Here is a 72,089-nt window from a genome sequence, read left to right as displayed (position 1 = left end):
TTAGCTGCAGTTCTCTTCCTTAAATGTCACTCAAAAGAACAAACATAGGTTGTTGTACTCGCAATACAGAAGCGATTACTTGCCACTCAATGTCCTGAACAACGGGCATCTGCGAATCAATATGGTAGACAAAGGATGATTCAAGTACGTGCCAATAAAACAGCTGATCGACGTGCAGTCAGACTTAAGGAGACAAGGTTGCGGGTACAGAAATCTCGTAATGCGGCTACAAATCTGCTTCGTTCATAACGTAATGAACGTGAGAGGCTGAGACATGTTGAAAGCGTCAAACACGACTCCATGCTCAACAATCCTGGGATTGGGATTCCTTAGCATTTCACTACAACCCTAATGAGGATTATAGTTTGAGCCACCATGTTCACATAGGCACTATGTCTGAAGTGTGGCCCTATTGCAAGGCTCTTTACTTTAAGGGAGAAACTAACGGAATGTGTAGTGCAGCCGGTAAAATTAAACTACCTCAACTGGAAGATCTACCAGAACCATAAAAACTTTGCTTGCTGGATATACTGCTGAATCAAAACATTTTTATAAAACATCAGGAAATACAACTCATGCTTCCAAATGACGTCATTCGCAACAGAAACCATTACAGCTCAATTCGTGCCAACTTTTAAAGTAAGAGGACAAATTTACCATAAAGTTGGATCTCTGCTTTCATGCCGCGATGGTCATCATAAATTCCCACAAATGTATTTCATCGGAGATAACAATGATGAACCGCATTGCATGCTGTGGAATTTCAATCAATATAAGACGATCCACTGTTTTCCAACTGCAAGACATGCTCCATAATAAAAACAATTTAGTGCTTTTATTCCAAACTGCTATTGAAATGATGTCATCTGATACACAAAAGATTGTTATGCATGCTGACAAAGCGCCTACTGGAGACACGTGCGAAGATTCAATGCTCCAAGTACAGATTAAGTGGCAATTGTTATAGTTGGAGATCAATTTCAACCGAGGGATATTGTTCTTCATAGAAGGAATGATCAATTGAAAAACATTGCTGAAACCCATCGGTGCTACGATGACCTGCAATATCCAATCATTTTTTGGGAGGGTGCTGATGGATATCATTTCTATATTAATATGATAAATCCAGTTTGTGGTGAGGAAACAAATGAAAAATGCAGCGCAATGAACTATTATTCATACCGATTAATGATTCGATAGAACAAAAACAATCACATTATGAAATGCCGCCAATTATTCCACCAATACATTGTAGACATGTATGCAAAAATTGAAACTGAACGTTTGCTATTCATCCGTTTGAATCAGTCAAAACTTCGTTCTGAAGAATATGTTCATTTGCGAGATGCAGTTTTTAATGATGGTAATACAACCAACGTTGGAAGACTAACAATTCTGCCATCTTCATATTTGGGCAGTCCACGTCATATGCATGAGTACACTCAAGACGTATTTGCATATGTTCGTCAGTATGGGCGTCCTGACCTATCAATTACATTTACATGCAACCCAGCTTGGAATGATATAAGCAACTCTTACTTCCTGGGCAATCATCGGTAGATAGGCATGATATTACAGCGCGTGTTTTCAGACAAAATCTTAAATTCCTAATGGATTTCATTGTAAAACATAAGGTATTTGGATCTGTGTGCTGCTGGGTGTATTCAGTGGAATGGCAAAAGAGAGGATTACAACACTCCGACATACAACTATTGCTCTACAACAAACTCAATCCAAACAAAATCGACAATCTAATATCTGCTGAAATACCTGATGGTGACATTGAGAAATATTTGCATGAAGTTGTCATAAAAAATATGATACATGGACCTTGCGGTATATTTAATCCAAATTCACCATGCATGATAGATGGTAAATGCTCTAAGCGATATCCCCGGGCATTAGTAACACACACAGTAACAGGAAATGATGGAGATCCTTTTTACAAAAGATGGGCAGTAGAAAATGGCGGTAAATCAGCAACCCTACAAATGCGAAATGGCAATATACACGTTGATAACCGATGACCTTTGCTATCAAAAACCTAAAAATCGCACATCAATGTGGAATACTGTAACTCTGTTAAGTCCATCGAATACATTTGTAAGTACGTGAATAAAGGCAGCGATATGGCAGTTTTTACCTTGAAAACATAGAGCAATGATCTGAATGCAAGCCTACATATTGATGAAATCGCACAGTATCAAGCTGGAAGATACATAAGCAGCAATGAAGCTGCATAGCGAATTCTTTCGTTTCCAATACATGAACGAAATCCGGCTATTGTTCACTTACTGCACATCTAGAAAATGGACAGCGCGTTTACTTTACAGCTTTAAATGCGCAACATATAGCTTTGAATCTACCTGCTACAACATTAACGACTTTCTTCATGTTATGTCAAACTACATTTGCTAAAACATTCCTCTATTTGGAAGTGTCTCAGTATTACACATGGAATAAGAGTAGAAAATCCTTTAAACGACGCAAACGAGGAAAGCAAGTCGAAGGACAACCTGGAATATTCAAAGAAAACACAATAGGCAGAATGTATACTATCCATCCCAAACAAGGTGAATGCTTCTTTCTTCGTATGTTGTTGGTAAATGTGCCTGGTCCAACATCATTCCAGCAATTAAAAATTGTCAATGGCATTACACATGCTACTTTTCGCAGTGCATGTCAAGCTCTGAATTTATTGGAAAATGACGGACATTGGGATGAATGCATTACTTTTGCTTGTAACACATCACATCCTAATAAATTCGTGGATTGTTTGCAATCATCTTGACCAATTGCTCTCCTTCATCTCCTGTTTAGCTATGGGAGAAATATAAATCACACATGGCCGAAGACATTTTTCATCAAATACGCAATGAAAGTACAAATACCTGTCTGGATTTACATCAGAAATCTATAATGAGGCATTGATAAGAATTGAAAATTTGTGTTTAGAAATTGCAAACAAATTCCTCAAACAATTGGGAATGATCTCACCGACTCGATCGGCTGCTGCTTTCTTTGATGTAGAATTGCGTAGGGAACAAAATTACAACACAGATGATCTTTTGTTGTATGTGCAAGCAAATATTAACAAGCTAACACCTGAGCAAACAGACGTTTACAACAAAATAATGCAGACTGTAAATAATGGAGTGGGATATATATGTTTCTTAGATGCGCCAGGAGGAACTGGTAAAACGTTTTTAATTAAATTTATTTTGGCAGCCATTCGATCACTAAATGGCATAGCCTTAGCTCTTGCATCTTCTGGAATAGCTGAAACTTTGCTACCAGGTGGACGAACTACTCATTCTTCATTGAAACTTCATTTAAACATGTAATTTATTGAAACTCCCATGTGCAGTATTTAAAAAACATCAGGTATGGGAAAAGTGTTGCGAAAATGTAAACTTATTGTTTGGGATGAATGCACAATTACACACAAAACATCACTGGAGGCTAAGGTTTGGCAGATTAGCCTTTTTAAGCTCTTTCATGAACTATGTTTTGGCCGCCATATTTTTTTTTTGTTATGTAGGAGCGTAAAAAGGCCAAATTTGGCCTTAAAATGCCAATCTGCCAAATCTAAAAAGGCCAAATTTTAAACGTGTTAGGCCTGCATATTTAGTCTAATAAAATAAAAAATGGTGAAAAAAACATAAAAATGATTTGTTTGTTTGTTTTATTTCAGCTTTTGGGTCTAATGTTTTATATAAAAATAAATAGTTTTTATAATATTTGTGTCTGTCAAATAATTTACGCCGCTAAACTACATATTTACCTTTATTTTTTGTAAGGGCGCTTTTTTTACTGGTTTTATTTTTGTAAATAAAGAAAATTTTAGATTTGCTTTTTTTAGGCGGGAAGCTTTTCGATTTGCTTTTTATTTGTTTTATGTTTCTAATGTAACCCCCCCCAAAAAAATTTAATTTGTCATATTTTGCGCTTTGTTTTGTTTATTCGATTGTTAGCTGAAAGTAGAGAATAGTCTCATAAAAATAATTTAATTTATCGTTAGTTTATGTTTCCAATGTTATTCCCCCCAGTTTTTTCCCTCCCTCTCAATCGCCGAACTTTAAACAAATGCTAGAGGTGATAGGTCTTGTTGAATGCTTGATAGCCAAAACGTTGGTGCTCATTTACGTTAAATTTATATAGAAATGTGATCCCCACTCTAACATGTTTTATATTTTTTTCAAAATTTATTTTCTCATATTTATAAAGGTTGTTTAAATATATTAGGCTATTTTTAGAGCTTAAACGCAGGTGGGTCACGTCGTATAAAGTTTCCTTTTTTAATGAGAAAATTGAGTTTGTAATCGATGTAATTAACGCGAAAAAGGAAAAAAAGTTTAAATTGTGGAATTTAGAGGGGGGCAGAATATCTCCATTTTTTTAGGTATTAAACGACGCTGAATTACGTGAGAAAAAATTACCGATTTGTGTATTGCCGTAAGGAATAAAATAAAGCAAACAAATGAAATCTTTTCAGTTGTTTTCGTAAGTTTTTTAATATTAAAAAAACAATAAAAGACAAATATCTTTCTATCAACAGGGAATTATTTTCCAGCTAGAAACTGACGAAATTACCAAATGATATTTGGTAAACGTTTATTTTTTATGGACAGAATCTAGGGGCAAATAACTCTAAAAAGGTTTTAAAAAAGGTCGCTGTTGGAAATATTAATTCCAAAATGAATTAAATTAAATATGTTATCAATATAATTGCTGTGTAAAATTTATTAAATAACAATTTTAAATAGAATACTTAAAATAATTCTCTCGCTAAAAACATTAACTAAGGTACCGCTATTTAGTAAAATGTATTTTTCTTCATGTCATATGCAAATAAGGTGATCTCTTAATTGTATATTTTTCCAAGTATCATACTATGTATAGAAATAAATGAAAGATGAAATCAAGGCACGTTTTGTATATATTAATAGACAGGAATACGAATATATATATATATATATATATATGCAGATGTGTGAATGTGTGTATAAGTGTATCCCGTGTACACATCCGTTAGCCTCATTGGCTTTACTATTTATTTCACGAACATGCAATTTGCTACAAGGCAGTGGATACAATACTGTTCTTTTGGCTATTTTTCTAGACTTTAATAAATAAAGCACTGAGTAAAAATATATACACACGTATCTATCTATCTCTCTCTATATATATTTATCCATTACTTTTTAAACATACGTTTATTTATATATATATATATATATATATATATATATATATATATATATATATATGTGTGTGTGTGTCTGCGTGTGTCTGTCTGAATGATTGTCTGTGTACATTCCCCTACGCAATAACTCTGTCAATTTTTAGTCTACAGACTCGAAAGTTGATATACCGGGGACTGAGGTTGGCGAAAGTCTATGTGATCGGTTTCAGCCAGAAATTTGGCTGTTAAGGGGTCAAGGTTCAACGATTCGACTCTACCAAACCCCTCGGAAAATTTTAGGTCGAAACACTGAAAAGTTTAGATATAAGTTCCTTGGACATGATTCTAACTTAATAACGTAATGTAAGCCTTAAAACAATAAATTTTATGGGGTCATAATGGGGGTTAAAGTTTGAAAAAAGTTGACCTCTGCGGTCTAACAAATTACTCAGACAATTTCTGATCTAAACATTTGAAATCGTACATATAGGGTATTCTGAAATAGGGCAAGCTTTTTCATCGGTTTGGGTCGAAAACTTTTAGTTACCAATATAAAAATGTATGCATGTATGTTTGCATGTCTGCCCAAAAGTTTCGACATAGGCGACCTTACAGACGACAATTATCGAAAAATTGGCTAAAAACATTAATATCTTCACATTAAACTGGCCACTTTTCTACAGGGGGATCGCTTTTTTTGCTGATAAAACGGTTCATTCCTGCAACGACAGAGCGCGTAGGTGAGTGCTTTATCGCTACGCTACGCCACAAACACTGAAACCTGCAATTTTGTTGGCTTACATTCTCGTCATGTAGTGTTCTTTTTTTGGCCATTTTTATTGGTAGGGGCTACTCTGTAGAAGAACTTAGATTTTATCCGCCCTACACGTAGGAAACCTGTAAGCATACATGTACATAAATGTCTACATATATAAATATAAGTGCATATATATATATTATATCTTTTGTTTCTGTATTTAATTACATATTAAAGGTAAAACAGTAAATATTTGAAAGACGCGCCGATACATTGTAATAATAATTATGAACTTTAACTTTTTGCGAAAATAGGACCAATAAGTTCCATTATTTAGTTTATTCAAGACATCTGCATTAGTTACTACAAGACTATGTTACTGCAGAAATTTCCTCGGAAAATACTAAACGAGTCTTTCTCTACGAACAAAATCAAATGAATATATTAATTAAAATGTAATAACAGTTTGATATATCTTAACATATTTTAAAAATTAACCTAGAGCCTATACGTACAATCCATGACATGTGACATACTGGCAGATGGAAAATTAATCTCCAGAAATATTTTAACATATTTACTGAAATACACCTCCTAAGAGAGGATTACGGTTGGACCTAAAAGTACCCGGGGAAAAAAAGCAATTATGCTAGTTACCTCAACCGGTGACTTTCAAAAACCAGAGCATAAATTAGAAAACAAGAAAAGAATCAAGACTTATGTAGGTAGATAAGAATTGTTTATATTTTTGATACAACACATTAAAGACTAAAATTCTGCCCAGTTATATATATATATATATATATATATATATATATATATATATATATAGTTATATATCAAATTTTAGTCATTCAATAAATTTAAAAATTTATGACGTGAAATGTTTAAATTTCAAATCAAAAGATTTTTTTATTATTCTATGTAAGACAAAGAATGCGTTTGAAATATTATAACTCCTTATCCTATAGGAGTTTGATGTCTACCATCTCTTCAGAGGAGAAAATATTAGCAAATAGTTATAATCATTTACACCTTATTTGGTAAAATCAGTGAGGCATGGAAAATCACAATTAAAAGTTGTTTAAGTATTAAACTGTCATAATAGGAATGGGAAATTAAGTCACAAAACAATATATTGGTAAATATAGATTGGTTTATTTATTCAATAAGGAAATGCAAACATTTATTTGGGGGATAGAAGGTACTCTTTATGCCAAGCTATTTCGAAGCCTAATGCTTCTCATCAGAAGAGTAGAGAAGATGATAGGTAACATAGTGGGGAGGCGGCGTTTAGCGTGGGATTCATTATGAACGAAATAGATCAGTTAAAATTATAGATGATTTTAATTTATCTAATTCGTTCGAAAATGTAAGATAAATTTAATTTCGACCCCAACACACCCTGCCCTTAAAAACCAAAATTGGATTAGTAATAAAAAAATAATTGCTGATAATTTTCATTGACAACCATATCCGCATCAATCCTCATTGAGTGTCCGTTTGCCGTTTTAGGCCACAACCAGCCTTTTTGTTATCAAGTTACACACTGATAGTAAAATGTGTATTCCATTGCATATCAAGTAATGCCTGTGTTGAAGATTTTATAGTGAGGAAAGACTTTGCACTGAGACAATCCCACTCTCTAAACAACTGCCACATTGAACCAAAAGAAGAGCAAGTCAACATCATTAAATGCAGCAGTCGCCGCAGGTTTTATATCAGGGTGTTCTTTCTCCTAGAGAGGTTGCCTTCACCACGGCTTATGGAGCCCTCTCCACCCATCATGCCATTTGATCCATGACTGGGACTAAGGTTGTTGGGCACTAGAGCATATTCCACACGCCGGTGGGTCATGTATGCCGCAGCTTACAGGCCGTAAGCTCCTCTGGACGTTTTTGTCCGAGTTGTCTCACCCTTAGACTTTGGTTAACACACTACGATCCTTCTGACGAAAAATATCGGACAGAAACCTTAATTCAGTTAATCCTCAATTGGACAGTTTTCTGAAGGGAGGGGTTGAATTTTCCGACGCCATTTCTACAAGTGATCTTTTCTTTTCGAGTGACCACGTTTAATTTAAACGGTTTCGACTTCCGGTAGCGTCATGGAGCATCGGCAAGACGTCAGATTTTATTTCGTTATCTTTTCCGTCTTTGTCGCGCGTTTTTTTAAGATCTCTCTCCATCCTAGCTGCCTATTGTTGTTTGTATTCCCTCCCCCCACTACTACCAATTTTTAAACACCTCTCTCCACCGGCCTTCTTACAACATTATATACACACACACAGCAAACGAGGAGTACTTCCCCACGCCCATTATTTTTACCCATCTCGTCATCCGGTCTTCCTACTGTTGGTTTGACCACTCCCACCACTATGACTTCTTTTAACACCTCTCTCCACCGAACTTCCTACATTTTTTAAACCCACATGTCCATACCCAGGAAACGCCGAGCACCCCGGGTAGTATCAAATCAAACTAAATTAGTGGTCAATGTTTCTTTGAGCCACCAGAAGTGATAATCAATATTTTTATTATCAAAACTAAATTATAAAATTACTTTTTTCATTTTTTTATAAACATTTGTGTAATTCATTATCTTTTGTGCAACCTGCTAAATAATAATTCTCCGATATTTTTGTAATATAAAAGTTAGACTTGTATATATATATATATATATATATATATATATATATATATATATATATATATATATATATATATATATATATCACTGAAGAGTAGGGATTACATAATTATTCCACAACCATCAACCTCATATATCGCAAGTGAAATGACATGACGGTTTGTTAATTGTCATGATTCTTGTAAGCTACGGAGTTCTTTGGCTTTGGGAATAATTATATATACATACATACATACATACATACATGCATACATACATACATACATATATATATATATATATATGTGTCTGTGTGTGCGTGTGTGTGTGTGCGTGTGTATGTGTGTGTGAATATCGTGTTTTGAGATTGTTTCAATATTGTTTCAGATGTTTGCTTTGAGAGTGAGTTTTCTCTGAATATTATCTTTGAACTAAGTTTTCCTGATCTTATTTGCCATTCTTTCACTTGTGTAGGAGTATACTGTCTCTGAGGTTTATCATGTTTGATGTCCTACGAAGGTGTAGCTAAATAAACTGACGTTAATAATTGATTGTTATGGCAGTAAAGCAAGGGAAAGATGATCAGAAGAGAAATCAAGTTATGCGGCGAAAAAAAATGATTTTGTATTTGTGGTTATTTGCTTGAAACGAATTAGTAATCATATATATATACATATATATATGTATATATATATATATATATATATATATATATATATATATATATATATCGACATACAGTACTGCCTAGCTGTATCACAGCTTATTAGTGCCGAATTCAGACAAACAACTACCTCAAGCTCAGTTTGAAACTTCACCGCCTCTGCAACAATCGGCGTTTCTAACTGTTACGCTATTCGCCCACTGCTATGACGGGCATGGACAGTTTTATTGATAATACAGACATGACACTGTAGTTCCCTTCGAAGTTATCTCCTCCGGTTGCAATACACTTCTTCTACAATTCCGACAACTGGTCACATAGAAGTTCTCTTGTGTGAGAGTGCCAATCACCCTCGTCATAGAATCTTTCATCTCCTCATCTGTCTGAAAACGACTGATTTTACTTGAGATTAGATAATAACGAAACGTCACACAAAGCAAAACCTGGACTGTAGGGAGAGTGACGTATTGTCTTAATCCCCATCTTAGTCAAATAGTCTGTTATGACAACGTCTTTTTTCTGATCTTTTCTGAACACCCTTGTGACAAACTTCGTTAAATTCTTCCACATCTTTAGTTCCTCATGAATAATTGGGTGTACAGTTCCTACACTGACAACAAACTTTGCAATTATTATCTCTACAGACACACAACGATCCTTGTCCATGAAATAATGGCCAATCAATTCTGGCTTCCTGAATCTATAATTGTCTTACACTATTCCTTATCTCTCACAGACCCCACTACCTTCCTCGAATCTTTTATGCAACTCAAAAGCATTTGCTTACTTCATGCAAGATGATCCACAACAGTCTGAAGCTTCCCATACGTTTATGCGGACTTTGTTTTTCAAGTTTAAAATTTCTTTTGCATATTCTTCTTCTAGTGTCTTTATGTCCAAATTGCATTTTTTTTTAATTTTCCGATCAGGCATTAGTAGTGTATTCAAATTCCTGCTTCAGTTGTTCATTTAAACATAAAAAGAATTTGTCAGACATCTCATAAGAATAGCATACTGTATTTTCAAGAGTCTACGACAATTTGAAATGTCTATACAAAAATGTCTGAAAACTTCTTGCAGGCACCTTGTATTTCATGTGTATAGATACTAACATGCTGTTAGGCGTTGCCCAGCCCTAAAATACGCATACGTATCATATTTTCATTAATACAGGAAATAAACATGTGCATTTTAGTATTATTTTTCTAAACAGTTAACTCGTTCTACGTAAAAGCAAATACTCGAGCTGAGATCGAAACCAAAACCTAAAGTTAATGAGTAAAGCACGATAACTCTTAGGCCAGCTTTATATGATTTCTAAAAAGCGTTTTTAAACCTACTTATTCTAAACATACGTAATAGCTAATGTGAACCATCCAGAAATGCGCATTCGGAAACGGTTGAAAAAATCCGATAACTCCACATACCAAGTTTTCAATTGTGTTCCCTTAGCAGCTCAATGTTTACGGATGCAAACTGATTAAAATTTTTCCACATATCTGAAATGTTCAGTTTTTAGATTTAAAATTCATTGACTATATAAATTGAGAATTTTTCCACCACACACATTCTCACTTTAATATTTATATCTATCTATCTATCTATGTATCTCTCTCTCTATCTCTCTCTCTCTATATATATATATATAGATAGATAGATAGATACAAATATAGATATATAGATATATATAATAACTGTACACTGCCACGCGTTGCTGTGACTCAATTTGGTGCAATGGAAAAACTCCAAAAAAAAAAAAAAAAGAGAAAATGCATACTTCTGATAATCTTGGTACAGCAATCGTGAATAATCCGCCCCCCAAAAATGAAAGAATAAGTCGAAAATTTAAAAAAAAATGGTACTCTCGCAGAATAAGAACCGCATCATTTGAAGTTTCCGTCAATCATGGATAAGACTCAACCAGCAATCACTGAATTAAACCGAGCGTTGCTTAAATGTAGAAACGCGAATTCGATTTTTTTTGTATTAAAAAAAAGTGTGAGTTTTTAATTAGTATTATATGTTATCAAAATTAATATAAGCTAACTTTCTCCCTTACTGGATAAGTTTTTAGTGTGTTTAATTAATGTATGATGTTTAATCGGTTCGAAAAACATAGTGTTTATCGATGTATTTGAAAAATACTAATAGCTGCAGATACTGTTGAATACGTTAGGTTTAGAAAATGAGGTAAAAATATAACACTATACAAAATATTGTTATTAACTTACCGAATATATGTTACCGTGACTTAGGCTGATATTTATTCGGCGATTTTCTAACAGTATTTTATATACATTTTATACTTAACTCATTTTCCCAAACTTAACGTAATCAAGAGAGAGCCCACCGTCATTTATATTTTTCAAATACACCGATAAACACTTATATTATTCGAGCCAAATTAGCATGTTACATTAACGAAAACACTAAGAAAAGTTTCAAGTTAGATAGAAAAGTAACTTATCTTGGCTTTGATAACATCTCTTTGTTATATATTTGTTTTTGACAACATTTTTGAATCTACTTGTAAAGTAAAACAAACTGGCAGATGTTATTTCTCTGTTTATTTTTTAACATGTGTTGACAAAAAGTAATTTGTAATTTTGGTGCTTATGTATTTTTGGTACCGCGCTATGATAAAATAGTTTTCCAAGTTAAATGTAAATTTCACAATATCTGTTTTTTAATGAATTGTTAGTTGAAACCAAAGAATTATTACAGAACAGCCTCCCTTTCCCATCGAAAAAATGGCTGAAAAATAACGGTATTATTTCAGCAGTGTACCAAAATGTATATGTACTGTAAAGTTTATACGAAAACACTTTTCTGCATGTTCACCTTACAATTTACGGTTTTAATAATAATAATAATAAATTCAATATGAATGTTTTTTAAACCTACTTATTCTTATTTCTTATATAAAAAATCGCTTATCTTTCTTCAGTATCATTCGTCGACATGAGAACTTCGGGCAGAGGTTTAACAAACCGTAGTATCTGTCCATCAACTCCATTAAATCGTCCATATGATGACGGATAACGAAGCAGTAAATCTCGATTCCCCTCTTTTAGGATTCAGTCAATCGCCGCACTTATGCCAGTGTTTGCTGCTGTATATAATTGACGACTCCTACCGAGAACAAACGATTTCGGAAAATATATTTTTTTTTAATAATTTAATTTTTTTTTTTCGTTTTAAGTGTATAAAAACACGCTTGGGTTAGCTAAAAACGCTGTCGCAAAATGTAGCCTGTAGTTTTTTTTAGTTTATCGAAAACAAACATACCATAGTTATATATATATATATATATATATATATATATATATATATATATATATATGCCAGTTATAAGAAAAAATGTCCACAATCATCATTATTATTTAATATAATTTTTTCATTATTACTTTTTTTTTTAAATATTGGCGATTTTTTTATTTACTTTTTGCATAAGCGTCTTACACGTCTCTCATTGTAGATAATCCTGATACAGTCATTACACAAATCATGAAACGCAGCTTAACATTAGATTAAATTGCTATTGGGTATAGTTTTCATGCGATCATGCGTATTATCCTCAACTTTTATACTTAGTATGTGGTGTGTAATTTCTGGAATATATTCTGTTCTTTCTGTTCTTCCCTATTACATTTACTTATGTATAACAGCATTTTATATGCACTTATTCCTGATTATCTGTGTGATGGTAGTATCGTCTATATGATTAATAAAGCATGTGTAAAGGCTTATTAAATAAGTAAATATGAAAATTCGACTATATTTAAAAATTAATTAATCAATATAGAAAAATGAAATTTCATGATTGAAGACTGATTTATTTATGTAACTCGAAAGAACTTTTACGCAGAAATATATGTTCATTGAGATTTGTATTCCTAAGAATTTGACTATTTTACAGAAAATGTACACGTTATAAAAAGCATACATTCTCACGATATGTATATATATATATATGTGTGTGTGTGTGTGTGTGTTTGTCTGAAGAGATAAATTAATACATAAGCATTGACTATTGAATTTAACATGTAGATATCTGTGCAATATTTTACGCATAAAAATATTTCAGATGTAGAAGAGAATCACAAAACAAATGCGCTTGCATGATTCAATAATAATTAGACAAATTACATTAGAAAATCTCATTGCAATTATTTCTCATTTCATCTCTCCTTTTGTGTCCGTCACAGACCATATCAGAAATATTGACATCGACGCTGAACTAAAATATGCAGTTTCATCGACAATGGCAGCGTTAGTACAGTTTTTTTATTTGCATTTCAAAGGAAGTCTTCCTTTTCTTCCATAATGTTTTTCTTGTTTAAAATAAACAAATAGTCAAATTATATAGATATATTTATGAGTTATTTAGCAAACATCGATATTTGAAGATTCCGACCCAGGTTTATGTAAGCGTCTTACGCCTAATTCTAAAGGATGTTTATTTTTCTGTTTTTATTCGATAAGTCTGATGAAAATTTTCAAACGATATAGGGTTTGAATTTGTCCGAGTAGTCTTGAAACAATTGTAACTAACGATGAAATACACTATTTGATGCTATCATTTTATTCCTTGATATCTTGATTTTGTTAAAACAATATACATATGTATGCATATATATATGATTATATATATATATGTATATATATATATACAAATATATGTGCATATATATATATATATAGGACAACAAGAGAATGAAATGAAGACACAAAACTATATATAGGTAGTTATAGAATGAATCATTTATTGAATAATGGAATACAGGCAAATTTTGGGGGATAGAAGGGACTCTTTATGACAGGGTATTTCGAAGCCTAACGCTTCTTATCAGAAGAGTAGAGAATGTGCTAGGTAGCATGGGGAGATGCGGCGTCTAGCGTGAGGTTCGTTAGGGATGACAAAGATTAAGAGGAATTATAGAGTGTTGGGGAAGCTTTAATGAATTCTAAATAAATAAGGAGAAGCTTATTATATATATATTATGATATATAATAATATAAATTGTCTTTAACATAGTATTGAGATTAAGGGGTATATATGTATTATTGTTGAATAGGAGGTGTATTGCTGCTGTGTGGTAATTTATTATAACGGTTTATAGGGTGTCTATTTTCTATGGAGCTGGAAAATTCATAGACAGGTACTGAGGATGAAAGTGGGGCTGTGCATATATATATATATATATATATATATATATATATATATATATATATATATATATATATATTTATATATATATTGTATATTTTTATATAAAACCGCTTTATTCTTTACTGGGAACATGCACGCATTTTTTTCTCCAAAATTTCTGTTTTGAAACATTACTTCAAGGGAAATGCCATAAATTTATTATGTTTGATATGGATTCATATTACTCATTAATTTGCCAAGATATTGACGAACATTTCTTTGGATCTAACAAAAATTTGGGAAAAAATATTACCAATTTAGAAATTGCCATAATAAATACAACAGCGAATTTTTGGATGTTAGAAATACTTAAAGTAAGTTTTATATTACGATGGGAGCCCTAAACTCAGCCCAGTTAATATACTTTGTGTGTCTTTACATTCTAAAGTAAATTCATAGAAAGGTACTGAGTATGAAAGTGGGTCTGTATAACGATGATGTGCTGTTTTTTATAAACTCTGGTGGAAGACATTTAGAAGAAAAACAAATAGATGTTACAAAAATACTTTAGAGATATAGACCTAAAAATTAATATTAATTATTAAGTGATTATAGATGATAGTTTAAACTTTGATAACAATACACACGAACCATACTATGGACTCAATTAAACGTTATAGCATATTGATTATAAATTTAATATCCGAGCATCATTAAAAACAGTGTATTATCCATTGAATTCCTAAGAGAATATCGAAATTATCTTACAACGAAAACAATTTGTAGTAAGAAGAATATTATAACAGAGCACTAGCTAGATCAAAATATAAACACAAAATAGATAATGCTAGAGATAAACTTTATTAAACAAGCAAGAAATGAGTTAGGTCAAGGAACTCACTACATGTTCTATCATATTATATGGCTATAGGGAATTAAAAATATACAAATTCCAAAATCAATATTATAAGCAACAGTAGTTCTGGTCTGAAAAAAGACATCTAGGTATAAAAAAAACAGACGTAGAAATACTGCATATTATATCGGTCTTACAGTGCACACATCTTAAATAACATAGGAACTACAGATTCATGAATTATCCTTAAGGTAGTGGCAGAGAAAAGAATCACAAACAAAAAATCAATAGAAATTATCAATCTCAACATATATTAATTTAGATAAAACTATAATTGGTTTAAATAATCAAAAACTAGATAAAGTAATTAAGGGTCTGGGAGTGATATCAGCCTAAATATTGATAAATAATAATTTTTATCTGTAGAAACGCTAATTAAGGTCTCTTAGAAAGTAAATGCCTTATTTCAAACATCGTATTGACAGACGGAGAGATTGAAGCAGATAAAATTGAAACATACGTAGGATCCACGTTCTGCAGATCCAAGGAAAGATTCCGAAACGATAAAACACCATTTAGAATACCCAGAGAAGAAACAAACAGGAAATCCACACTTCTAGGAACGTAAGTGAAAAAGTGCGTATTTCCCAGCCGAGGAAATTCACGAAACAAAACATTAAAAAACATGCAAATCAAAATCCGAAAATGATAAAATAAATCATAACTGTAACATATCATCTGAACCCATGCTCACCTCTATATCTCAATTAGCCATCTCGTTATTCCGTTTTTTTATTTATAATTATTTATATATTCCTACTCAAATACTTTATATAATCAACTCAACTTATGTAGAGCCCAACGACCTCTCAATGCTACATGTCTTCAATCACAACAAAAATCTACAATAACCTGCACAAAATCGACAAAACAACAAACGAATACACAATTTAATTTGTTAGGTGTTCAAAAACACGGAAACGTTTTATTTCACAGTTATACCCTGCCAAAACAATAACATTTTAGCTCACGCACATATAACATTTCATTCCCGGATAATACTGGTTTATAACAATGTTTAATAACTCTCCATTCACTCTCCATCTTTTGTTTTCTTTATATATAATTTAAGTTCCGTAAGTCAACAATGTGAAAACATATTAAACAAATGTTACACAATTACATAAACATGCTTTCAATACAATTCACATCAAAATAGGAAATACAATACAATTAAAATCAAACACAGTCCTTTTGTCCCATGTAAAATAACAAAAAATACACTTTCAAAAGTCTCTTATAAAAAAGTCAAATCTAACACAATTTCAGCAAATAACCTCATTTGTTTAAAAAAAACAGTTAAAACGTGTTTTATTTCTCTTTTTCTCTTCCGCGTTAGTTACTATATCAACAGACCAAACAGCGCACGTGAGTGTAGCATAACTAACAGTTCAAAACCCCCATGCATTAAACCTTGTTTTTTTTCTTTTTTTTCTTTTCTGTTTTATTCTTTGCAACCGCTGTACCTTTACGACAAATCAACCTTTTTAACTGTTATAATCCAACTCACAATTCAACTACATTTAAGCTAAAATATTTTCTTTGCACGTCTCACTGAATAGAACAACATTTTATTACACTTCCTTAATTTCAAAACAATTTCGATCACCTATATTTTTTCTTTACTTCCACACAATTCCTAGTTTTCACCCGCAAACAGACTATATTGGAATATATCCAGCATAAAACCCAAGTACGTCCAAGGATGGAATACTGTTGCCATATCTGGGCAGGAGCTGCTAAAAACAGCCTATCCTGCCTTGACAGAGTACAAAATAGACTTCGTGGCTTAGTGGGGGATGCCCTTTTCTCTACCCTGCAACCTCTCTCCCACAGAAGAGGCGTTGCGAGCCTATCCTTGTTTTATCGTTATTTCCATGGCAGGTGCTCGTCTGAACTCCAATCTCTGGTCCCCCCCTCACCAATCTTTCACGAAAAACACCCGTCTAGCTGAATCCACTGTGAAAAATTTCCCCCACTCTATATCTGTGCCTAAATAAAAACGCGGATTCCATGAACAAAGCTTCTTTCTTAGAACTGCACGCCTGTGGAACTCTGTTCCGTCTGCCTGCTTCCCACCGGACTACAACTTGGATGTCTTCAAGTTCAATGTTAACAAATTCCTAATGAACCGCGCCCTTAAGTAAACACTTCATCAAATCTCCACACTTACGTAATGTACTTGCAATAACCCTTATCCCTGAGTGGCTTCCGGACCTTGATAAGTGGTGATCACTGTGTAAAAAAAAAGAAGCATAATACATGTTTTGTGTGTGAGTATTAACTCTGTGAGTATCTACATTTCTTTTTTTTTTCATTCTTATCACAACCACAATACTTTTTTCTTCATTAAATACTTTTTTTTTCTTTTTTCACTTTCCATTATATACACCATTGGTATTTCTTTGTTTTATATCTGAATTTTTATTTTTCTGTGCTTATCTTTATCCTCTTTTTTCCTTCTTTAAACGTGTGTTTGCAATTTCTTTTAACGATCGCTTTCTTTTTTCACCCTCAAAGTTACTCCAAACATGTATTGTTATGTGTATAGGGTGTCTTCGTAGGCTCTCCAATGATCGTGACATCTAGTGTATATTTATTAATTTTCGTCCGATGAGTGTGCACTTCATTTCAATTATATACAGTCTTATTTACACATTGTACATAAATAATTATACAACTAGCCTCCACACGCACAATCTTATGTTCTTGGACCTTTCCTGATGAGTATGATGTGTCAACTGTGCGCGCGTGTGTGTTTTTCTGACTTTTTCTCATGTTTGTTTTTTTCTTATTTTTAACAAAAATCTTGTGTTTTTAATTCAAAATTATTATTTTCTTTCTATCTTCCATCAGATAATCGACACCCTCTTTTCAATACACACGACCACAAAATTTATTTTCAAATTAAATTAAACACATATTTTATTTCAACACTGAACAAAAAAAAGACCTTTCAAAGCAATTCTTACGTGTGCGGCACCTCGACCCTTTTTTCTTATCAACGTTGTATGCATATGTGTGTTTTTCGCTTTTATTCTTTATAGTTCTTTGGATCCATTCACGTGTTCTGTTTTCTGTGTTGTTCTGATGACATTATCCTTGGCGTGTACTAAACGATGTAACATTTCGGAGGGAGAGCAGATTTTATCTTTTGCTAATTTTTATTATCATGTCTATGTATGCATGCAGCTGTGATAGTCTCTCTATGTATGTATTTTTTGGTTTCTTAGTCTTCTCTGGTCAATTCTTTCCGTCACTGGCCAATGCTGAAGAGGAACAACTGACGAAAACATAACGCCGAACTTCTAGTATGTATTCTTTATTCGTTTAAGGAGTAAACAGGGGGACGGAAGACATCGCATTATCGACCACTCAAACTTCTTGTGTTTTATCCGACCCATTCTGTGCGCTTCCCACATCTGGCTCGTCCAAAGTCAGAAAGAAAATTCACTTGCATGCGAACGAAAGGGTATCTTTCTTTTTCATGCATCGTTTTCTTTCAGACGAACTGACTTACATACTAGACGTTACCGCTCTACCTAGCTATCGCGTTTGATACATGTCAAACTTAGCCCCTTGAACTCTTTTTGTACTTAACAACTTAAAGAGTAGCTCGCAATTTCCAACGTACCGCGAAACCCGGAGTAGATAATATATCAGAAATAACGCAGAGTATTAGTTAAAATATTCAATTAAAAAAATATTACTAAAGTAAATTTATCCGATACAATTTTTGTATCATATTATATATTCGCATCTAAGTTAAATTAATTCAATAAATAGCAGGAAGTTGCCCAAAATTGTAATCATAGAACTAATCATTTACACATTCCGTCTCAAACCATACAGTTTAGCTCAAAATGCACTAATAATTCATACATAATATTTGTTTATTTTCAAAACGAGGTCGATTTAAAACTTGAAATATCTAATATAGTAATATAAATCTCATAATAATAGTATCAATTCTCAAACTTTAATCATCTCAGTAGGAATTGCTTAATAGAATTCAGCCAGTAATTAATAACTATATGTATATATATATATATATATATATATATATATATATATATAATTAATAACTAACTATATGTATATATATATACATAAAACAAATAAGATAATATATCCGACACCATTTTATTATGGGTAAGAGACTAAATTAAAGTATCTAATAATTAAAATATTGCATTAATATATATATATATATATATATACATATACATGTATATATATATAAATATATATATATATATATATATATATATATATATATATATATATATATATATATATATATATATATATATATGTTGGGGTGTTTCAAAAAATTATATCTTAGAACTCTAATTTAATAAAACTGAGTTGACTTGGATATATCAGACATTTGTAATTACAGGGAAAATAACTGAGTATATTTCTAAGCTTGAATGAAGGCACTGTGTCTTATACAAATTAATTATGAGACGAAATTTGTAAATTTCTTCCCTAAAAGTATCCCAGTTTGCTTATAATAGAAAAAACGGATCTGTTTGAATATAATTGAATTTTTAAATGTATATTTTTAAAACTCTGTAACATAATTTAAGTCTTTTTAAAAATAATAAACCATATCATATCCCCAATAAAACTTAGTTGACTGACGCAAAATATGAAATACATTTAGAATTTTCTAAATTACTAGCTTCAATATAAACACCCCCTCTAAAATATAACCCAGTAAACATATAATAGATATTAATTATTAGTCTAAATAGAGAAACATATTTACATATAAATATTTTTGTTTATTGCAACAAGTAAGAAATATTATATTACTAGTAGGCCATCCAAATTGGCCGATTGTAAAATACGCTTAAATATGATATTTTAATAAATGCAGATTTCCTATTTATTATTATATTAGATTGGACCCAGTAATGATTCAAAAAGTTTTTAGCAAATGATTTGCGCGCCAAAACTGAGAATAAGAACAAAAGCGTTTAGTTTTTATATATTTTTTTGGTGCTTATGTCTGCTGCAAGGATAAAAATTAAAGCATTGACCAATAGCTATCACGTTACGCATGCATGTTCATAATGACATCGTTCGACCTTCTCCTGGCAACCCGATTTCTTTAATTTTCACTCTTTTGTGCAGAATTTTCCCGATTAAAACTCAAATATAAAGTTTCTCATGGGCTCAGACACCCTTAATATAAAGTCTTATGCCTGTAGACACAAAACTTACAGAGGAGTTTGGTAGGTAATTTCTTAAAACAAATATATATACGCATATATATATATATATATATATATATAATTTAAAGGAGATTAGAATAATAGTCTAAAGAGCTAAGTGTATTTTAATGTAATAGTGAAATTACCAGTTTAATTAAAATACAGGAAATGCTCGTTGTAATTTAGATATATAATAAGCTCGATAGTTAAATGTCCTAGAGCTAATTCAATATTAAGTAATGTGATTTATAATTAAAAAATTTAAAAAAATTTTAAAATTTAAAAATCAAAATTTAATTAAATTAAAAATCAGTTTCATAATAAAATAATAAACGCAAACGGCTTTAAAGTTCTACAAGACATATACATGATTTGGCATTACTCCTTATCGCAATGTATATCAAATCCAATACTTTTGTTGAGGATAATATTTTTCTGTTGTAGCAGAACTAACCTATATTTTTTGCTAATAGACTATTTTAATCTGAATAAATACCAGAAGACTAAGCGGTTTCAGTCGATATCTAGTACTCGTACTGGACTGGAGGTAAATGCGGTGTCTGCACAGATGCTGCACTCAAATTAATTGTCCTTAGTCAATGGAGGAGGAAACCCTTTTATATTAAGGCAGTTTTATTTTTCCAGAATGCCCCTTTTGAGGGGAGCTGATAATCTTTCACATTAAACCGATCTTGTGCCACATTGTGTTTCGTGTGAAACAAATAAATAACCAGCCGATATCCGGTTACGCTCGTATATTAGACTGAAGGTTTAACTGTGGTTTCTGCTCAGATGCTACACTCAAAGTAAATTGTCTTTAGTCAATGGAGGGAGAACCCCTTCTATACTAAGGCAATTTTATATTTGCAAACTGCCAAAGTGCCCCCTTTTGGGGGAACTGGTTTCTCCCACATTAACTACTGTTACATGATAAGGGCTGCCCCCTTTTCATGTAAGTCTAAAAAAAGGAGAGATTTAGTTAAAATGAATTTAGTTAAAATGAAAATGAATTAGAATAGACGAAATTCGAACCTCGTAATTTAGGTTTAGAAATAGATTATGATAGAGAATTAGTAAATGGAATGTAAAACAAACCATTGTTAAGCTTAGAGATAAAATAGTTTTAAGAAAAGAATTTGCATTGTCAATTCTGTTATGAAAATTCAATTGAAAGAATGCAACTACAAGATAATTTAATAAACATGTTTTTAACATATTGGAAATATAGGTTACTGGGAATATAGGTTAAAATTCCTTTTGCAAACAAAGGAAAAAGTTTTGGACACGCATTTCCAGAACACGTGAAAGAAGACACATGTTTTAACATGTGTATGACGTCATGGAAAATGGGAAGTTCTCGATATAGTTAGAAACTTTAGAGTTAAGCAGGGAGAAACTGGGGAAGAGAGTCAGAGGGAGTTTGAGGATGACAGGCGATAGTCTGCAGTTGGGATTCGAACGTCTAGAAGCGAGACGGTCACTTTTGAAACATAGAATGTGAAGCTTTGAATTCTTGACTCAGAAAACCACGACCGGTCGGGAGAAGAAATAAACCCATCATGTGTTTTTATAAACGTCGTCTTTGTGTTGTAATTCTACCAAAAGGTAAAGTGAAAATTGTTATATATGTCTTATGTATATAATGGGGTTTAAAATGTCTTTACATACACGTCTTACATACACAATATGAACACTAAGACTGACTCAACACTATCTCCTCACTCAAAGAGCTTCTATTACACTTCTAAGTATAAACGTTTTATAAATATGAATCTCTTTATAACACGAACACGGAAGACAACAACATCTCTCTCTCTCTCTCTCTCTCTCTCTCTCTCTCTCTCTCTCTCTCTCTAAGACACTCTAAGCATCACTTTTAATAAGACTAAACAACAAAGAATAACAATAACAACAACAAGAACAATAATAACGATAAATATATAACACTACGACCTTGTGTCACATTTTGGTTTCGTGGGGAAGCTAATAGATATCAGTCGATATCTGGTGCACCAACTTGGGTCGTTCATCGGCGACGACGAAACCCACACTTATTGTATGCTTTGCAATACATGTTGTTACTTTATTTTAGCGTTTTGTTTTTCTTTGCAAACCTTAACAAGGCCATAACAGCCACGTATAGCTGAATTGAAACACGTTCTTTTTCTATCATTTTCTGAAACATTTGCCGCCACAGGCTCAAGTCATAAATGAAGATTTAAAAAACAATATAGAATTTTTAATTTGCTAACATTTATTGTTAGTAAAATATCGAGAGAATATATTTTTTTTATATTTATCTCTTTTAATTTTTGTGCACTAATGCAATTATATCACAGAACGTCCCTACGACTATGTGAAGATACATTTGTTTACGTTTTCGATTTTTGATAGGCATTTTTACTCTTTCCTCGTTTCCACATTTCAAACAGTCATATCATTCATATCAACCGTTATTCGATGAACAATAATTACTCCTTAATAATAAAAAGAAATCCGACACACGTTCTGGTGATAAACTACACTTTTAGACATCGTCATAGCAATCACGAACAATCAGTATTATTATAATTAGGATTGCCCCCACTTTTCTGTCTAATATGAAAAATAACCTTGCACGCACATACACTAATATATATATATATATATATATATATATATATATATATATGCAAACACACATATACACAGCTACACACATACACGTTTAGCTATTGATAACAATAAATAAATATTACTATTTAGTGGAATAATTAATACTCAAGTAAGCATATTTAATCATACATTTAGCATAAAACACTAATTCTATGCCAACGAGCTATAACGTATCTCATTTATAGCAAAAAAGGTATATTATATATGTATATATATATATATATATATATTATTTACTATAATAATTATTAAATACCTACAAACACTAGTGTTTCATCATTTCGGGAATCATCAATGCAGAGTGTCACGATTAATGCCAGTTGAGAGACTCGAACGTCAGCAACAAAAGTCATATCTGGTGACTGCCTGCTGATTCTGCATCTTGGCTTATCTGTTTGTATTCCATATAGACCTTAAAGTGATTTCTGACTTGTTTAAGCACACCAATGTAACGCTTTTGATTGGCAGTCACTGATTCTCAAACAAAAATTAAATCTGTTCGATCATGCTCTTGTTCGAGATGGCGACGCTTCTTAACTAATTCATATAGTGATTTATATATCAAGTACACATAGTCGTTATTGTTGACATGGCTGACTAAAGCACGACAGCTTCATAACTGAACTACACATTCTGAAGAAAATCTCGCATGGAACATGCAGTATGATTTAATAGTGTTAAAATTATATTCTCTTTTCTATCAAAGTTGAAATTCACAAAATAATATCGTTAGTGTTAGCGGATTAATAAACCTATAATTGGGTTATTTCATAAGAGAGCAACGCTCCCCCTCTCCTTCTCTCCCTCTCTCTCTTTCGTTCTCCTTCTCCCTTTCACTCTCTCTCTCTCTTCCCACTCTCAGTGTCTCCCTCTCTCTCTCTCTCTCTCTCTCTCTATATATATATATATATATATATATATATATATATATATATATATATACACAGATAAACCGTTGTCATATGCACATATCAAACGATATAACTATCTATGGCTGTCCTTGAAAGAGCATTGAAGAGATCTGTATAATACAATCGGAATAATTGTTTACTTATATCGACATATCTAAGAGAAAACTTCTTTTCTTTCTCAGAAAACACTTGGATCCCTGTTTTGCTCTAGTCGAAATATATGACTTTTTCGTTTCTTAGAAAGAGCCTCTTATATGGATTAGCCCTTAAGATTAACCCAGATAAAAAAAATTAAATACGTTCAACCAGTCTGTTGCTAAGTTTGTTGGAAAATAATTGGATTATTCTCGCTAGAAAATGATAGAATTATCCTATCATTATATAAAAGTCAGATATATCGATATATCTTTCTGTTGTCACCTTGACACTTACAACATATTTCTCACACGGGAGACACTTATATTCAGTCTGTAAATTATTATTATATCCATTGAAAGTGTTCGCCTGAGCTCAAGACTTTTTTCTATCTAGGACAAGATTCAGAGAAAAAATAGTCTTCTATCCCAACGAAAAAAATAGGTGCGTCCATATTCCTAGCATCGGGTGAAATTTCTATTAACACATTTCTATCGAGAGAAGTTCTGTGTAACACGTTCTCGTGAGACTACTCTCCAGCTAATTCCTACTTTGTCGTCATTTTATTTATTCATCTTCGCCCCAAAGGAAGCATATCGCCGCTTGGGCATAAGGGACTAATAATTGGGAAGAGGCCTAAGAAAGATTAACAATATGTTGATTTAAGTTATGTTTAAACTTCTGCATACAGTACAGTTAGGAAAGTAGGTAGAAGGAAGGGAATTCCAAAGTTTAGTTGTTCGAGGGGAAAAGTTATTATAGTAGAAACCTTTTTGGTATTTAGGGATATAAACAGTGAAGCGATGTGATTTTGTTGCTAAACGGTTTTTTTTCTGAACAATGTCCGTCAAAGGGGCACAAGTGCAATAAGTTCATCAGAGCACGTTTTATTAAAATACTTGTAAAACAGGCACAACGGTGCAACATTGTAGATATGGTATATAAGTTAGTACCAAATTAACAAATTGGGACCTATTAGATTTAAGACACTTTTTGAACCATATCCAAAAGGGGGGAGACTAGTGGCAGATGCACCAGCATAGATGTGGCAACAATACTCCGTGCATGGGCAATGGTGGTATTATAAATATACTGCATACTCTGAAGTGTAAGTATTTTTCTAGCATGATGTAGCGAGCCCATCTTCCGTACAGCAGTCTTCGTAATGTCCTCAGTGTATTGGTTCCAGTTCATATTTCTTGTGAATGTTAAACCTAGGAGTTTGAAGGAAGAATTCTCAGATAGGGAGTTATTTCTTAAGGATATCGGTGGTTGGAGAGGCTTCTTGTATGGCACCTGTGCTCGGCGCGGCTACCAATATGTGACCCCGCCTTTCCTGGTGAGGTCATGCAAGGGCGTCTGATCGTCTACGAAAAACTTCGGCTCGTGATGTCTGGTCCTTCGGAAGGCTATCACATGAAATACAGCTATGCTTAAAATGAAATCTCTGGAAGCGGAAAGATGAAGCTTGCATAGATCAGAAAAAAAAACAGACAATTTAAATTCTATTCTACTATAATTAATTTCACAAAAGATTTACAGCCTTTTTACATATATATATACACTTCAAGTTATTAGTCCGTTTCAATTCACAATTATTCCTCTTCTTCGGAGATGGGACTCAGGCGAAATGGAGAGGGATGGGGGTCACGTCTTCAGGAAGCGATATTATTATCTCGAGATTCTGTGTCAATCTGGAATCTGGTTAGAAAACTTGGGCGCTTGGTTTATATAGTAAGGTCAGGCGTGGGGGAGACGATCCCCTCAACTAATCAGAGCACGTAACATGTTCGGGGATTTCCAATCTTAAATTGCGTGTGTGCAGTTCACCCAATATTACAAGTTTTGAAATTTGAGACCCCAAATGATATCCTTTCCCACGACCTTTAGAGGTCGATGGCTGTCAGTCAGAACACCTGGCCCGGGGTTCTTCAGGCCAACAAATACGCTCTCGTTTCTACATTGCCTGGCATTTCCTGTTATCTAACAAAAATAACAATTATATCTCTGAGGTTGAGAATAACACAAAATATATATATATATATATATATATATATATATATATATATATATATATGATTTTTAAAACAATAAAACAAAATATATCTATATATTTCAATTACAATATTTTTGATATCCGCCGTCGTCCGGGATATATTTAACAATTTTGGCATATTTACCCGGTTTTTCTTAGGTCCCAGGGAAGCCTCAACCTTCCCAGTGAGGGGCAACTCGCTCCCTCAGGTTGATCACGTTAAATTCGCCCTCTTAGACCCCCTTGCTTCGATAGAACCAATGGAGTCTAATTCTTCAAAACACCGCTCTCTCCTTTCCACAGTTCGCCATCAGATTTTTATTCACACCTGCCTCTCTCCATCATCAATTTACCTGTCGAGAAAAGATAACATATTGGCAATCTGATAACCAACTCAACCTCCCCAATGAGGGGCAAATCGCTCCCTCAGGTCGATCACGTTAGATTGTAATTGTTAAAGGAGAGCAGCTTAGTCTTACTAGCATTAAATATGTTCAGTTTAATCTCACGTCATATTTTTATGAACTATCACATAATCATCTTTTTGCTTATTAATCCCAGTGTAAATAATCGATTTGATATGTTTCGCCCCTAATAATATCAAAATGTACATCAAAAGAATAAGCTAACGGAGATTGCCTTTAATTTGCAGATCGCTTTATGCTCTATTCGTGAAAGACGTTGATATTATTGAAAATAGGTCAGAAGCGAATGCACTCTTATTTGATTTATTGTTTTTTAACTACGCAATTATATGTTCTGCATCCTAATGGAATGCCTAAACATTATTTAATTGCGTTTCCCGCGCGATCACTCGTTAGGGCTGGATTCTCTGTGGCTGATACAGATCAATCATCCATGCCGGTGCGTGTCTCTAAAATTCTAATCTATTTATTAATTAAACAAATTGAACTTTGTCTACTCAGCTTTTGTAAATGTTCTGTTATTGTTTACTAGTGCCTTTGTTTACAACCACATATTTCTTGGTTATTTGATTAAAAAAGAACGATATCGTTAGTAAGCTACGGAGGGAAAAACGACTTCTAACACTTGCTATCATTAATCATGTGAACATGACAGACAGCTAGACAGAAAGTCGGCTAAAATCTTACATATACAGTTAAATAGTTATAGACATAAAATTAGACACATAGACGTATACATATATATATATATATATATATAAAAAAGAGAACATGTATGTGTGTCTGTGTGTGTCTGTGTACATTTCCCTATGCAATAACTCTGCCAAATTTGATATACAGGGTACTGAGATTTTTGAAAATCGAAGTAATCGGTTTTTGGCACGAAATCTGGCGATTAAGGGCTTAAAGTTCAACCATTTGACCTTTAAGCACTCTACCAAACTCCTCCGACAATTTTGAGTCGACGCACTTTAAATTTTAGGTATAGGTTCCTTGGACATGGACCTAACTTAATAACTTGCTTTGAGCCCAAAACAATAAAATTTAAGGAGTCATAATAGAGTTTAAAAAAATTTAACCTCTGAGGTCTCTTCCAAATTACTCAGGCAATTTCTGGTCTAGATATTTGAAATTTTACATAAAGGGTATTCAGAGATAGGGCAAGCTTTTTCATCAGTTTGGGTCGAAAATTTTGCGTTACCAATATATAAATGTATGTATGTATGTATGTTTGCATATCTGCCTTAAACTTTCAATAGGGGCAACGGATTTTACCAAGATCAGTATCGTTTTAAAGTTCGACCTTTCATACGACAAATATCGAAAAATTGGCTAAAAAAATATCTTCCTCTTCAACTTGGAACATTTCTACGGGGGGGGGTCACTTTTTTGCCGATATTTTTGAAAGTTATCCTCTTCTTTAGATTGTCTAGCCTTAATTGTAAAAAATGTCGCTTCCGATTTGGCGGTGGTCGTAACAGAATAAACGTTAGGTTTTACTCCGTTCTTTTCCTCCTTTGCGGTACGGGATCGAGCCTGCCTTCCTACTACCACTTTTTTTTTGCTCAACATACACATCCAAGCACCCGGGAACGCCGGGCTGAAATGCTAGTATATATATATATATATATATATATATATATATATATATATATATATATATATATATATATATATATATCTTAATCCGTCAGTCTGTTCTAGTTTTTTCTTTTTCCAGATACTGATGAGCTTATCTGTTTGATATTTTTGATGGGTCCTTGCCTTGTACAGCATACTATTTATCTATTCGATGCACGGTATATATATATATATATATATATATATATATATATATATATACTGCGGATTAAGGACTATCCACTTATCTTGTGCTTCCTTTTTAAAATTAAATATGGTTTAAACTCTTTTTCAAAATGTCTTTTAACATGTTTTATTAATCATTTGTTCATATATATATATATATATATATATATATATATATATATATATATAGAGAGAGAGAGAGAGAGGGGGGGGAGAGAGTGAAATAGATATATAGATATAGATATATATACATATATAATACATATATTCACAGACGCACACACATATACATATATATATATATACATATAGAAATATTGAATTTATATTTTATTTTTAAAAACATCATCTTACGACAGTTTTAGGTAAATGGCATGGATTCATTGAATGACTAAAATTTTATTCATTTGCTCTATCTTGTATATCGAGCAATTCTTATTTAGGCGGGAGAGTACTTATAGAATATTACTGCCAGTAATATCTTATAACAATTATAATCACAGGTTTCCATACCAGTTGATAGCTAGATAATTTTATTCTGAAGTATGTATATATATATATATATATATATATATATATATATATATATGTGTGTGTGTGTATGTGTGTGTGTGTGTGCATGTGCGATCCAACCCCTGTGAGAACGGGTTTAGCAGTAAGAATTGTTATAATTCAGCTGAGTTAAAGCTTTTATTATGTGAAGTATCTGGCCAATTTCCGATTGCCTTATGAGCTCCACTTTGCAGGTACGTGACACAACTCAAAACAAAGAGAAAATAATTTCAGCTGGACCGATTTGTTTTGATGATAGCAATTTAGTACGAATACTGTTTGTTTTGATGATAGCAATTTAGTACGAATACTGTTTGACTAATGTAGCAATGATTTCTGGAGGAATAGTATTGGATTTATTAGTTTAGTTTGGTTTTGGTGGCGATGACCCTTAGGTCATCATTCCAGAAATCGTCGGCGTGACGAAATTCTCCGATGGAAAATTACCTATGAGCGATGCTTGCGTGGGATTGGCAATTGACCAATCGGAACGTTTATGAGTGTGACGGGGCTATCGCCTTTGGCTCTAGTCTACACCTGATAGCGTCTAACCGTGCCCGTTACCTATCTGTAAAATGTCGGACATGAGCGAATACCGAGAATAGAGTTCTTGAGTAGAATTTGCATTGTTGCGAGTCTGAAACGAGCTCCCACTGCAAGGAGGTATAGAACTTCCTACGTTAGGTACGTCAACTATACTCTCCTGCTTGCAAAAGTTCTACGCAAGATTGAACACCAATCCCGCTAAGTTCACTAGAATCAACCCTAACCATCGTAACTGTTTACAGGCGCCTACGAAAGAGAAGGAAAAAAGAAATTGTACCTCATAAGGATACTAGAAAAAAGGTATATCGGCGAAAAACGGAAAAGCAGGTTCGCTTTAGGATTTCGATTGAAAGAAGTATTGTTAAATTACTTATTGAAAAAAAGAAATTCCATTTCAATTGATAATAAACATTGTCAATACTGGAGAATAAACCTAAAGAAAAGAAAAACAACGCGCTGGTTCGATGATTATGATGATTTTCACGAGACTGTTATCCGGTATTCAAAAACAAAGGTTTTTCTTTTTCTAAAGGACTATCGAATGGACGTTTATATGATAAGGAGTGTCTAAATAAAGGACTATTATTCTGACGCATTAAATAAATCTAATTAACTTTTTTGTTGCAACGGCATTTTATATTGTACACATTTTAGAACTTTCTAATCTTATAATTGGTGACAGTATAGTTTTAGTATAGAAAATAATCAGAGGATGTGGTCGTTTGTTTTTATTGTCGCTGTTCAGATTCAACGCATTTAAATTTCATGAACCATCACCAATTCCGAGGATGTGGCTCAGAGACTTGAAAATATCTATCTCCTATACTCTTCGTGCAGCAAGTAAAAGAAACAGAAGCAACTTGTGGGGATTGGTCATGTCCAAACTATTTTAATGCTTGAGCTATTTAAATGCCTATTATAACCGTTGAAATCGCCTGGGTGTTCCATGATTCCGGATACACTGGATTCGAAGTCGGATATGGAAACACACCCATTAAGGTTATATATATATATATATATATATATATATATATATATATATATATATATATATATATATATATTAAGGTTATATATATACATATATATATACATATATATATTAAGGTTATATATATATATATATATATATATATATATATGTATATATAATGTTATAAACATGTTTCTTATAGGGCTTTTCCAGATTGGTGATCTTTGAAGCCAACGTTTCAAAATCAACGTTTAAAACAAAATTTCAGCTGTCATGTCGAAATTTGCTATAAATTCCAAAATTCCCGAAAAATTGCCCAGTAAAGAAATAATTACAAGTAAAAATAGAATTTATTGAGTTTTATCGTATGTTTTAATGTGAAATAGTTGTGCGTCCAATTCAGGATGACAAAATAACTTATCTCCCTTGACTTTTCATGGAAATCGATCGAGACAAGACATAAAGCCATTTGATGCAAAGACCGAACCGGACGAAGATGGTTATTGCAGAGACAAGAAATACCAATTAAACAGGCTTGAAAAAAAAACAAGGTTGTAGGTAGAAGTGTCACGGTGCGCTTACGCCGTCGTGTTTTTTTTCTTTTTAACTACGATGGTCATTTTCCATTTGTAAACAATACGCCGCCTAGCAGCAAACAACCGGCATTACTGTGGTGTGCTGTTGAGTATCATCACTGTTACTACAGTAAGCGTTTAAGTCGGCAATTATCGCCGGTGTTATGTTGTTAATTAGACACCGCCAGAAATGGCCGAAAAATCAAGTTGTTGTTTTTAAAAACAATATTACATTTATTAAAATCCATTATTTCTGAGTAACTTTTTTCCAGAAAGATAAAAGCCTGAATTTTACAATATAGAAAGCAGAATAATGGAAAACTTTTTCTACTATTTTTAATTGAATTTTTAATGTTAAATTTACCCCAAAAGTTAGCAATTGACATTTTTTGTCTTGCACAAAAACGTAGATAAATAGTTTAAAAAAAAGGTTTCTGAAATAATTAATTTGTTTATTTCTTGTCTAACTAAGATTTAGGGTAATGTTTTATGAGAATATGCAAAAATATTATAATATAAGTACCTGGATTTCAAATAATTCCACCTAGTAACCCGTTACTTATGGTCGATTTGATACAATGTTTACATTTGTACTTAATAAAAAGCCAACTACGGAAGACCAAGCAGGCCAAAAAACTTATTTTTCAGTGACAATTTCAATGTATTATTAACGCTGAGGCTGGCCAGTAATAGATGGGTGACCATTTGTATGAGTTTGGTGTTTAATGTGTATGTGTGTGGGGTCAGGCTCCCCAAAATGGGGGGGGATTTAAAGCAGAATAAAAAAAATTATTTCAGCGCGTTTGATTCACCGTAGTCGAAAGACGGCAAACGTTTTCAAACAGGATCGCAGAAATGGTATTTTTAGCACAAACGGCACAATATTTATCGCTTTTTTGTATCGATTCTTCAAAGCATTCCCGGTTTAATAATGGTCATGCATTATTCGCGTCGCTAAAAAAAATTGTTAATTTATTTATCAAAGATTTTAAAATGGCTTTTTTCGTATAAATATTTTTTCGTATAAATATTTTTTTTTGTTTTGCTTAACTTAAATTATTATGTCACATAACATATTCACCGAATTTCACACTTCAAAACTCAAAAGCGTAATAATTAAACACAATTCAGACGTCAAAATAAGGTATGCAAACAAGTTTTTTTTTTTAAATCTATAATCCTGTCCCTTACAACAACACAATATATTTGTTCAGTTTCAGATGATTATTTTAAGCATATTATGACCTTCACCTTCACCGAGGTGCGCGACTTGACACACAAAAAAAAACAACCTCTTAATCACCTGCTAACGCACGCGTCACTGTAACGTCCAATGACAACAACAACAACCTTCTCACTCGACCTGCCTTTTATACCACTATCTCAATCCCTTCTCTTGCGCATGCGCCTATAGATTCCTGACAACCTCGAGACTTCCGCTCATAAAAACCCAAGTTTTGTTGTCGCGCATGCCTATACAAGGCACAAACACGTGGGCGTTTGTTTTTTGGTAAGTACTACACTCCCCCCTGATCTGATGATCACATAGAGTGCACTCCGGGGGTGGCCTCTTAGTTTGTTGGCTTCTGCGAAGGGTGGTATTTACAATCTCGGATTCAGGTTCTGGTTCTGGTTCTGGGTGTGGTTCTGGTTCTGGTTCTTATCCTGCCTGATCAGACGAACTACAACTACCACTCTCTTGCTCGGTGACCTCACTCATCAGCAGCTCATCATCTGATGATTCATCGCTCTCTGTAGTTGTTGGATGTACTTCACTAGCTGGGCGAAGATCACGCACATGGCGTGGGGTTCCATCAACAAGGACCGACTGCTGGCTGACCACTCCAGATATTCGTCCTCGCTTGAACTTGGTGGTGCACCGGTTTCCAGGGGGTCTAACCCAAACTGGATCCCCTACCTTGTATTTGTCATGATTGTCCTCGTCGATTGGTTGGACAGTGTCAATGCCCTTTATCCTAACACGGTATTTGTGTATGGCATTGGCCGGTGCTGTTGTTAATGTCTTCCCATCCTTTGGTGTGATGGTATACCAATATGTGGCCTCCGTAATGGCGCATTGCTTTATGGCAGCAATTCTCTTGATGCTGCGATGGCTCCTCTCAGCAATGCCATTCCCTGATGGCCTCCGTAATGGTGAATTGTTTTATGGCAGCAATTCTCTTGATGCTGCGATGGCTCCTCTCAGCAATGCCATTCCCTGATGGCACATGAGCACATCGCAGTCGTAGTCGGACACCCCACTCATTCAACAACTGCCGAACTTGATGGCTACAAAAAGCAGCATCGTTGTCCGTCAATATTTCTTCCGGCGCACCTCGCTCAGAAAAGATAGATAACAGTTGGCGGACAACATTCGCTGAGTCCTGCCTGTTCATTTGCCGCCACACCGCAAAACGAGTGGGTCCACAGTCGATAAGGGTTAGAAAGGGCTTACCACTGTAATGGGTAATATCCATTGCTAATTGTTGCCACACATGCTCAACTTCAAATTGCCCCTTCTGCCATCGCTCAGGTGCAGGATCGATAGACTGGCATGCCTCACAGTGCTTGATGATCTGCGTGACATCCGCCCTTGTCACTGCCGGGTCTACATGCCTCGCAAAATACAAAGTTCTTTTGATACCTGGATGTCCACTCTGCACATGAATTCTTTGTATTTGGCATGAGCTAATTGCACCAACTGCGCAAGATCGAGCAGCGAACTCCACGCCTGTCTTCACAGCTTCATACCATTTGTGAGGCACACGGGTTAGTTGGTCTGCACGATTACAGTGTGATGCCACGAGCGTTATACTCACCGACAGGTCATACTCTGATACCAGACTCTTCAGGGTGTTTAGCCTCTGCCGGATTAACATCTCACTGGCTGCCTTAGTGTGGACTCTCATTCGTCCCGAAAGAGTGTCGGACACCCAGTGGTAGACGCAGAGAGAATCCGTGTACAAGTGTAACTTCTTTGACTGCCATTGCAGTGCCAGATTTAAACACTTCACAACAGCATCCAGTTCCTTCTCGTATTCATTACGGGCCTTGTCGGGTATCGAGTACTCTGCAATGCTATTCTTGAGTTCGGTTGGCGCTCTTCCTTCTGTCCACTTCCACGATGCAGTCCATGCTTTTTGGTGAGGGTCGTAGTCCACCTTAAAATCAGGACGATCAATGCGAACTGCAGCACACACTGGGGTTTCCAAAATCGCACAGTTCCATCTCTTCCGATAACCACTCCCCCAGTACCTTAATAGCATCATATCCCAACAGTACATCGAATCCCAGCAAATCCCCTCGCATCACCAGCACATTAATGTCTGCGGCCACACCAGAGTCTGTGTGGACTTTGACAGTTCCGGCTCCACAGCAAGCTTGCGTATTGCCACCCATTGTGGTTACTTTGATGTTCTGCTTTGTCCAGTTTCGACACAACTTGGCACTCATGATGGTGTGTGAGCACCCGGAGTCGAGAAGAGCTGAACAAGGCACTTGGTCCACGTACACATTTATTGTCGGTTGCGCCTCAAGTAAATCTTGTCCGGGGAACAGGGAGGCGCTGACGTCCTGCCCCCTGATGCATTTCCCGCACAATTTTGGCAAATAGCAAAAAGGATTCTTAACAGAAGCGTGCGTTCTATCCCAACGATCATCAATGGACCTGAGGTCATCTCGTCAGCATCAGATAAGGCCAAATTATTTGCCAAGAACTTTGCAGCTAATTCTACCTTATGCGACAAAGGCCATCAACTCCCCGTATTTCCTCCTATAACAGACAACACGCTCTGCAACATACAAATATCTGTGCGTGAGGTCGCCAAGCTAATCAAGAACCTTGATTCCAGTAAAGCAACTGGCCCTGACGGCATTCCAATCATTGTGTTGAAAAAGCTTCAACCAGAAATTGCCCCCATACCTACAAACCTGTTTAAACGTTGCCTTAAAGAGAAGTGCTTCCCAACACCCTGGAACACCTCATCAGTGTACCCTGTCTTTAAGAATTCAGCTGATAAGTAATCACCATCTCAGTATAGACCAATAAGTCTCCTGTGTGTGATGGCTAAGCTGCTAGAATCCATATTAAATAGAGAAGTAGTCCACCACCTCAGCAGAAATAACCTTCTCGATGACATGCAATATGGTTTCCGTTCTGCCAGATCTACAGCAGATGTGTTAACTGTTATATCTCATAAGATTAGCGAATATCTTGACAAAGGCTTCCTCTCTAATGCAATTGCTTTGAGATATCAAAGGCCTTAGATGAGGTATGGCATAAAGGCCTACTTCTCAAGATTTCCAGCTACGCTATAACTGGGAATGTTTTCTCAATCATTAAATCATTTCTCTCCGATAGGCTCATGAGTAGTGGTTGATCAAAGGCCCTCAATATTAATGCTTGAGTCCCTCAGTGGTCCATCCTAGACCCAACTCTATTCCTGGTCTACATCAATAATCTCCCAAAATACATACTTAAATCATTCAATTACATCTATGCTGATGACACGACCATCTATGGCAACACATCAAAGGCCGTAAGTTCTCTCTGGTTCTCTCTCCTCTGATCTTTAGCGCGTGGTACAATGGGGGAGTAGGTGGATGGTTACTTTTAATGCATCTAAAACAAGCTACTATCTTTACATCATCAACGCTCTGATCCCCATCTGGCATCTATTGAAATGGGCAGATCTTGTCTAGGAGAAGCTTCATGTTTTCATAAGCTTCTGGGTTTGACCTTTACTCCTGACTTGAAGTAGAACCCGTACATCAAGTCAGTTGTCAAGGTCGCTGGAAAAATGGTAAGATCCTTCTACAGCTCCAGAAGATATCTCACTAATGATGCAATTCTCTATCTGTATAAAAGCCAAGTACGTCCAAGGATGGAGTACTTCTGCCACATCTGGGCAGGAGCTGCTAAAAAAGCATATCCTGCCTTAACAGAGTACAAAATAGGGTTCCTGGCCTAGTGGGTGATGCCCTTTTCTCTTCCCTGAAACCTCTCTCCTACAGGAAAGACGTTTCGAGCCTGTTTTTGTTTTATCGTTACTACCATGGCAGGTGCTCATCTTAGCTCCAGTCTGTGGTCCCCCCTCGCAAATCTTTCACGATAAACACCCGTCTAGCTGAAACCACTGTCAAAAATTTACCCCACTCCTTATCTGTGCCAAAATCAAAAAGTAGATTCCATGAACAAAGCTTCTTTCTTAGAAGTACACGCCTGTGAAACTTTTTATCATTTGCCTGTTTCCCACCTGACTACAATCTGGATGTCTTCAAGTTCAATGTAAACAAATTCCTGATGAACCGCCCCCTTAAGTAATACGCTTTATCAAATCTCCAATACTAATGTACTGTACACGCAATAACCCTTATGCCTGAGTGGCTTCCGGGCCTTGATAAATGGTGACTACCTTAAAAAAAAAATAAACAAATCAAATAAATGTATGTATATATGAATTTATTTATCAGTTTAATAACGAATAAATGTAAATGGAAAACTGGACTACAATTTTTTTATACCAGAGATTTCGAAGTCCATTGCTTCACATAAGAATAGGGCAATGTGACTAGATTACAGATAAAATTTAAGGCAACATCTTGCTTAGGGTAATAGGAAAATATGTTAGAATAAAACATTAAATAAACATTGTGATGAATATAAACTTTTAGATACAAGAGCAAAAAATAAACATAAATGTAAAAATAAAAATCAAGTGAATAAAACTAAATATCTTTAAAATTTTAAATTAGAAGGAAAAAAAATCAAGATGTATGAGGTATGTGACATGACTTAAAGAGGACAAATTATAAGAATATTACTGATTTGCACGTTTCCATGATATAAGAAGGAAATACATTGAGGACAGAGGGGAGATGAATTGATGACAAGAAAGAGAGTATTCTAAAAGTGTACTGGGTGAGAAAAGGACATATATAAAAAGACAATATATATATATATATTGATAGATAGATAGATAGATAGATAGATATATATATATACTAACATGTCAGCCCAGCGTTGTCCGGGTGTTTCGAGGTGTGTATTGAGCAAAAAGAAAGAAAAAAATGAAGTAGGTAGGCAGGTTCGACCCCGTACCGCAAAGGAGGAAAAGAACGAAACAAAACCATGACGTCTTTGCTGTTATGACCACCGCGAAACAGTAAGTGACGTAGGTTTGTATTAAGGCGAAAGGAGAGGATGACTTTCGAAAAAAATCGGCGAAAAAAGCGACCCCCCTTGTAGAAAAGTGTCCAGTTGAAGGTGATAATAGTAATGATTTTAGCCAATTTTTCGATATCTGTCCTCTGAAAGGTGGGACTTAAAGACAATGCTGATCTTGTAAAAATCCATCGCTTCTGTCGAAAGTTGTAAGCAGACATACATACATACATTTATATATTGGTAACTCAAACTCTTGACCCAAACCGATTAAAAAGCTTGCCTTATCTCTGAATACCCTTTATGTAAAATTTCTAATGTGTAGACCAGAAATTGTTTGAATAATTTGGTAGAGACTGAAGTGGTCATATTTTTTGAAACTTTGACCCCCTGAACATTTATTGTTTTGGGCTCAAATCAAGTTATTAAGTTAGATCCATGTCCAAGAAATCTATATCCAAACTTTCCAGTGTTTAGACCAAAAATTATCGGAGGAGTTTCGTAGAGTTCTCAAAGGTCAAATCGTTGAACTTTGACCTCTTAACAGCCAAATTTCTGGCCGAAAAGCGATCACATAGATGTTTCCAAATCTCAGTAACCTGTATCTCAAATTTCGAGTCTGTAGACTAAAAATTGACAGAGTTAATGTGTAGGAAAATGTACACAGACAGACAGACACAGACACACAGACACGTTCAATTTTATAAATATATAGATAGATTGTAACGCTGTTGCTTGAGCGGAGCCCTAGTTTCCCCTGAATGAAATGAATCTCGAGCGATTCAGGATAAAGACCCCAGGTTAATCTATAATATCTACAAGACCTAATTATATTAGCAATAAATTTGCTAGCAGATATAAGAACTGGTATATATGTGTGTTTAGCTGGATTATAAATGGCGAAATAACAATTCCAAAATGAGAAATAATTTTTGCCTTGTTAAAGAGATTTCCAGGCATGAGAGGGTGTTTATTTGGATTTCGATTGATATGTGTATGTGGACGTTAAATAATAGAATTGAACTCACCGACCGAGGAGAATGACAAAATTATAGTTGCTTATGTTAAAGATTTAATTTAGTGCAAAGAGTTAAAAGCCACTGTTCAATGACTTTTATTTGGCGTCTAAAACAAAAGGTGAACGCACGATTGTGACAAGATAATCGTTTATTCTGGTTGGCTATTTATTTTCAATTGTTCTTAGAGATGCTCCCGCAAAAACGCTTTGAGATTTTGATTGGAAGAATTATTGCTAAATTATTTATTAACGAGTGTCTCCACACAAACAAAAAGAAAGTCAATTCCATTTGACGATAAAATTCCTCAATACTTCAAGAATAAACTTGTTGACCCAGATGAAGCAACTCAAAGCAGCAAGATATCCTCCCTTTCCTGACATTGAAAAAAAAAAGTGAAAAGCAAGTTAATCAGAGAGAAAGGGAGAATGGAAAAAAGAAAAAAAGAGACAATGTGGATTTTCAAGTTTGCTGACAATAACGTTGGTGCACACATTTTTGGTTGTTTCTTGTTGACGATTGTTTTTTACTCTCACTTTTTCTTTATCCTTTGAATTGTGTACTGATCTGAACTATTGAGGTTGTTTTTTTTTTGTTATTATATACGCTTAAAATTCAAACCACGGTTTACTGCCTTTGTTACAATAGATCGTGTGGCTTTTGTTTTCTTTTTTTCTTCCTCTATCTCTTAATTACATGTGATTGACGACATATCAACCTTTTCTTTCGACAAAGAGGTTACATGGCAAAGGATTATGAAACTGATTTTTTGTACGCAATCTTATGACAAAATACGTGTCATAAACACTAGCACTTTCTTAGCACTACCAATAGTTTTTGTTTAGACTTTATCCCTCGGTTACATATTTACAGATGTAAGATAAAGAATGTATACACGTGAATATATATATGGGTGCCCGGCGTTGCTCGGGTGTTTGGAGGTGTATGCTGTGCAAAAAAAGCAAAAAATCAAAAAAATGGTTAATTTTTTAAAACTTTGATCCCTATTATGACCCCTTAAAATGTATAGTTTCGGGCTCAAATCACTTTATTAAGTTAGATCCATGTTCAAGGAACCTATATCTAAAATTTCAAGTGTCTAGACCCAAAATTGTCGGAGGAGTTTGGTAGAGTTCTTAAAGGTCAAATCGTTGAAATTTGACCCCTTAACAGCCAAATTTCTGGCTGACACCCGTCACATCGATTTTCCCAAATCTCAGTACCCGGTATTTCAAATTTCGAGTCTATAGACTAAAAATTGACAGAGTTATTGCGTAGGGAAATGTACACAGACAAACAGGCACACAGACACACAGACACACAGACAGACAGACAGACACGTTCAATTAATTTTAGTAAAACTAATCAAACAATTACCCGAAGCCTTGGTCGAAATGATCGTTTATACGCCAATCGGCTTTCTAATTCTTGTGGGCTATGGCTGCAACTAAGTTGGTAAGTGAACTTACAATGATACACATTGCAACACGTCGGAAGCGCTTTTGTCTACACAAAAAGCTTGGCATTATACACTATTAGAATTAGTGTATAAAAAAGGGAGCGTATGAAGTAATTCACAGACAGTCTGTGTTAACGTAGCACAGCTCTTTAATGCTGCTAAATATTTTAGCAAACATTATTAAACAGTATCAAATTCCAAGACAAATAATGAGTATGACATAAGTATCACGAGCTACTGTGATTTTCAGTCACATCATCTTAAGTTGACGACAATTAAAGGCTGGATAAAAGAAAAGAATTTAACAAAGTAACCGAGACAGTATGTGAAGTTGTTCATAGCATCAGTTTCTGATATTACTTAGATATCCATTCTATGTAAAGTAACAAAATAATGGAAAAAACGAATCGCAAGAAAAACAAACAGGAATTATTCCTGCTATTCATCGAAACATGCATGAGTGAAAAATGCTGCCCAAATATACTCATCTATTAAAACAGTAGATGTACGTGTGTTTTTCTGACTGGTGTAAATATTTAACCGATAAGCTCTGAGAGCACATAACACGAAATTTAACAGATAATAGTGATCATATATCAAGAATGGTTAATAACGAATACTTTTTGTTTGGATGCATGAAAATTAGGTACAGAAATATCGACAAGTTGAAATGCAAAATGCTCACTTAAACTTGACGGAATATTTATATTTTTCTGTGCATGACCGAGCCCAGTTTATTTCCTCAAGTCGTTAAATAGTGCATCTGTCTTACCTATTTCTCAATAGCTACATTGGTAGGGAACGCAGATTGAAGATTAAATATGATTTTTTTTTTATTTTACCTGATGACGCCCATTTCTTAAGCTGTTTAAATCACTACTATATTAGGTGTAATATAATATTTAATAGGCATTTGAATCTACAATAATAAATACGAAATCTGTATGGATTAAATATATATTTAAACAGACTTTACGACTAGGTCGGGCGTCTTTCCTCACTTGTAAGGAATAATGGGGGTCTATCGTTGATCTTTCTTGTAAAAATTACTAAACCCTGTGAAACTATTTTCTTCCACAAAAACACTATTCATGTAATTGAAAATAATTTTAAAAGTAGTTCGTTCTAATATCAAATTCCTGATGAGCAAATCATATTAATGATTCAAAACTTAATAATTAGTATATCCATCGAAACTTGGTTGTTTACGACCTTTGAATTGTCGCCATAGATAGTAGTATCGTCAGCATAAATGCCTACAAATAATCTTAGGGTGTTATTTGGGAGATCATTTATGCAGATCAGGAAGAAAGTTGGTCCCAGGATGGAGCCCTGAGGGACTCCAACATTATTTTACCAGGTTAATTTTTTTCGAGAGATGAAAATGAATTTCAACAATGTCCATACAAGAGTGCTCAATATGTACTAAGGCTAGATATATTTTATTTGTTTTACATAAGCATTTATATGTCGCTACAAATTCAAGAGCCTGTTTTGGTCGGCCAGTTACAAGTAACAAGAAGCCGGTGAATAAAATTTAAAAACAGTTTTAAGCACATATTAATCAGGTGTTTCGAGTAACATTTACACATGAAGTATGTTTACATTATTTGATATATGTGAAAAAGATTTAAGAAAAGTAAGGACACGAGAAAAAAATTAAAATATATAAATATATATCAACACAGAAAAGAAGAGAAAAGGAAAAAATGAGAAAAATGAGAAAAAAATACGTCGTATTTGTTTACACAAAGCAACCATTGCATTATACGGTAATGGCAGTTTTATTTCACTCCGCAATTTTCTTAACCAAAGATGACGAGCATTTATTGTCAAACTGTTTCGCTTAATCACAGCTCGTCAGTTGAGCTAGATTAACAACTAGCTTAAACAAATATTCAAACTCTATCGCCTAGACGACACTCTACACTTATATGTCTTTGTATCTAAGATTATAGGAAGTTTTCTGTAAATATATTTGTTTATAAACGTTAATATATGTGTTTTCCCTTCAAATGGTGATCGGTTATTGAGTAAATTTTACTTGTTATAATATGATACATAAAATTTTGAATGCGGTTTGGTCTTTCTTCAAAGGGTCGCTATGTTGTTGGCCATGCCAGTCGTCTTAAAATTATTCGGAAAAGCGACACTCGTTACACTATGCATGTTGACATTTACAAATCGCCCACATCGAGATAAGTTGAGGCACTAACTGGTGTTATTGAGGAGAACTAAAGCGCCGGATTAATTAAAGTTAGTACGCAAATCGCTACTATTATTTCAGTACCCCCATAATTGTTAGACGCAAAAATGACGTAAATAAACAGATCTCCAACATTATTTAAGCCTCCGTTTTGTGAATCGAAACAATGGATAACATTTGTAAGTTTTTATGCGCGGTAAGACAATAAAGCAAATGTTGCCCAATCATCAGTCGCACTAATTCTGTAGCTGCATCTTTAATCGCATTCTCAGTTGTCACTGAAGACGAACTATATTCGATAGAAAAAACAATTGACAATTAACTTTTAGCTATGCTCTTGTTTGTTTCCTTTCAATTATACGTACACATAGATTCGATGCCTTAAAATGGGCAACGCCCGTAGACTACGCCTATGTCAACATGGTCGGATCATTCTATCGATCCAGTAGATATCTCACTGCGGATGCAATTCACTATCTTTATAAGAGCCAGGTACGTCCAAGGATGGAATACTGTTGCCACATCTGGTCAGGAGCTGCTAGAAAGGACTTGTCCTGCCTTGATAGGGTTCAAAATAGACTTCGTAGCCTTGTGGGAGATGTCCTTTTCTCTTCGTTGAAACCTCTTTCTCACAGAAGAGATGTTGCGCGTTTGTCTCTGCTTTATCGTTATTTTCATGAAAAGTGTTCGACTGAGCTTCAATCTATGGCCCCCCTCGCCAAACTTTCACAAGAAACACTCGTCTAGCTGAAAACACTATCAATAATTACCCCACTCTTTATCTGGGCCTAAACCTAAACGTAGATTCCATGATCAAAGCTGTTTTCTTAGAACTGCACGCCTGTTGAATTGTCTTCCATTTTCCTGCTTTCTAGCTGTCTATAATATGGTTGTCTTCAAGTCCAACGTGAACAAGTTTCTGATGATATACCGAACTTCCGTTATTATCGATTACTATATTGTCCATTTTACTTCTGTACACTCTTTAACTCTTATCCTTCAGTGACCTCTCGACATTGATAAGTTATGCCGCCTATGTAAAAAAAAACAAGAAAAACACTGTACTTCGTTTTACCAGGATGCCATTGGTCGAATAACTTCGTTTTGCATATAGAAAAATATGAATTATATTTACAGCCATTCGAAAAAGAGATTTGTTTGGAGAAACAGAAAGTGATGCAAGTACTTTGACCACTAGTTTATAAAGAAGACGACAGGTGTATTAATAACTTAACTAATAGATGCACAGTAAGATGGATTGATAGTTTGATGGACAGATAATCAGTCAGAGAGCATAATCCGGGAATTATATTGATAGATTTGTTAACACCACAAAAGAACGCACCCTAACGGTTCTGGCCTAATAAATATAATGTTCGGTCTTTATCATATAACCTACTGTGAAAGTGACCACGAAAATATGTTCATATTATTAAACGACGATAAAGCTAAATTGTTGGGTAATAAAGTATTTGGAATATGCGGAAAAGTAAACTGAAGATTATGTTTGCTAAATATTGGGCTGTATGAAGGATTGTGAATTTCATTAACGATTCCATTGATAACCTAGCTTTAGGTTATCCTGTATTTATCTATAGATGTAAGGTGACCGATTGGTTAATACCATTAAAAATTAATGAAAGTGAACGTTTATATTTGGCGTATATTAGTGGTAAATTCGAAGAATGTATTCCTTTCTTTGTGTCCATGTTCTAAATGTGTGCATTTTATTCTGTTTCTTGCGGGTAAGTGATGAACATAACCTGACCTTAACTTATCGCCGCTATAAAAGAGTGTGTCTTAGCCTCCAGTGCAGAATCTCTATCTATATATCTTTAAAATTGAAAGTGTGTGCGTGTAAATTTCCCCACAAAATTGAAAGTGTGTGTGTGTAAATTTCCCTACAAAATAACTGTAAATTTTCAGTCTACAGACTCGAAATTTGATATACAGGATATTGAGATTTGGAAAAGCCTTTGTAATCTGTTGTCCGCCAGAAATTTGGATGTTAAGGGGTCAATTTTCACTTTGAGGCCTCTACCAAACTCCTCCGCCAATTTTGGGTATGAACAATTGTGATCTTGAAACTATTATTATTGTAATTTTTGCAATGAAGTTTATGCAAATGTTTCATTATATATTTTATTTGAATTCTGAAGAAAATGAAATTTTCCTAGTTTTTAGTTCATTCGTGACCAAACATGTCTTCACGTTAATATATTAATACACAGTTTTATTTGGAAATACCGTATATATCGAGGTATAAGACGGCCCATAAAGTAACAATCTATCTTTAAACCTCAATATTCCTTCAGATACCGTGTGTTGAACTCCCTAGCCTAGGCTATACAAAAATGGTTTCGTGATTTATCAATCATCTTACACGACCGATATATTATAAATTTATTAAAATGTGCTCCATTTTTTCTTATCTAACGGCCGCTTTATATGCCGAAATATACCTCACTTTTTGTATGCAACATTTCCCGTCTGATCGTAAGAAAAACTCCAGTTGGAAATTTTAATTTGATTCATTATTAATATTCTCACAAATGTATTCATTAAAATAATTACCATTGTTGAGAGCGACACATGCAAAATAGGACGTTTATATTCCTTGGAAAAATACTCATCTTAGTGTCACTCTTTTGCGTTTATCGTGGTGTAGACCAAGACGCGTATAAGAATCTGGAAGATTTTCGAGTAGGAAATATAGGAATTGAAACTATTTAATAAATAACACTGGTGTACAAAAGTAAATTTTTGCTCTAAAGCAAGAATGGAGATTTTTTATTAATTTGGGTGTGCTGGATTCAAATTTATAAATAGTTTTGTTCCATCATCTCTAGTTTTATGGATTTAAAATAGTCTGATTTTAGTTTAAACAAAGAATATATTTCAAGAGTTAGAGCAGCTTATAAAAGATAAATCAGGATTGATAAAGAACACTGATTGAACCAATATACTTGAATGACACAATTACACAACCCATAATATCACAGATTCAAAGGGTGTTTTATAAAAGATCTTTTGTATTTTGCCTCCGGGATGTCACGCAATGACATCCAGCAGAAGTATCCCATCATGCCAGGGTTCCATTTGCCATTAATAGTTGTTCTCCATCTTCGTAATGTTTTAGTAGAATCTTTCTTCATCTTCATAACGCACTGCTCCAAGGTTTAGCGGGAGGAAAGTGGGGTGGGAATGGAGAAAATTAATCTTGAGCAACATTCGGCACCCCATATCCTTGTAAGACTTAAGCAACTGTTCAATTCAGGCTTGGTAATCTGGTACGCGCGTGTTATCAAGAAAGCCACTACAGACTGATTTGAATGTTTCCCATGCTCTCAGTTCCTATAAGTTAAGAAGCATCTCAAAATAAGTATCCTTCAGCAGTTCTCGGATTTGAGGTATCACAAAGATGTCCTCTTTAAGCTTACAGCTCTAAAACTTGGAAACACAGTAGACAAGTGTTGGAAGGCGATACCATTTTTTGCGAAACGCCTTTACAAATTTCTTCATCAAACCAAGCCTGATGTAAAGAGATGGAAGAAGCACCTTATTCATGTCCACCAGAGGATTCTGCCTGAGGCTGTGTTCGCCAGGAACACAAGTGCTTCTAGACCTCCAGGATTTCTGCCAGTAATGCTGGGATACAGCTCGACTATCCCAGTGACAGAGAAAACACTACTACTGTGTGAAGCTCGCTTGCATACACGCAAGAAGAGCTAGAGGTCCTCACATAGATTCCATTAGTACTCGCTTTACTAAATAGCTTCTAAAAGAAGCTCCATATTGTCATAGGACTCCTTTGGATGGAATGCTGGGATATTTATTCCCATTATGTAGAAGAACACTTTTGAGATTTCGTCCATGAAAAGATGACAATCCAAAGATTTATGTGGCAAACCAAGGGACGTAAACAGAACAGGTACGTTTTTTCAGTAGCACAACTTGTTTTCCTGAAACTGGTGATCCTTACATATCCCTGGACTAGGTTCGATTGTTTAACTCTATAAGCCAAGAGCCCTGACTGCTGTTTTGACAGACATAAACAGGCAAGATAATTCAGGTCTTCTTCCATGACCAATTGTGGCTGGTTTACAGTTAAAATAGTAAAAGTAGGCGATTCTGAGAGGGAAGTGATGGTTCAATGCTGTTCAACTGTTGTGAATTCCCCACACTTTAACAGAGAGAATTGGCATTGCTTAAGCATCCTCGACATTTTTACGTGCTTGAAGCATTGGAGAATATAAAATATAACAAAGTAAAACTAAATCATATGCAAAGAAATAGAATTTCTATTTGAGTTACGCAAAAGTTGTGTAACATGATAGTTGAGGGACACCAACCTCCTGCGTTGCCTACGAGACAATCTCTTCCAATGACTGCCAGAGCACTACTGAGGATGGATTGAGACCCGCTACCTTAACTGCTCAAATCCGTCGATATATATATATATATATATATATATATACATATATATATATATATATATATATATATATATATATATATATATATATATATAGGCAGGATTGCAGTTTACAGGGAAATCAAGGGACGCAACTCCTGCCAAACTAAAAAGGACGCAAACAGAATCACCGGGGGGCACCTGTTTCAATTTTTCTTTTTCTTGTTAATTTAAATGAACTGTTTGAATAAGTTATTTTTTTAACAAAGGAAGAACATAGAACTTTATAAAACAGTTATAAATTATTTTAAGAAAGAATTATTTTAATAACATAGAATTATTTGAAGAACATAGAATTTTATTAAACAGTTAATTTTTAAAACGAAAAACAGTTATGAATTATTTTAAGAAAGAATTATTTGAAGAACATAGAATTATTTTAAGAACATAGAACTTTATTAAACAGTTAATTTTTAAAAACGAATACTGTTCGCGGATGCATCTGATGATTCGTGGAAAACATTCACCCTTCTCTCTTTTTCGCCATAAAAATTCCATCAGATGCAAGCCGAACATATTTTGTCGATTCCCGAACTTTCGTATATGTTTTTTGGCGTGTGACCATAGTCCTTCAATAGTCTGTGTGTGCACTGAAGGGTCCAACGGATCAACGAAGTTGTCTTCGTGGACGACAGTGTCGTGCTCATAAATTCCTTGAGCGAGTCGATCAAGTCCTTGGTAAGCCGCCCAACCGTCAGAAATAATTCTTGTTCCTGGCAGGCACCATGAATTTATGATTGGAAACAGGGTATCTCGATCCCTATTTTCCACTATTGCGAAATTGTACAAATTCGAGCCTCTTTCCACTGCGCCAAAAAGCCAAACGCCCTTCCTCACACGTCCCCTATTATACTTTCGTCGGAAAAATATGACTCATCCACCTCCACTTCTTTAGGTGTCGAATGTTCGTTTCTCCCACCTAACATGATGGGATGGTCCAGCATCTCCTGTTCACAGACTTCTCTTATGAATGACATCCAATCTACGATTGTATGGTTACTCACACTTGCTTCCTGTTTCATTTTAATCTACGGCATCTCCATGCTCCAACTGAGCAAAATGACTAAAATCTGCTTTATTGTCAGATGACTTCTCTGTAAGAAGGAACCCATCCTTGGCAAACCACCCTTCTTACAGACAGGACACTTCCACGCAAAACCATCCCCTTTGGCTCCGTTTTTATAGAGAATTCGATCTCTCTCACACGAGCTGCAGAAACTCCTATTCGGTATGAGTCCCAATGAGGCCGCTGTTTGTAACTGTACCTCGTTAATTGGTGGCAGCAAATTATACAAATGCTCATAGGTCCACTTCTGCTCTTCCACTTCAGTCGTAGACATAACGTGGTCAACGATAGTAGTTCTCATTTTGGTAAAAATAATAAAAACGTAAAGAATAAAAGTATAATAAAAGATTGTAAAAACAAAAAAATTAAAGAAGAAAATAATTTAGAAGTAAAACGAATAAAAAACAAAGGAATTAGAAAGAAATGAACTATTCAAAAGAAATCTTAAAACTTGTTATATTATTCCACGTGTAGTAGGTTCGGTTAAAATTCGTAATTTAAAAATTGAAACAGGTGCCCCCCGGTGATTCTGTTTGCGTCATTTTTAGTTTGGCAGGAGTTGCGTCCCTTGATTTCCCTGTAAACAGCAATCCTGTCTATATATATATATATATATATATATATATATATATATATATATATATATATATATATATATATACAATGTTATCACTTAAATTTATTGCATAATAACTAAAAAAAAAATAAGCCATAAGTCTTACAATATTAGAATAAACCCGGAATGAACATACGCCTTTATGTACCGTATATGCAAAATATGCACACTATGCATATCTAAAAAATGCACACTATGCATATCTAAAAATGCACGCTATGCATATCTAAAAGATGCACGCTATGTATATCTAACAAATGCACACTATGCATATCTGAAAAATGCACACTATGCATATCTAAAAAATGCACACTATGTATATCTAAAAAATGCACACTATGCATATCTAAAAAATGCACACTATGTATATCTAAAAAATGCACACTATGTATATCTAAAAAATGCACACTATGTATATCTAAACAATGCACACTATGTATATCTAAAAATGCACACTATGTATATCTAAAAATGCATACTATGCGTATCTAAACAATGCCCACTATGCATATCTAAAAAATGCACACTATGCATATCTAAAAAATGCACACTATGTATATCTAAAAATGCACACTATGCATATCTAAAAAATGCACACTATGCATATCCATAAAATGCACACTATGCATATCTAAAATATGCACACTATGCATATCCATAAAATGCACACTATGTATATCTAAAAATGCACACTATGTATATCTAAAAAATGCACACTATGCATATCTAAAAGATGCACACTATGCATATCTAAAAAATGCACACTATGTATATCTAAAAAATGCACACTATGCATATCTAAAAAATGCACCCTATGCATATCTAAAAAATGCACACTATGTATATCTAAAAAAATGCACACTATGCATATCCATAAAATGCACACAATATATATCTAAAAAATGCACACTATGTATATCTAAAAAATGCACACTATTTATATCTAAAAAATGCACACTATGTATATCTAAAAAATGCACATTATTTATATCTAAAAAATGCACACTATGTATATCTAAAAAACGCACACTATGAATATCCATAAAATGCACACTATGCATATCTAAAAAATGCACACTATGTATATCTAAAAAATGCACACTATGTATATCTAAAAAATGCACACTATGTTTATCTAAAAATGCACACTATGCATATCCATAAATCTAAAAAATGCACACTATGTATATCTAAAAAATGCACACTATGTATATCTAAAAAATGCACACTATGTTTATCTAAAAATGCACACTATGCATATCCATAAATCTAAAAATGCACACTATGTATATCTAAAAAATGCACACTATGCGTATGTAAAAAATGCACACTATGTATATTTGAAAAATGCACATTATGTAGATCTAAAAATGCACTGTATGCATATCTAAAAATGCACACTATGTATATCTAAAAATGAATATTATGTATATCTAAAAAATGCACACTATGTATATCTAAAAAATGCACACTATGCATATCTAAATAATGCACACTATGTATATCTAAAAATGCACACTATGTATATCTAAAAATGCACACTATGCATATCTAAAAAATGCACACTATGTATATCTAAAAAATGCACACTATGTATATCTAAAAATGCACACTATGCATATCGAAAAAAATTCACACTATGCATATCTAAAAAATGCACACTATGTATATCTTAAAAATGCACACTATGCATATCTAAAAAATGCACACTATGTATATCTATAAAAGGCACACTATGTATATCTAAAAAATGCACACTATGCATATCTAAAAAATGCACACAATGCATATCTAAAAAATGCACACTATGTGTATCTAAAAATGCACACTATGTATATCTAAAAATGCATACTATGCATATCTAAAAAATGCACACAATATATATGCAAAAAATGCACACTATGCATATCTAAAAATGCACACTATGCATATCTAAAAAATGCACACTATGCATATCTAAAAATGCACATTCTGCATATCTAAAAATGCACACTATGCATATCGAAAAAGTGCACACTATGCATATCTAAAAAATGCACAGTATGCATATCTAAAATGCACACTATGTATATCTAAAAAATGCACACTATGCATATCTAAAAAATGCACACTATGCATATCTAAAAAATGCACACTATGTATATCTAAAAAATGCACACTATGTATATCTAAAAAATGCACACTATGCACATCTAAAAATGCACACTATGTATATCTAAATATGCACACTATGCATATCTAAAAAATGCACACTATGTATATCTAAAAAATGCACACTATGTATATCTAAAAAATGCACACTATGTATATCTAAAAATGCACACTATGTATATCTAAAAATGCACACTATGCATATCTAAAAATGCACACTATGTATATCTAAAAAATGCACACCATGCATATCTAAAAAATTCACAGTATGTATATCTAAAAATGCACACTATGTATATCTAAAAAATGAACACTATGCATATCTAAAAATGCACACTATGATATATATCTAAAATACACACAATGCATATCTAAAAATGCACGCTATGCATATCTACAAAATGCACACTATGCATATCTAAAAAATGCACACTATGCATATCTAAAAAATGCACACTATGCATATCTTAAAATGCACAATATGCATATCTAAAAATGCACACTATGTATATCTAAAAAATGCACACTATGTATATCTAAAAAATGCACACTATGCATATCTAAAAAAGGCACACTATGCATATCTAAAAAATGCACACTATGTATATCTAAAAAATGCGCACCTTGTATCTAAAAAATGCACACTATGCATATCTAAAAATGCACACTATGCATATCTAAAAAATGCACACTATGTATATCTAAAAGAGACACACTATGTATATCTAAAAAATGCACACTATGCATATCTAAAAAATACACACTATGCATATCTAAAATGCACACTATGCATATCTAAAAAATGCATACTATGTATATCTAAAATGCACACTATGCATATCTAAAAATGCACACTATGCATATCCAAAAAATGCACACTATGTATATCTAAAAATGCACACTATGCATATCTAAAAAATGCACCCTATGCATATCTAAAAAATGCACACTATGTATATCTAAAAAAATGCACACTATGCATATCCATAAAATGCACACAATATATATCTAAAAAATGCACACTATGTATATCTAAAAAATGCACACTATTTATATCTAAAAAATGCACACTATGTATATCTAAAAAATGCACATTATTTATATCTAAAAAATGCACACTATGTATATCTAAAAAACGCACACTATGAATATCCATAAAATGCACACTATGCATATCTAAAAAATGCACACTATGTATATCTAAAAAATGCACACTATGTATATCTAAAAAATGCACACTATGTTTATCTAAAAATGCACACTATGCATATCCATAAATCTAAAAAATGCACACTATGTATATCTAAAAAATGCACACTATGTATATCTAAAAAATGCACACTATGTTTATCTAAAAATGCACACTATGCATATCCATAAATCTAAAAATGCACACTATGTATATCTAAAAAATGCACACTATGCGTATGTAAAAAATGCACACTATGTATATTTGAAAAATGCACATTATGTAGATCTAAAAATGCACTGTATGCATATCTAAAAATGCACACTATGTATATCTAAAAATGAATATTATGTATATCTAAAAAATGCACACTATGTATATCTAAAAAATGCACACTATGCATATCTAAATAATGCACACTATGTATATCTAAAAATGCACACTATGCATATCTAAAAAATGCACACTATGTATATCTAAAAAATGCACACTATGTATATCTAAAAATGCACACTATGCATATCGAAAAAAATTCCCACTATGCATATCTAAAAAATGCACACTATGTATATCTTAAAAATGCACACTATGCATATCTAAAAAATGCACACTATGTATATCTATAAAAGGCACACTATGTATATCTAAAAAATGCACACTATGCATATCTAAAAAATGCACACAATGCATATCTAAAAAATGCACACTATGTGTATCTAAAAATGCACACTATGTATATCTAAAAATGCATACTATGCATATCTAAAAAATGCACACAATATATATGCAAAAAATGCACACTATGCATATCTAAAAATGCACACTATGCATATCTAAAAAATGCACACTATGCATATCTAAAAATGCACATTCTGCATATCTAAAAATGCACACTATGCATATCGAAAAAGTGCACACTATGCATATCTAAAAAATGCACAGTATGCATATCTAAAATGCACACTATGTATATCTAAAAAATGCACACTATGCATATCTAAAAAATGCACACTATGCATATCTAAAAAATGCACACTATGTATATCTAAAAAATGCACACTATGTATATCTAAAAAATGCACACTATGCACATCTAAAAATGCACACTATGTATATCTAAATATGCACACTATGCATATCTAAAAAATGCACACTATGTATATCTAAAAAATGCACACTATGTATATCTAAAAAATGCACACTATGTATATCTAAAAATGCACACTATGTATATCTAAAAATGCACACTATGCATATCTAAAAATGCACACTATGTATATCTAAAAAATGCACACCATGCATATCTAAAAAATTCACAGTATGTATATCTAAAAATGCACACTATGTATATCTAAAAAATGAACACTATGCATATCTAAAAATGCACACTATGATATATATCTAAAATACACACAATGCATATCTAAAAATGCACGCTATGCATATCTACAAAATGCACACTATGCATATCTAAAAAATGCACACTATACATATCTAAAAAATGCACACTATGCATATCTTAAAATGCACAATATGCATATCTAAAAATGCACACTATGTATATCTAAAAAATGCACACTATGTATATCTAAAAAATGCACACTATGCATATCTAAAAAAGGCACACTATGCATATCTAAAAAATGCACACTATGTATATCTAAAAAATGCGCACCTTGTATCTAAAAAATGCACACTATGCATATCTAAAAATGCACACTATGCATATCTAAAAAATGCACACTATGTATATCTAAAAGAGACACACTATGTATATCTAAAAAATGCACACTATGCATATCTAAAAAATACACACTATGCATATCTAAAAATGCACACTATGCATATCTAAAAAATGCATACTATGTATATCTAAAATGCACACTATGCATATCTAAAAATGCACACTATGCATATCCAAAAAATGCACACTATGTATATCTAAAAATGCACACTATGCATATCTAAAAAATGCACACTATGCATATCTAAAAAATGCGCACTATGTATATCTAAAAAATGCTCACTATGTATATCTAAAAAATGCACACTATGCATATCTAAAAAATGCACACTATGTATATCTAAAAAATGCACACTATGTATATCTAAAAATGCACACTATGTATATCTAAAAAATGCACACTATGCATATCTAAAAAATGCACACTATGTATATCTAAAAATGCACACTATGCATATCTAAAAAATGCACACTATGTATATCTAAAAAATGCGCACTATGTATATCTAAAAAACTAGAGGTGATGAGTAAAAACGGATTTCATATTTTAATTTAGCATCCCCGAATTAGGTAAAAACGGGTATTTTTGTGCTTGCTTAAATTTCTTTTTAAATCAGTGTAATAAGTACTTTATTGTAATGTGCTTCAACGAACTCATAGCATATGTGCCAGTACAACATTGATACTCCTGACATACCCGACAGGTAGTAAAATACTATGTCTTTACTGTTGAAATTCCCCTACATTAAAAAGCGTTCGACTATGAACATTTATTCCCTCAGACTGCGAGACGTTGAAATTTCCTCCCTGCATCCTGTGTGCGAAATTATATTTACTTGCTGAAATTTAAATTGAACACGAACAGATATCTCGCTTCTCAACTTCTTACATAGAGTGTTCCATTTACGTCTCAGTGGTAATTTATTTTTTTTGTTTTGTTTGTTTTTTTTGCGTGAATACAAGGAAAGATTTTTAATAAAACTTCAAGTAGCAGAAAGTCAGGTATTTTTGGATGAATATTGAGGAGCTACATAATTTGAATTCTTATAACTTCGAATAAAATATATAATATATAACATCAAATAGAATATATAATATATAACATCAAATAGAATATATAGTATCAAATAGAATAGAATGGAAAGCTCCCAATAATAATAACAAAGATAGAACACTACTAGAAATAATATAAATTTTAAAGATATTTGAAATTCATTCAAGCACACACACAAATATGCCCAGTAGACACTGTCCTCGAGTGTCTAAGGTCTCTCTGTACATGAGTTTGTCAGAACAACCTGGCATGAGGATAGTTTTTCCATAGAAGTAAACCCTGACCAAATATTCAAAATCACATAGTATCCCCTTGATTTCGGAGAACTTCGACTGAAGTAAAATAAAACAAAAAAGATACAACACTATTCTTCACAAAACTCGATAAAACGTACTTCTAAACTATGCCAAAGCTATCATACAAAATTATAAAAAATAATAATTTAAAAGAAAAGATCTCGCTGCCCAAAAAAAAAGCAACAACTCAAATCTTTCCAATCAAAATTGTAACTTCAGTTCTCCCGAAAACTGCCTAATGACTGCGTACACTCAGACGTTATTGATTCAATGGTGTCGAAACTTCCCATATCGTACGGACGGCACCCGAGTTATCCAATTCTATTAGCCAACATTCATCAAACTATGACTAAAACCCTTAATAAGAACAACACTATTCCTAACAAGTATTCTCCCCACTCACAGTAGTTGGCCTGACAAATCTCCACTATTGGCATGTCCATACAACCCAGTATTTAGATGCACATTCTACTTACGAATTAAACAACAACCAAAAGAAACATCGTTATGAAATGCCATCTCCCCTTCTTCTACGCAACAAGAACGACCCGGTTCTTGCCCGGGTAGTGAATTGCTTGATGAATGGTGGTGGGGGGGGGTCTTTACGACAACGGACGATGCTCAGTTCCGTGGTTAGATATCGACAAAGCTCAACGACACTTCCTGAAGCCAGAGTTGCACGAAAACAAAGTAATGCTGACTGTTTTCTGGTCTGCGACCGGTCTCATCTATTACAGTATTTTGAATGAAGGCGAAACTATTACGATGGAGAAGTGCTGTCAACAAATGTATGAAATGCATCAAAACTTCGATAACAACACCCAGAATTAGTCAACAGAAAAGGTCTTATTCTACCTCACGACAATGCCCGAATGCACGTTTCTACACCGACTCTGCAAAAGTTGAACGACTTCGGCTTCGAAACTCTGCCTCATCCGCCATACTTTCAAGACCTTTCACCTGATGTCTACCACTTTTCAAGCATAGCGACAACTTAAGCGATATCAAAAACGTCTTCAGCAACTTCATCGCCACCAGAACGCAAGATTTTTACGATATGACATAATACACTTGTTTTACGTTGGTAAAAGTATATTGATTCTGATGGTGCCTATTTCGATCAATAAATTAATGTTTGAGGCGAGATATGTTCATCTAAATTTAAAAGTTAAACATTATATAATCTCACCAAGTTTCGCTCTTTTTTGTGCAATTGGACACATAACCAGATCAACCTTCCCATCCCATACATAGCATCTTCTAGTTCTAATTAAATTATACACCTCTCTTATTCACACCATAGTTCAGATTACAATTTCAATCTGATTGCACCCAGTATTCCTATTTTCTAGATTTTTAACCGTAATTTTTTAAAAAGCATACTCTAATATAATTCACTAGATTCATTCCAATTTTAAGTTTAGTTTTACTGTTTCACTTTCTAATCGTATTCACCGTCATGACCCTGGACTCTGCGAATAAAAATTTTACATGTACAGTTTCTTGTCGACTAACACCAATCCTTGCATTTAATTTCTCTTCCTTAATTTTCAATCGCTCGGTTAATACTAGCTCGATCTCTTCCTATTCTACGCACCCTTTCATCTTTCTCTTCTTTATATTCCATACACTTGCTGCTACTGAATTTTGCCCGTGTTTAATAATTATTTTTTCTTGAATTTTATTGTACAGGGTGGCCGAAAAGTCCCAGGACAGTATACATGTATTTTTAATAAAACACAGTATTTTTTAATGAAACACACAGAAAACATATATATTCAACAAAAAAGAGAACTTTATTACCCCAGAAATATATGTTTCGACTTTTAGAACTTTTATAAATGGCGCGTTCATCGCTGAATATTATCTTTCTGTGATTTCTTGGACCATCAGGAAAGCGTTTTAAAAATTTCTCACAGAATCCTTTTCTTCGATCCATATCTTCATCTGACAACTGATTTACGGACATGGCTTATAAGCTTTGACATGCAAGTCCTTTTTCATATGATCCATCATGGTAGCCCTTGGTATTCCAAGTTCAGCAGAACGTTTTCTGGTGAATTTCTTGGGAGACTGTTGCAGTGATTCTTGAACACCAGCACACGTTTCCTTACGTGGTTCAGGCCTGCCACTTCTTGCCTGATCCAGAACGCTACCTGTTTCAAAAACTTTCTTCTCCCACAGATACAGATTACTTCTTGATGGTGCGGGCTTTCCAAATCTTTCTGTGAAAGCACTTCGAACATCTTCCATAGTCATGGCATTTCTGATGCGGTCGTGAACCCAAACAGCAGCAATTAAGCGCTCCTCAACAGTAAATACACTGATGTCAGTCATAACCTGAAGAAATAAATAAAATAAATTGTTTTAACAACATTAGAATATTAAAATCAATCATATTTAAAGGCATTAAAATATTAAAAATAGAGTGTCCTGGGACTTTTCGGCCACCCTGTATATCTCCTCATATGCTAAACGTGCTGAACTCATATCCTATAACGTATCATGGCAAACCACGTAATCATACTCCATGCCTCGTATAGCCATTATGTGATAATTCCAGTTTAGCTTATTCCACATTCATCGCATTAGCTTCTCAGCGTTTTCTTATTCTATAACGATACTATTAACATTCTATCCTATCATTTCTTGCATCTTTCCGTGTTTTATAAACAGTTTATTTGTTTCTTCAAGGTTTTAAATTTCTGATGATGCTTCCATTATTTTATATTTGAACTGAACACAAGCTAAAAAAACAGGGCATGGAGAAAGTTCCCTTACACATCGTGTGATTAACAGCAACAACACGTTTATGACAAAGCAACACAAGAATAAAACTTGGCAATAGAACCATTTAGCTCTCTGAAGGTAGATCTGATATGGTCCGAAATTTATAACGATTTTTGAAAATGTAAATAAGGAAAATAAAAAAGAAGTTGGATCATTTTTGTCTCTTTTAGATTTGAGCATCTAAACGTGTTTTAAAACAACTGTATCCATTTATTTAAAGTTTTTAGTTTTAAAAATTGCATATTCTGCAGATCACTATGATATCTCCCGTATTATAGATTAGCTGATCACAGAAAACAAAAGATACCTCAACACTCTTCATAGGTGTTCAAAAAGATTTGAAATAGTTTGAAGTTGATAAAGATGTCTTACCTCGAAATATCTAATATACCCACAACAGTTAGGCATATTATCTGTGTAAAAATTGTTACTGAGTTTTAAAAATCACTTCGTTGTTGGTGTATTTCTCAACTAAGAAATGCATTAATTTCTTGCATTGTGATAATTTTCCCTGACTTATATATATATATATATATATATATATATATATATATTAGCTGTACTCTGCCACGCGTTGCTGTGGCTCAATTTGGTGTAATGGTCAAATCATCATATTCAGAAGGCCATATTAAAAATGGCTTTTGGAATGAATACCACAGTTCTCCCCACGTTAAGACTTTTTTTGTAATAAATTGTTATTTGAAAGCACAGAATAGTTACCAAACACCATCCTCTCCCCATGGTAAGAATGGCTAAAGAACATAACGTATCTGTATGTCACCTAAACATTTCTTTAATGGGGGAAAAGCATTCATATTTTTTTAATAAAAATTTACTTCTTATTAAAAAAAAGCGTATTTTCACTGTTAAAAGTTTTCTGAAAAAAAATGAAAGCTTTAACCTTACAATTTATGGTAAAAAAATCAAAACCCAAACAATTGACTGACGTCTAATATCACAATATTTTTTTCGGCAGATTTGCCGTTTAGTTGTACAAATAGCCAACAACCCTGTTATCAAAAAAAGGACACGTTGGGTCGTCGCCGGAATATATCAAGAAGGATTAAATATGTTTAATTTTATAATTAATTATTGTTTTATAATTAAACATTTAAAACATTAAATAATACAAATAATACGTTGTTTAACAAATAAAAAATAAATGAAATATGAAGTTTTAAAATGATTAAATGTGTTTCATTTTATAATGTAAAATTTTTATTTTATAATTTAAAATTTAAAACATTGGACAATACAAATAAGATTTTGGTTTGATTTTGCATTTTATATTGTACTCGGATGAATATGATGATGCGTCTCAACAATAATTCAATATTTAACTTCATCTTTCATTATTTCTTTTCGAGAACAAAACCAACATTTTATTTATATTGTTTAATGTTTTTATTTTTAAATTATAAAAATAAAACACATTTAATCATTTTAAAACTTCATCTTCCATTATTTCTCTGATTTATTTGTTAAACAACGTTGTTAATTTTAATTAAATTTTAATCACACGATTATATTTTCAATAATCAAGTAAATATAAACAAACTTTCTGTTTACGATATATGTACACCGGTGTCGACTCAACGTGTTCCTTTTTTATAACAGGGTTAGAGGCTATTTGCACAACTAAACGGCAAATCTGCCTTTTTTTTTATAATTTCACGCTATCTTATTGTTTAATAATAAATTGTTAGCTGAAGTTGAAAGCACAGTATAGTTACAAAATACCCTCCCTTAGCTAATGTAAAAACTAAAAAAGTTATTATTTCAGCACGATAAAAAAATGCATAATAAACTGTACTTTCACCTAACAATTTGTAGTTTTAGTAATAAAAATAAAAATTTGGGTACCTATATATTTTTTGTTACTCTGCTGAAATAATAATGTTAACATTTTGAAAGGCATTCGTAACATGGGAAAGATAGTAAAATTCGGTATTATTTTACTTTAAGGCCTGTGTCACGTTCGTATATAAGAAGATAATGTTTTCTAGATTTATTTTGGTGTGCTGAAAACGAACCTGCAGACCGTCTCCGTCGCAAATTCACAGTCCTAACCATCGTTTACGCTACGCACGAGCATAAACAAAGGCTAGTAAATATGCACTCGCGTACCAAACGGCCTTGCCAAATAAACATTATATGCAATAAATACGAAAAAAATGCCCCCTCTCTCAGGTGGCCAGAAAGTGAGTGCTCATGTTAAGTTAAATTTACATGTAAAAGTGATCACCAAGTTTTCTGGAAAAGTAAATTCCTCATATCATGTAAAGTATTTTTGCGACGGAAATGGTTTACAGTTTCGTTTTTAGCACACCGAAATCTGCAATGAAAAATGTTTTGTTATATACGAACGTGAGACAGGCGGAGGAGAAAAGTTTGTAAACAGATATTGAAATAGTGTAAATCGGAAGTCATCAACTCATGGTGCATGGGTAAAAATATTTCCGCATTTACTGAAAATATTTTTATTTTATTTAATAATAATTTCTGTGTTACTATTTTAACGATTTTTTTAAAAAGTTTATTATAGTCAAAATCGTTATGCTTCGTCACTTCAAAATGGTAAACTGGAAGTATATTCGCTAATCGGCTCGGATAAAATCGGAAATTTTCCCCGACGAATGAAAGTTTTTTTAATAAGGTAATATTCACTTTTTAATATTTAAAAACACAGTTAGATGATAAAAATTCACTGTTATAAAATTTTACAGAAAACGGGATTGTAAATTTCTAGTTTATCGATTTTGAATAAACCAGACGTTCCACTTATTTATAATTTTGGAACTAATTCGCTAGTGATTTCAACAGTTGTAAAGCGCTTAAAACGAAACCAAGCTACCGACAAATAGATACGAAAAAGTTCCAAATTAAGCGAGTTTAAGCTATGAATGTTAAATATTACACATGTGCAAATGTTGCAAAATTAACAGAAGGGATGTTGTTTTATTCAACTGAACCCGTCAACGTTAACTTTTTAGTTTTCTATGGTTACTCATCATCCGCAAGTTTGCGGGTAGGAACAAAGTTGAATGCGTGTTACAGGTCCGCATACTCTATATTTCAAATTCCAACTCTTCCAATTATTCAGAGAAGAGGAGTTTGGTAGATATATTTCGCGCACAATCAGACAAGGTTATATATATATATATATATATATATATATATATATATATATATATATATATATGACTATTTAGAAAAAACTGATTACATATAACGATAAAAGATGTATCGAGACACAGGAATGGGCATGTTTGATCTGGCAACAGTGGTTCATTAAAATCGTGGAGTTGCGTTTGCGCCTGGTCCACAAAGTATTGAAATAAAAAAAAATTATTAATAAAAAAAAAACGTTTACAAGTGTTTTTTTTTTATATATAGATGTACATAAGAATACTTTGATAAGTATTTTTAACTTAAATAGAGATGGTATAAAATTGTGGGGTCTGCGTTCGTGCCTGGCCTCCATAAAATGGAAATAGGCACACACTTTAATAAAGACTTTTCATATCTATTTGCGTAAGTATTCTTTGATAATTATGTTTAAGTTTGAAGAAATATGGTGTAATAAAATTATAGGGGTGTTCGTTCGCACCTGACCTCCATAGAATGGAAATATGTCACAAAGTTTATCAAGATGTTTTAATACAGATTCACATAATATTGTGATAAATGTTTCAATGTGAATAGGTATGGTATAATTAATTATGAGGTTTATCTATTTTTACTTTCATCATATTTTGCTTTGGGTTTGATACCCCCAAATTCAACCCAAATTTACAACCCTTCCTTTTAATAACCTACCATACTTTCATAAATCAGAGTCCATTTTCTGTAGGCTGTTTTTGAACCCAGTTAACGACGGGTACTTTTGCTAGTATATATATATATATATATATATATATATATATATATATATATATATATATATAGTCTTATTTATAGGATTCCGAATTTTATTATGTTTGTATAAGTGAAAATTCGGTAACCGTTCATATACCAATACGTTTTAAGTAAAATAACATGACTTAAAATGTAAGCTTCAAAATTACCTCATTTCATAATAGAGCATTCATATAGTTTTCACAAAATCAATACATCAAAGAATAGTAACAAATAGAGTATTCATCGTTAGTTACACTTGTTTCAAGACGATGAAATACACTATTTGTTGCTATCAATCTATTCCTTGTTGTCTTGATTTTTTAAAACAATATATACAGGGTGACCAAGAAAAAAAAACAGAGGGCATTCAATTGTTTTTCTGAGTATTTTACAGTCAACGGAGAAAAAAAGGCTAAAGACCCTAGTATATTGATGTGATGTTGTAAATATAATAAACTAGTTATGACTAAAGTTTCATTTCAGTCGGACAAAACACTAAGAACCGGGGCCTAATTAGAGTTGAGGCCCTTTTTGGGGTCACCCTATATATATATATATATATATATATATATATATATATATATATATATATATATATCTTGCTCTTGCTTGTTGCTGGATCTCAACATTTTGAACCGAGAGAGAGACTTTGCTGTCGTACAAAGCTAAGACTCTGTAACATCATCTGTGTATAGATACTCCCTCAGGCATTTGTCTATAAAAGTGGTCCTGTGGCGATGGAAAAGTTGTGATGCATGGAGGCTTGAAATGCTGGAAGCTTGTAATAATTGATCTCAATGACCGTCTTCAGTGTCATGCCTGCTTGAGCGTGTGAATTCACCATTAGGACTAAAAGAAAAAGTCATTTTTGGGCTCATTGACTTTAAGTGTCTGAGGGAGTGGCACTCGTTTGACAAGACGTTGCAATCATATATATATATATATATATATATATATATACGTTTTATTTTTTGTTACCGTATTTTTCTGTTAAGTTAAATTATTATTTCCGCTACACGACCGTTTTTTGGCCGTCATATAGCTTCCTCGTTTATGGTGGAATGAAAGGGTGAATGGGGTCAGGGGAGGGATGCGAGAGAAAAGCGGAAAAAGAGGAAGGGAACAAGGGGGAGATGTGGGAGGGGGTGATTGGTATGTCGGTAATGTTTTAGTTTTGAGTTTAAGGACATTAGGTGGTTGTGGGGGTCTGCAAAGTTCATCTCTGGTGTGGCTGAGGGCATAAGGATGCATGAAGAGGGAGGGAGATATGTAGGGTAGGAGGTGGGGGTTACTTTAAATTTCGAGTCCTAAGGTTTAGGTTGTTGGCGCCTCGTAGGTGAGATGATTGCTCGATAAGTATGTCTGGACCTGTTGGCGGTTCGCTTAGGTTGGGAGGTGGGGGGGGGCTATGATTCGGTTTATCTATTTGATTTTTATTTGTTAAGTGCTTGGAGAGGGTTAGCTTGCGGCCGTACGCGCGAGCACACACATGCGTACATACACACACATATACTTAAAGAAGCACTCATCTGTACACATACATCTCCACCTAGGCATGTAAACACATACACGTATGCGTACATGCATGCATATACACTCGCGCTGCTCCCACTGACCCCAAGTTTTCCTTAAGGAGTTAAATTGAATACGTGCGCGTAAGCATGGATGCGCACATATACAGACACCCGCACATCGACACCCATATACCCATGCAGGCGTATACATGGGCCTACATGCATATATTATTTCAGACATACTTGCTTCCCCACGCATATATGCAATCACAGGCGCACATACAGATACTTATATTCGTGAACACATACATCGACATATACACAGCTGCACGCATACATATGTATGTGGACAGCAGTTAGCGGGCACATATACTCTCATATATACCCACATATACATAGGTACATGCACATATACATTGTTACCCCCACGTACACACGGACACACACATGGGTACACACATGCATGTATACACATACACGCATACTCAGATGTATAGACAGTTATTAGTATAGACATATTCGTCTACATAGATGTAAATCTAAGTTCATTCGTGGGTATATAGACGTAATACTTTCGTTAAATGTAGACATGATTATACATAGATATGAGCATAAACTCATTCCCAGGCTCGTATGCGTAATATTTTCATTAGTGGAAGTTTTTAAGGGTTTGATGTGGGTGCATATTATCTCTACAACAGTATTGGGCACGTTCTTCAGGTTTTTATTAATTGCCATTTCTACTTACTATATATATATATATATATATATATATATATATATATATATATATATATATACATATATATGTGTGCGTGGGTATATATATATGTATGTTTATATATATTTATATATGTATGTGTGTGTGTGAGTAGTCAGCAAAAATTGTTATGTTTTTATACTAGTTCATTATTTGATACTTTCATTTTTCAAATTATTGAAACAATCTATTTCATTTCAATAATTAAAAAAAAAAAATTCCGAAAATAATTTAAAAAATTATTGAAATAATTTTTTAAATTACAACATCAACTAATAAATTAGTATAAAATCATAACAATTGTTTTAGACTCCAATTATTAAAATATTCTGTTTTCTCTCGTCGGAATCTCTTATCCAATTTTACACAAATACGCACACACACACACAACTACATACAAACACACGCATATGTATGTAGATATGTATGTAGATATATATATGTATGTATATATACATGTGTATATATATACATAGCTATGTATACAAATATATATATATATATATATTTACGAGTGCTTAAACGTTTTGATCTTAAATTCTACGCTATTTTGCAATATGCAAGATATATACATGCATAGACTTCAGCATACTAGTTAAATGAACAGATAATCCCAAATTCAATAAAAGAATTTTTGTAAGTAATTAATTAATGCCCGAGTTTTAAAGGAATATTCATGTAGTTGCTAGAATAATAAAAACTTAGTATATTAAAGAAGCCCATTTTAATAGTTTTAAATACAATAATAGGCATTTAATATATGAGTGTGAAAAACACAAATTAGAAGATACATACAATATAGATATATATGTGTGCAATACAACAAGTAAAAAAACATCTACTTATATCGTAATTTGTTCAAAATTAAATTTAATGATAGAAATACATAAATATATACAGATATCCAAATCATATAAAAATGTTATGTATAATTTTAAAATATATACCTTTGCATCATATCTCTTGGTCACATCCTAAATTTCATGCTATATCATCTTTGTCATTGCTAATAAAATGTATACGGTTGCTAGTTTTTATTTTAGAAACCCAGACGTTGAATAGCTTTTCATCAAACAGTTAAGAAATATTTAGAATAGAAAACACTAGATGCTTTGTAAGAAAGTAAAAACAAATCGAAATCTCATGATCAGTAAACTGTCATGAAATCATTTTGGAAAAGTAAAACAAAAACAAAAATGAACATCGATGCGCACGGAATAAAAGCGCATAATGAGATAACATGCTTTTCTGCTTTATGTAAAAACGGAAACGTAGAATTACTTTAAGAGCAACCACGGACGAGGTTAATACACACATTGAACGCGTTTTAATCAATACTGTATCTAAAAGCCCGGGGGAACGCTCGATGACGAGCTTCGATTAACAAAAATAGTTAGTATGAATGAGGAACGAAGAGATTCTTGTCAAGGGAGGGAAAACGAAGACATTCGACAAACATTGTTCGTTTTCCTATTTGCATTTCCGCACTCACGACTGCACACGATCAATAATGGTTCACGTGAAGTAAAAACCATTGCCACAAGACGATCGCCATATTGATTTTTGGAGCGGGAAAAGATAGCCTCGCTTTGAGCCCAGGGCAGAAATGGCTTCTCAATGTAACAGTTTGGAATGCTATGCTTTCTTAGTAAATCGGCCAATCGCTGTGATTCGAGACCAGTATTCTTTCTTAATACCTTGGTTAAGAGTTTGTCTTCCGGATATACGTTGGCTTTGAATCGATTTCATGAAAAGAAACGTCAAGCGGTTTTTTGCCCTATTACTGAGAATAACGATACCAATACACAGATTAAAGAACACGATACTTTTCAAGTAAACGACATTCCAAGGGGCACAGTAATAACACAAAATAAAGCAAACATTCGCTGCAACAAAAATAACATCGCTGGTACAGTAGGAAATAGAATATAAACTAAAACGACACATTCACAAAAATATGGAGGGACTTCTAGGAGAGGAAAAAGAAGAAGAAGAAGGAAAAATTCAGTCGAACATTTCTTTGAGATAAGCCGTTTCATTGGCTAATAAGACCATAATAAGATAACAAAAAATCTGATTGCTTACCTTGTTAGACAAATCGTCGTGTATATATATATATATATATATATATATATATATATATATATATATATATATATATATATATATATATATATATATATATATAAATCCCCTCATAACACAAATCCCATGTTTTTTTTTGTCTGAAGATTCTCTGTCACGATGAAATGCGGAAGTATATGCGTATGGTTACCATATATATATTTTCATAACATATTACTTAATATATATATATATATATATATACATATATATATATATGTGTGTGTGTGTGTGTGTGTGTGTGTTTGTGTGTTTACTGGACAAAAGAGGGGAGACTAGAACAGTAGTTCAAGATATATCTAAGGTTTTTGACATGGTGTGGCACGAAGGTCTTGTCAGAAAAACGACATCATATCGTATAACTGAAAGAATACATAATGTAATAAAATCCTTCTTAAGAAAAGAAGACAAGTTGTCCTCGACCGTCGTACATTTACACAATATGATATAAATACAGGAGTATCTCAAGGGTCTATCCTTGGATCTTTATTATGCCTAATATTCATAAATGACCTCCTTGATAAAATAGTCTATGAGATGGGTATATTTACTGATTACGCCACGTTCTATACCTGGTACTAGGGGAGAACTAATTAACACATATGTAAGGAAATCGCAGATCACTAGAGGAAGACTTCCAAGCTGTAGTGGAATGGGGACAAAATTCAATGCTGCCTGGACTAAGCTCGTTTCCTTCAATAATTACAAGAAACCTTCTCCGCCACCAATATCAATGGTCAAAAACACATTACCTGAACTAACATTAAAACTACTTGGCCTAAACAGATATATTGAGAGCATTTCCAAGGCTGCTACAAAGAAGGTGGACTCTCTCTAGCGTGCTAGAAAGCTACTTATGTCTTAAAGTAACCTACCATTTGCCCATGTATGGATTACTGTTGTTACATTTAGACTGGTACATCTGCTACAAGTCTCTCACTCCTAAACAGGGTTCAAAAGAGAGTCACCAACCTTATAGGTCCTAAACTGCCATCTAAGCGTCAGCCTTTGCTCCATCGACGAGATGTTGCATCTCTCTGCCTGTTCAAGTATTTTAAGGTTGAATGTTCTGACGAGCTACAAGCACTTTCTCCACGTAAATACGCCCGAAAACCCCGACAATCAGCTAAATCCCACCCCTACACAGTTAGAGAGGGATTACAAGGCCTTCCATTGTAACAGTTTCTTCTCAAGAACTGCTAGACTTCAGAACTTCCTTCCGAGATCCTACTTTCACAAATGTACTGACATGCAGAAGTTCAAGTGTAATGTGAACAGACATCTTGCTGACCACCTCCTTCCATAATATCGTTGCATCTTGTGGCCCAGATAGTAGGCGCCTACTTCAAAGTGGCACTATGCCTTGTTTGGGGTTAAAATTGAATAAACAAATAAATAATAGTTTAGCCTTGTTTCATGCTAGTAATGACATATCGTCCCCCCTTAAAATTTGAAAACGTCTAGAACCTTTAAAATTATTGTAGATTTATTTTTATTGCCTGATACAATCAATTATGATTGAAACTGTCTGCACATCGTAGCAATATATAGTTGTATTTACATAAATAATAATAATGATGATAATATATATATACATCTACATCTACATATATATATATATATATATATATATATATATATATATATATATATACGACGATATTATGCTTTCTTTTTTGCCTGTACCTTGATTTACGACTAACACAAAATACAATGTTTGCAGATATCTGCTTACTTACTGATTGAGTTGTGATGACAGATTTTCTATCAAAAGGGGCCACAATGTGCTTCTCTTTTATAGAAAATCAAGCGAAGCCATCCAAATGAAGAGGCGAGGCAAGGTCTTGAATAATTACTGGCGAATGTTTCACACATATTTTATTGTCATCGTAGCCAATGAAATAGCCCATTTTTCAGTCAAATCGATTTAGCTCCTTTTCTAATTGAAGACGCGTGCGTTTCGCAGTCACAATTTTCACAATATCGTGTAATCTTCATTGCACTTTAGAAACCCACTCGTAGGTTTTATAAAATCATGGTATATATAATGGCTTGCAATAAAGTTTAACATACGAAAGTCAAGCATCGTGCTTCAATTGTACTCAAAACAAACCATTCATTTTGACGCGTCCTTGTCATATCAAAAGACCTACTATTGATTTTATATGCCTGACATTAATGGATGTACGGTAATAATGGGTTGAATTTTAGCGCAAAATGGAAATATCAAGTATCATTGCCAAATTGTGCTTTAAAAGGAAACATTCATTTTGAAAGCACCCCTGTCATATCTAAAAACCTGTGATTTTATATTTTAGACCTTTCGGCTTGTGTGGTAATAAAGCTTCAAATGATCTTTTGCTGATAGGTCATGTAAGATGTTAACTTTGATTAAAATCGATGGTTTCTGTTTTCCTTGGACTATTTTGATTATCGATGTTTATCGGAGACATTCCGATACAAAACCTCTCTCAGCACACTGCCAGGCACACAAAATACATTCGTGTTAAATTTTAAACAAATGGTAGAACTCGATTTCAGGTCCATATTGAACGAACTCACGGACACATAAACACACAAAGTTCCTTTTATATAATAGTAGAGATAAAGATAACGAGCCTATAAAGTTGATATATACATTTATATATATATATATATATATATTTATACATATATATATATTTATACATATATATATGTGTGTGTGTGTGTGTGTGTGTGTGTGTGTGTGTGTGTGTGCAGGATAATATGTCACCCCTCGCCTTTTCTTCAAGTTTGTCTCCTTCTGATGACAGATACGTATTTGCAAACTAATGATTTACTCGAACTAAGATATGTAGCCAAATAAATATTTCTATAACACGATCGATATAAACGGATATCTGCTTTCTTTATATATCTCCGATGGCGAGTAGCCCAGTCCAATGCGGATAGCTTTATGGGACGGACTTCATTCATAAGACTTTCTGCATCCCACCCTCTTTTCATGTGGTAACTTACGTTCTCATTCATCTTTATGTATCGCAAGCAAATTTAAAGTCGAATCGATATAATTAAAGAGTACGCAATTATTCTTTGCGCGCGCAATACGATTTCTAAGTAGCAAAACCGCGGAATTCATACACACACGCATCTCTCTCTCTCTCTCTCTCTCTCTCTCTCTCTCTCTATATATATATATATATATATATATATATATATATATATATATATATTTAATTTACTCACATAAAGTTAATATACGAAAGTATAGATATATGCGTGAACTTTAAGTATTTACTTCAAAAGTACTCAATACGTAGGTAAAGCTAGTTAGTAAGTAATATTCGCCATATACATTTTATAACTTACTATATATATATATATATATATATATATATATATATATATATATATATATATATACTAGCAGTCCGCTTACCCTTGCCAGGTAAAATGCCATAAATAATTGTATTTCATTTCTTACAAAAACTGACACATGTACCTGCGAGTATTATGATTTTTTTTTCACTTTTTGTAAGTAAAAAAAATAAAAGTATTCGAGCAGAGATCGAAACAAAAACCTAAACACAGTCACTAAAGTACTATAACCACCAGGCCAGCTTGACATAATCGTTAAAATGTGGTTTTAAACCTACAGATAAGTAATCTGGTATGTATACAATTCATGAATGCGCAGTCGTAAAACAGTTGACAAACACATAAATATCCGATGACTTCCACGTAGGACTTTTTTTTAATTTGGACGTCTTACCTACCCCTTTTCCGATTAAAAGTTTGCTATATATCTAATATATCAAAATTCTAGTATGAAGATCAAACATCCATCGAGTATATAGGTTGAGAATTGTCCTCACACACATGCATTCTCAACTACATATATATATATATATGGAAATTCCACGGGGGACTACTTCATATGTAATATACTGATGTTGGCATTCTGTAGATGTTCAGCGTAAATGGAGACGCTCTGATATTATTTTAGCTTTTTTTGTTAAAACTGCAAAAGTATTTATATAAGCTAGCATGAAGGCCCGGTAAAGCCCGGTCGTAAAGTACGCTTAAATATGATATTTTAATTCTTACAGATTGCATATATATAGTTAATGTTCTATTGATTTTTATATGTTATAAAGTTGCGATTTCAAAAATAAAAAAAATATATCCATATGACTTGGGTGCATTAGCGTGAATTGAAACCGAAATAGAAACTTTTGAAAAAATATGTATGTATGTACGTATGTATGTATATAATACCTGCATCATGGTCGGGTCACCGGCGACTAAACTGGTTCCCCCACCAGACTTGTTTGGTGAGGAGGGTGGCTAATCTCCCTGAAGGATTAAAAACAAGACCTTTCAAAGGGCGGATGAACCCTATTTTGGGGTCAACGGCCAACTAGCACCGTGTGTGTTTGTATGTATGTGTGTGTGTTGGGGTGGAGAGGGATCCCGTAAGCCGTGGTGAAGGCAACCTTTCTAGGAGAAGCAACTCTCTAATTTAAAAAACCATAAAGCGGGAGACCAGTACCCACATTAAGCTGGTGTGCAGTTTAACTTCTTGCTGGCTATCTTGCTCTTTTTTGTTGCTGCATCTCAACATTTTGAACCGAGAGAGAGACTTAGCTATCGTACAAAGTTAAGACTCTGTAACATTATATGTGTACAGATACTCCCTCAGGCATTTGTCTCTAAAAATGGTCCTGTGGCGATGGAAGTCATTTTTGCGCTCATGGACTTTAAGTGTCTGAGGGAGTGGCACTCGTCTAACAAACCGTTGTAATCATATATATATATATATATATATATATATATATATATTTATATATATATGTGTGTGTAAATAAATAAATATATATATATGTATATATATATATATATATATATATATATATATATATATATATATAAGTGTGTATTAATGAAGCACTAATAATTATTAGTATTCATTTAAAATGATATAGTCATCAAGCTTATTTAAAAAATTAAAGGCAAGACGGTTTTAAAGAATAATAAAAAAGCGTTAAACTTTAGCGAAAATGCAACATTCTGACTTCCGTCTGCTGAATACAATCTTATTGTTTCTATGCATTCATTTCTGATCTGACATTAATGGCATTTAATTCTCCTTATTTGTCATGTTAATTGTCGATGACCTTGGAGAATAATGCTAGCCTTCGGAATCAAAAGTGGCTTTCTGATTGAGTAAAACTCCTTACCTAGCAGTAATTATCACTCGTATACTATTCATTGTGTATACAGAGAACTCTAGTGCCTGTAGGTATAAACATGATTGTTAATATTTATGTTAAAATATTACACATGATGGAACAATACAGTGCATAAGAATACAACACCACAGCTTTATTTAACAATTTTATTTAAAAAATTCATTCAGATAACTTGACTGTGAACGAGAGTAGAAATCTATTCAATGTAGCTGTCAGCTGAGAGCATGTTTTTTTCCCCAAGCGCCGGCAAAAGATCGGCGGATGTCGGTCTTAATGCTGGCTTTGGGGTTTGGAAAGGTCATTTTGGTGATGTTCTAGACGTATTATCAAACGAAGTAGTCAAGCTGGTTCAGATCGAGGGAGAAAGGGGGCCATCACGATACTCTTTAGCTCATTTAGATACACGTTGGTGTTGACTTATAAACCGACGTCGAAGGTGTGATATGGCATGATGTGGCCCTCACTTGAAACCACACGAAAGACGATAACCGTGACCAGAAACTGTTTTTATCAACCTTGGCACGTCGCTGTTATTCGTGGCAACCCGGCGATGCATTTTCAGGCTGGTCGCAATGGTCCTCTAATTATGACTTGGATCGGTAGAGAGCATGAGTTGCACAGCAGCGCATCTCCAATCTCGCTCGTTGCACATTGTGCTATTAACAAACATGAGATAATGTTCTTATCGTTCTTGGGATTTGTACACGAATAGTCAAGTAGTAGATGGTTTGCAATAAAAATAAAGCCGGTTTTCATCAAACGGAAAGGGGATCATGTCGACATTTTTAGGTGGACAATTTTATACTTGCAACCTATATATATATATATATACATATATATATACATATATATATGTGTGTGTGTGTGTGTGTGTGTGTGTGTGTGTGTGAAACTGTTCAACCTTGCAAGACTGAAGGCCAAGACCAAGAAAAGGAAGGAGCTGGTAACAGAACTACTGTTCGCAGACGACACGGCTCTGATAGCTCACAATCAAGCTCAGATGCAAAGGATAGTTGATACCTTCTCTCAAACAGCCAGGAACATAGGTCTACAAATCAACATAGAGAAGATCAAAGTGATTTATCAGTCCTCACCAGATAACAACGACCCGCAAAAGCCTACAATAACAATCAACGGCAATGTGCAAAAAGTTGCTGACAAAGAAATAAGCTGCCGAATTCAAATCGCATGTGCCT

Source organism: Euprymna scolopes, chromosome 14, assembly GCF_053919585.1.
Source record: "Euprymna scolopes isolate OS-2025 chromosome 14, ASM5391958v1, whole genome shotgun sequence".
NCBI classification, from domain to species: Eukaryota; Metazoa; Mollusca; class Cephalopoda; order Sepiida; family Sepiolidae; genus Euprymna; species Euprymna scolopes.
Note: the sequence above shows the minus strand (reverse complement) of the source record.